Source organism: Pomacea canaliculata, linkage group LG6 (assembly GCF_003073045.1).
Source record: "Pomacea canaliculata isolate SZHN2017 linkage group LG6, ASM307304v1, whole genome shotgun sequence".
NCBI classification, from domain to species: domain Eukaryota; kingdom Metazoa; phylum Mollusca; class Gastropoda; order Architaenioglossa; family Ampullariidae; genus Pomacea; species Pomacea canaliculata.
Genome location: NC_037595.1, coordinates 31477307 through 31531291, shown reverse-complemented (window position 1 = coordinate 31531291; position 53985 = coordinate 31477307). Strand labels below are relative to the sequence as shown.

General features: G+C 41.7%; 2 protein-coding genes across 2 annotated transcripts; one reads left to right on the top strand and one right to left on the bottom strand.

The window, feature by feature from the left end:
- Positions 1 to 7780: 7780 nt before the first annotated feature.
- Positions 7781 to 44129, bottom strand: LOC112567010 (the record flags this gene model as incomplete). The annotated part of the gene is made up of 5 exons (XM_025243443.1): positions 44019 to 44129; positions 23906 to 23989; positions 17055 to 17276; positions 16430 to 16618; positions 7781 to 7864 (listed from the first exon to the last, which is right to left on the bottom strand). Coding segments are annotated over exons 1-5 (586 nt in total), but the record flags the coding sequence as incomplete, so codon positions are not given.
- On the top strand, positions 38754 to 40755 carry LOC112567089. Its single transcript, XM_025243637.1, has 2 exons — positions 38754 to 39557; positions 39820 to 40755. Exons 1-2 carry the CDS (start codon positions 38820 to 38822, stop codon positions 40630 to 40632), a joined length of 1551 nt encoding a protein of 516 aa, XP_025099422.1. The 5' UTR covers positions 38754 to 38819; the 3' UTR covers positions 40633 to 40755.
- Positions 44130 to 53985: the final 9856 nt, after the last annotated feature.

Here is a 53985-nt window from a genome sequence, read left to right as displayed (position 1 = left end):
GAGAGTGGCGTATGCATATATCTCATATTGGGGTTGTGGACTTAAGTAGCAGATGAAGTGGATAAGATGATGTGTATCGAGGTGGAGAGACAAAGTGTGTACAGCGTGTGCCTATCGGTAGAATCAACAACAAGCGGCAACTGTCCTAAGGCCAGGCTTCAATGAGAGATTCTACCATACGAGCCAGGACTTCAGGTATGGATTGAGGAGTATTGTACATAAGGACGGTGAGCGGATGATGCACAGTGTAGTGTAAGCTGCATCACAAGGGGGAGGCATGCTTTCACGGCAGCCTATGCTGTCAGCAGTAAAACTGCATCATTCAAGGCAAGACCAAGTCGTGAAGGCTGTCCTGCTGTATGGTTCTGAGAACTTAAAAGTGGAAAATACACAACAACAAGTTGCATGAATTTAGACAACGTGACGGCCGTACGCCTATTCGTGGAGGAATAGGATGGTCATGATAATAGAATTACAACAGCCAGCTGTGGAAAGAAGAGAAGTACTCAGGCCAAGATCACAGATTGCAATGGGCTGGATGGAGGAACTGGCAAAACTGCTGGCGAGGAACGAGGTTGAGTAGCGTGGCAGGCAGGGCATTTACTTGAACCTCAAACGGTAGAGGAGAGTTGCGGAGAGAAAAGCAGATTGGAAAAGAGACAGTGAGAGCGGGCAAGAGGGAAATGAAGGGTACAGTGTCAGCTGAAGGGGCTATACCGCGAGTGGCGCTGGTGAAGTGTTGTGTGTGGCTATCCTGCCTGGAGCAACAATGGAATGAATGAAACTGTAATTTGTAACGGCGCTGGCAACTTGCAGCAAACTTTTTTATTGCTTTATTTCGAATTACATGGTGGGACTAGAACACTTTCCATGTTTCATTGTCCACATGGGACCATATAGTTGTCGTTGATAGCAGATTGTCGAGTCGCTGATTACCATGGCTTCCAGAAGTAAGCAAATGTCGGCAGTAACTCAAAGCTAGTTCTGGGTATTTTTTCTTTCTGAGACATGTAATGACGCTATGATATGATAATGGTTCACTGTGTATCAGCGACGCTCTGAGGTAGAATTGTTCTCAAAATCTAGTGGGGAAAGAATAAAAACGCACGAGAATTTTTTGAGACTCAGTGGTTGGTAGGAGCTACAGAAAGTAACTTAGTAACGAACCATCAGCTGTCGAATCACCATTCAGTCTGGTGGTAAGACGCTCGAAGAAGTGAGAAGGGAATTTTTCATTCTGCTGCAATCTTCGTAGTATAGAATAGATGTGAACATTTACAAATTTGAGTGACTTGCAGATGCTAGTTATTTTATGTACTCCGCCTTGGTCTCGGACTTGTTGAAGGAAAAGATGATTTACATCATTGGCATAGACATACAAGGTTGGGTGGGGGTGGATTGTTACTATCAACAAATGGAAACAACGAATGTGTGAAGACAAGTTATGTAAACTTCCTGCAAACAATGAACTGCTAGATTCGTGAGTCAATAGTTTGTTTGGAGACAGGATGTCATTGGTAGTGTAGGGAGCACATTTGTCACCCTAAAGGCAGACAGCTGTGCTTTTCCCAGAAATCATTTGACAGAAAATAAGAACAAACTAGCAGAAGAAAATCAAAACATGTTTAATCCATGTGACTACTGAGTAATTCAATAAATATATCAAGCTTACAGAGGACACAGTGACATGAGCAAAAGTGCTCAGTATTCACTCAATGATGTATCTTAGATTTTATGAAGTAGGCTATCAGCTTTTGAAGTAATTTTGTTAAGAAAGAAATTATATGTTGATGTAGTATGGTTGATGGTTCATCCCATCAACCTGCACTGAGCTAAGAAAGATGAAGTGTTTCTACTAATTACTGTACTTCAGGGTAGCTGGCTCTGAATTTGATCAGGTAAATTTGAATGAAGGTTTTCTTTTATTCATTAAGAAGATATTAAAAAGTAATTATTTTAGATCAAAGATTTCTTAAATAATGTAATTTACACGGCGGAAACCTAAGAGAGTTCATAGTGCAATAGCTTTTCATCAGAATTTTCAAACATGTGTTATGAATAAAGGGCTTTTTTAAGTAAATATCTTGTAGTAACTTTGGTAGTTATAGGTCGTCGTTAAGATCAAATTTTCTTTAAATTAACACCCGGAATTTCTAAGAAAAAAAATACAGGTAAAACAAGACTGAGAGATTTTGCAATGAAAAAAAGATTTTATCGAAATATAATAGATCCTGTTCTTTTGGGAACTATTTGAAAATATAATTTTTGAGTAATAACTTCCACAAAATTGACGAAGTTATAAGTTTTTTTAAATGTTTGTTTGGGCGAGCCGTTTTGGATTGTTTCTGTGGCAACCGTTTTAGTTGTGGCAAAGTGAAGTAAAACTATTCTTTAAAACTTCATTCAAGGGCTGAAATTAGCTGATTACAAAAAAATCCGCGCTTTCCTGTGAAACGAAAAAAAATTTCTGCAGGTACCTGGCCGTAAGATGATGGCCACCCGATGTAATTACTTAAAGTATGAAATGAACACATCAGAACAAGTATCAAGTAGTGTGTAGCTGAGTCCATCACCTTACATGCAGACTTAGGATTAGAAGAGGTTAAGCACATACGAAGTGTGTGTGTGTAGAGGCTGGAGTGAGTGCCAAAGGAGATGGTAAGAATGCATGGCATGTTGTGTGGCAGTCAACTTAACTGTAAAATCTCAAACTCGCAACAAAGTTTTATCATTCGGCCGATCAGCATTATGCTTTCGTTTCTTCTAACTGAGAGTAACAGTAGCTTGCCTCTCGAAGATTTAAGTTATTCACGTAGATGATCGTTTCATTGATTTGCGTCGCTGACTTTAATAGACTGAAAAACATCGAGGTGGACTTCATACCTCTTCATTCTGTCTGCCCTGTAAAAATCATCTAATTAAGTAACAGAAGTAAATGTTATAAAATATGACATGCATGTCATACAGACGCGCACGTACACATACAAGTAGACATCAATGCCACACCCACACAATGTCTTTGTGCGCAATCTACTTGTCAAAACCACGTGACAGCTGGCTAGAATTCTACATTCAGCTAGCATAAATACAGCAAAGGCAAGACAACTAGTCACAGGCACTGTGGAGCTGGTGAGATTGTTTGCGTTATGTTGATGGAGAGACCTGTTTGCTGAGTGCATGGTGATAACTGTAGAACAAAAACACTTGCAGTCCATTCGTTAAACTAGGAGAACACACTGCTACCAGGGCTCTGACATTACAGTTGTCTGATAGTGCGCAATTTTATAAGCCCACTAAATTTATTGTACTTTATTGTATTGTGTTTAATATTTGATTCTTACAATCAGCACGTGAGTAGAGGACCACACTGTGAATGGCATATCATTTGTGTCTCAGAATCACGCTGACAGACTCAGGGTTCTTCTGGTTGCCAGTTTCGAAGCAATTTACTTGTTTTAGAAAAATGTTGTCGTATTTCCATTTTAATACAAATCGCAGGTGCTGCCGCAAAATCAGGCATGACTACTCATCGAGCTGTTAGAGCAGGTTCTAGTGGAGCGCGACGTTCCTGCAAACACAATAAGCACTCACTGAGGCACACTATCAAGAGATCTGCAAATGTTGACACGCATTTTATTTATCATCCTACACATAATGTAATCAGCTGTTTGCAAAATCACTGCAACTACTGAAACTTATGAAAGAACACGGTTAAAATAATAATTGCAAATGTGTATAGTCGCATACTCACACTCCTAAGAAGAAATGCTCTAAGCGTTTAACAAGAATACGAAATAGGCACATCACGAGAGACAGAAGAGAAAGAAACAGCAAAGAAGACGGAAAGATAAAACAACAGTATTGATGATGAATAAAGGTGTTAGGAGTAATGATTAACAAAGAAGTGCGTGTAAAGGATATCATAGAGGGGTAGGTGACGGGTATGGAAAGCGAGAGAGTTCAATTGTTTGGCTGCAGTCAATAACTAACATCCTGTGGCGCATATGTTGTTGTTGTGGTGACAGGAAGAGTAAGGAGACGATCATCAGACGACCAGCGGAGTTTGTGTAGCTGGGATGTAAGCGAAGAGCAGTCCACAGAATAATCAGGGTGGCAGGGCTGCCAGCAAAGAAAGTAAAACACACACGTATGCTAGTATGGGACATAGCATATGAGTAGGATGGAACTTAGCACGCACATTACAGCGCACACAGGGAAGGTACAGGCTGGAGATGGGGGGTAATCACTGGCAGGGTGTACGACCCTGTGACCGAAGGAGAGCGGGAGGGGGTCGACTAGCGACAGGATGAAGGTGCGCGGGGATGTTTGTGGGGAGTGGAGCGTGAAGGTTGGGTGAAGAGGGCAGTGAGGAGACAGCGGAGAGGTGGAAGGAGATTCCACCGAGAGCGCTAGTGTGTTGTGTAGAGTTTTACCATTGCCAGAACCATCGACTGGCGCTGGAGTAAAGCGATCGAGAACCCACGAAAGTGTTGCGTTTTGTTGTTGTGGAAAGATTGGTGAAGAGAACCGCATCTAACCTGTTACAAGACGGACCAGTTTGACACGAGTGAATTCCAGAACGGATGGGAAGCCAGTCCAGAACACGAAGTAGCGGAGTGACGTGGTCCCTTCACTAGCTCTTAGCACCAGACGTGCAGCAGACTTCTGTACTTTCTGGAGTTTGTGAAGAAGGTACACAGGGCAGCCAGCAAGCAAGGAGTGTGTGAAGAAGGTATACAGGGCAGCCAGCAAGCAAGGAGTGTGTGAAGAAGGTATACAGGGCAGCCAGCAAGCAATGAGAAAGAACAAAGGCACAGACAAGAGTGTTGGTAGCGCGCGTAGACAGAATGTGGCCCTAATCTTGGGTAGCTCATAAAGACAGACAGACTGACAGACAAATGTAACTTATTTATCAAGTTTCATGTCTGCAGTGACAGTGAATCTCAGATGATGCAAAGGTGATGTTGCTTTCGCCACCTTGATTGTGATTTTACGGACAAACGAGCGATGAGTAATTTCTTCTTCTCGAGCACAGGAGGGCTTCACATTTTTATCAATCGTTGAGTTAAGTTTGTTTGTTTGTTACCCATCCAGCCCTGGACATCGCTGACACAGACTTCTATGGCGATGTTAGTAGAGTGAGATTCAGCGGTGGAGTGGAGCAGTACAGCTGTGTGTGATCAGCCAATATGATTGATGAGAAACGTTGTGAGACTGGATGCAAGATGAAATGATTTGTATAGAGAATGAACAGAAGAGTGCCGAGTACTGGCCACAAGAAAGTGGGGAAGGGTTTCAAAACATCAATCTTCGTTCGTAACCACTAGCCTACAGAGGAGAAGCTCACGAAGCTTTTGTAATCTAACGTACTTGTAGAACATCGTCTCGCTTGTGTGGTGGATGGGCCCTCAGTGATTTTACCTTGACCTGTCATCAGTTTAAGGCCTTGAGCTATTTTGCCTGTCAATTCACTTTATGTCCACCTTACATAGTATTTAAAAGCTGTAGAATTAGCCCCAGAACAAGTTTCATAGCTGTCAAAGAGTGAAGCGGAGGTTGGTTTAGAAGGGAAGTGTGCAAGGTCGCTTCCGACAGGCTTCGAAGCTGCTTCATCGTCAGGGAAAAAAAGATCAGCGCCCTGGAATCAGTAGGCTTGTGACCGCGGACCGCTTACATCCGTGGTTCTCAGGTGTGGTCGAACACAGGTATAAGTCAGGTGGTCCGCGGCTGACAGTCGTCATAGTGTCCAGCAAAGTGACGTTTAAATCGCCAGATAGGCTTGTAAGAAAAATTCAGTTAAGTTTGTGTGGACGCCCAACCGTTAGCTAGTCAAGTTACCGCCGCACTGAAAATAATGGCCTGACAAGATGGTCAAGGCAGGCGGCCATCAAGTTTCAACAGTGACGCGTGACACGCCTTACCTGAACAGGACGGCTCTGTTGAAGAGTTTTAGTATGTGCCAGCTTCCCTGAATCGGTCAAACATCGAAAGGGGACCAGGCAGGCAGGCAAAGACAACTTCCCCCCTAGTAAGAAAGGCTGACCAGCTTTCTAAATCTGCGTGCTGGCGAGAAGACCTCTTTCCAAGTATTATTTCTCAGTATTTTCAAGCCGAACGTTATTCATGGATGCTGGCTGAAATCAGGGACCTTCAGACGTAAATCCCCGGATGCCTGTGAAAGTGGCAAACAAGATGCAGAAGAGAGGAAAAGATGCAACTGAGTCATTTGTGATCCACATCAATCACTCATCTGTTCTACTGATAGGCTTACGAGCTGCAAAGCACAAGACATTAGCCAGGAAGTGGAAGACGCACCTGACTGATATTTTCATCTTCTGCTCAAGATAATATCAACAAAGACAGCATCATACAAGCTGTGAAGAACAGAAGTGGTGCACACAAGAAGTGGCGTCATTCCAGCATTGAAAACAACCCAAAAACAAGTGAGAAGAAAAATGTAGCACTGATTATTTGAGTATGGGATTTTTTGGGAGATTGAAGGCGGTGATATAAGACCCAGATAGCATGGAAACATTTTAAAAACGTTTAAAAAGCGCTTACATGGCTGTAATAAGGTTAAAGTTTTAGCGAAGCATTTTAGAAACAATTTAAAACATTAACCAAAAAACATTAAAAAATGAAACAAGTTTAAAAATATGCATTTTTCAAGTGTTAGAAAATACACCCCTTTAAAACAAAAATGTTAAATAATGTTTTATAAACATGTAAGATGACCTCTACCACTGCGCGTCACAAGCCCACTGATGAACACCTCAAAACGTTACTTGCGCACCTTGGCGGCGTAGACACTGACAGTCCTCACAAACAAGCATGTTTCAAGACTTTGTTATATTTGTCTTATCGCTAGGTCCGATATTTTAAAATCATTTGCAGTTTATAAAACACCTATGCTACATAACTATAAATATTTGCTGTTCTTGTGGATGCGTGTACTCCCATGATTCCACGCGACATTTTCTCCGCTGCTTACAACACGTGACTGTGCCCAAAACACTGGCTGTCAAACGCTATATACAGTGTTCTGGTACAACACAGATTTAATGTATGCTTACTAGGTGGGATTTGTCAAAGTTTTCTTTCTGAATAGGGCGCTAGTATGGAATCTAAGACGTTAAGGCAACTGATGTCCAAATCATGTCGTCCTGCTGGACGAAGTGAAGAAGAGGAAATAAAATTGTAGAAGCAGAATTGGCAGAACCGAAAGAAGAAAGACAGATCTGTTTAATACACACCGATACAAGCATTGGAGTGTGAGTTTGCGCTTTACAAATTTTGCATTTATTATTATTGTTATTAAATCATGTCTCCGTACATGTGCGTGTGTTGACACCACTACCATTGCTACTTATGTACTAACGGCTTGCATTTTGTCATTGCTGTACCATTATCTATGGCTGAAAGTGAAACAGTACCACTTTTATTGCGTAATCATTTTGGGCTATGAAGTATATTTCTTTGTGCTTTATTTTCTTAAAATTTCCTTCATGGATGATATTTTTTAAAAAACATTTTATTTGTATGGCATCATAACGTTGCATACCAGAGAAGTAGATTGCACTCAGTACAATCATGTCAGCTAAACAGTAATTGCTTACTATGTTTCCTTCAGTTTGTCATTTGTCACTAAAGACATTTTTAAAGCAAAATAATAAGTTGTTAACATTTTACTCTAATTTCGTTTTCATGCAATAACCATATAATTCTACATCGACACTACGATTTATTTGAAATTAAGTTACTTAAAAATAAAACCAGTTACCTAGGCAGAGCCATTGCCACTCTTTGCACCTCTTGGCACCAACACGGTCTGTCAACGTGGACCAAAAAAACCCTTCATTGCACGCTGAAACCATCCACTCATTGGTATATATTTATAGCAGTATAAAAAGACAACAGAAAAATTAATAAGAAAGTAGTAGTTCTTACTGATCTAAACAACCAACAAACAGAAGCCCCATTATTCTACGTTTCACCATTATACAACATTACCTGGGATCACCTTAGTCCGTACGGCGCTGCCTGCAGCAACACTCGCATTGGTCTCATTAATAAGTCGGAAGATAATAATAATTGATACACTAATATTCACACACAGTTGTTTACACAAAAACTGTAATCTAGCTCGAGTATTCTCTGTTATTGTTGATGAGTGTTGATAACCGAGAATACCTGTTTGACCTTACATGGTGCCCTATCACCCGAGTCAGTATTCTCGGTCTGCTTGTGTTGTCTTGCTCCCTGTGCCTGCATCAAATAGGAGAAATTCCTTCTCCTTCTCAGGCCACACAGGAAAATCGCTCCCTCTTTTTCTTCAAACTGTGTCTACGTTCAAAGCCTTTACAAACGGCCTCATAACCAATATCTAAAAAGATCTTGCAATAAAGAGATACTGTTTTACACTACTCTGAGTTCATTATCTCTGAACTTATTTCATGTTTGTATCTCATAGATTCATCTGTTTGATAACGCGTATGTTTCTTGCATGACTGACTGTCGGCCCGTCCATAGTCTTTAGTGTCCGTCAAGAAATGTCCTCTGGGAATATGAGAAAAAGAGTGTAAGTTGGTGTTGACTTTTCATCCTTCTTGATGTGGACTCTGGACAGCTGTGACCCCCAGGGATGCCAGTTCTGACAATGTCAACTTCTATTATCCCTGCAAGGTCAGGACACCTAATGACGTCCCTTGAGTTGAGGGTTCTGTGTGCGGTCACCGTGATGGGAGGGTCAACAAAATATACTCTGGCCCTCCGAATATGAAGACCATATTGAACCTTCAAGCAAGCTAGGGCAATACATGACAGCCGGTTGGTTGATGTGGGCCACATCCTCCTCCTATCTAGGAGAAGACTGGCAAAGAGGTGTGTTGGTATGATGGGCCGCAACCCATCAGGGACATCCTGCGACACGGATAGCCATGCACGACAAACGCAGGGGCCTAAAGGAAGCTGCAGAGAAAAGAGTTAGAGCAAAGAAAGGTATGATAGGAAAAAGAAGACAAGGAAAACCACTGCAGACAGAAAGTAGAAAAGGTAAAAATTGTATGTGTGGTAGGGAGATGACTGGTTGAAAGACTATATGTGAAAGGGCCAGTGAGGGAGAAAAAAGGAATAGAGATACACTGCACAGAACATATAACCATTAAATAGAACTTCCTGTTGATGAATGTTAACGACTAGAGTCACTGGCTCGTCTTACACGCTAAACGATATTCACTTTACACGGACAGACACCTAATTAACAACCTAATGTTACATGATAGCTCGGTGGAAGATGGGTGATGGTGGAAAATGTCTCTACACCCCACCACGACGGTCACTAGCTTTGCCTAAGCAGGCGACAGACTTAGCAGCTAACCTTCTGTCAGTCGAGAACTTGCCTCACTCTTTCCACCTAAGAGGTAGTGGAACACACTAACGGCGCAGGGTAAGAATCCTCCGTTCTTCCTTGCTGTTAGCGAGTAGGTCCTTCACTTAGATAGCTTGTCTCTGAATGCCGTTGTTTCTTGGGAAGTCGTTACGCACTTACCTGTTAACTCTTCTCAAGCACTAGTCGCCTAGTTACTATTGTAACTGCCTAGCGACGCTGACATGATGGTAAATCCACACAACGACTACACTAATCTACTCTACTATCCAAGTCGGCAGGAACTTTTCTCTTATTTAACCGTGTCGGCCAGTTGTGCACAAGCATGAGCGCCTCCTAGAAATTCTTTATGCGTCGTGCGATGGTGCAATATGGGAAGTTGCGTCATCCAGTACCCGAATACTGAGCATGTAATAACGAAAGAAATTGTATTATTAAGCTCAGGTAAACGCTGTGCCATGCTTACATGTCAAAACAACATGCACATAAAATCGTTCGTGCATCTGCAGTCCAGCTGCTCAACCTCAGATGAAGTGAATCTATGGGATTGGAAACGAGGCTGCGCCTGACAGGCTGAGTTGCTTTGTTCTCCGGTGATTTTGTTGCTTTTCTTGTGCAACGTCTTTGCTCTTCCATATCCTTAGATTTCTTTTAGTTACAAGTTGTATTTGTTTCTCTTAAAGTTTACTTTGTTGCTGTTCTAACTGCTTGTGATTGCTTGCTTTCTGTTTCTGTGGGATTTTATGTGTAACGGTTACGCTCTCCGCCATTACCTGAGATCTGATTCCTACTGCTCGTACTGTTTTCTTTTTTTTCTAAAACTTAGTCTCACTTTTAATTCTCACATGGCGGACTCCACTATGTTGTATAGCCGTGAGTAATTCTCGAACTCTCTCTTACTTCGGCGACCCTCTATTACGATACTTCACACCTTTCAACTAATATCCTACCTCAAGACTCGACGTCCATCAGAAAAAAAAAAGCGAAAGAGAGGTAGGAGAGTTCAGTGCCGGCTGAGGAAATACGGTCTAAACCACAAATGTCAATCTCCACCACTACTACACCCAGGCACCAAACGAGGTACAAATGGTGGGAAAAATATAGGTGACCTCAATTTTAATGAGAATTTTCCTTTGTCAAAGAGCGGGCGACTTTCAATAGAAACAAAAACTGTGACAAGGATATGTGTTGGTCACTTAAATGTGCAGTCAGTCTGCAACAAGGCTGTGGACATTCGTGATTTAGTGTTGGATAATGACTTTGATGTATTTTTCTTGTCAGAGACATGGTTAAAAGAGATAGGTGATGAATCAGTAATCAAAGATCTTACGCCACAGGGTTATACATTTGCACATAATCCCAGGAGTGGTAGGAGTGGAGGTGGAGTTTTATTTAAAGTACATTTGAAATTTACAGTGCTGAAGAGACAAACACAGTACAGGTCCTTTGAGTACATAACAGCAAGACTGACATTAGCCAAGCAGACATTAGAGATCATTTGTTTGCATAGACCTCCTCCATCGAAAAAGAATCAGCTTTCCGATTCTCTGTTTCATGAGGACTTTACTATGCTGCTGGACAGTTTACTCACAAAGGAGAAGATTCTTATTTTGGAGGATGTAAATTTTCACTTTGATAGACCTCAAGATAATGATGTGAAGCGGTTGATTGAGGCTTTAGATAGCCGTGGTCTTTGTCAGCTGATTGATAAACCAACTCATAGACTTGGACACATTCTTGACTGGGTTATCACTCGTGCGCCATCAGAGTCACTGGTCAAGTCAGCTGTTGTCGAGGATTTTTTGCTTTCAGACATTTTGTGCAGTCTTGGTGACGCGATCTTTCTCGACAAGGCGTAGAAAGACATCTGTTTTGTGTAGAAATTTGAAGAAGGTTGACCTGAACGCTTTCAGAGAAGACCTGCTTCAGTCAAGTTGTTATTAGATCCTCCACAGATGTTGATGAGTTAGCAGAGTTATATAATCAGACTTTACTAGAGCTGCTTGATAAGCATGCGCTGCAGTCAGCAAAATTGTTGTAGATAGACCAGATTGTGCGTGGTTTTGTGAGGGGGTGAGTGAAGCCAAGAAACAGAGACGGCTGGCAGAGAAAAGTGGAGGAAGACCAAACTTGAGATTGACAGACAGCTGTATAAGTTAGCCAGAAATAAATATGTTTGTGCTGTAAAAAAGGCTAAATCGCTATTCGTGCAGGAGCAGCTAGAGGCTGCGAGTGGAAATCCCAGAAAGACTTTTGACATTGTGAACAGCTTGTTGGGTAAGAACGGAACTAGTCCGGTTCTTCCTGAGGTGGATGTCAAGTCAGCTGCTGATCAGCTGTCTTCCTTCTTTGTTAATAAGATAAAGGAGATTAGTGCTGGACTTGAGAGTGCAGCTTGTGAGTTGCCAGAGTGTGAGGCAGATTATTCTGTGCCATTTGCTGGTGTTCCGCTGACTTCTTTTACGTGTATTGATGAGAGTTACTTGAGGAAACTTGTAGCGAGATCAACTACAACTTCATGTGCTGTGGATCCTGTACCAACAAAATTTCTTATTCAACTTCTGGACATTTTATTTGCTGTCATCTTGGACATTATTAATGCCAGTTTGAGAGCTGGATGTGTTCCACGGTGTTTTAAACAGGCTGTTGTGAAGCCCTCGTTGAAAAAGGCAAACCTGGATCCCTCGGACTGTAAAAACTATCGTCCAGTGTCAAATTTATCCTATATTTCCAAGCTACTGGAGAGGGTGGTTGCAGAGCAGCTTATGACCCATTTTATTACTTATGGCTGCCTAGATAAATATCAGTCAGTGTATCGTCCTGGCTTCAGCACAGAAACTACTCTTCTTCGTGTGACCAATGACATTCTTTGTAGTGTCAACTCTGGCAACTTAGTGCTGTTAGTATTACTCGACCTGAGTAGTGCGTTTGACACCATCAACCACCGCCTGCTGCTCCAGAGACTGTCGTCAGAGGCTGGTATCCAGGGCTCTGCACTGCAGTCGATTGCCTCCTATCTTGCCGAGAGATCTCAGAGAGTGATTGTCGGCTCTGCAAGATCTGAGGCAGTTCCTCTGGTGTGTGGCGTACCACAGGGATCCGTTCTGGGTCCATTCTTATTTTCGGTATATGTTTCACAGCTTCGACGGGTAATTGAGCGCTTTCAGATGGGACGTCAGTTCTTTGCGGACGATACACAAATCCTAAACAGTTTTCCCCGACCCGACAGTGGCTAGGAATGCGCTTCAACGACTTGAATCATGTTGTGTTGCGGTGAAGGCGTGGATGACCAGGAATCGTCTTAAACTCAACAACGACAAGACAGAAGCGTTACTGTGTGGCCCCAGGGCCAGAAGGGAGCAGATTGGCATTAGTGCCGTGCAGGTCGGTGATGCCTCCATCGCCTTTGCTGACTGTGTACGGGACCTAGGGCTGTTTATTGATGCAGAGCTCTCCATGTGCAACCATGTTAGTTCTCTTGTGGCAAAGTCCTACTACTTTGTGAGGACTTTAGGTAGACTACGGCCCATGCTGACTCAAGCTGCTGCCAACTCACTTGCTGTGACTACCATCACATCACGATTGGACTACTGTAACAGTGCATTGTGGGGTATACCTGCTACTCAGCTGGATCGACTCCAAAGAGTTCAAAACGCAGCCGCCAGGATTGTCACCCGTGCAAAGTCGTCCACTGAGCACATCACCCCAATCCTACAGAGCCTTCACTGGCTCCCAATGAACAAGCGCATTGACCACAAAGTACTTTCCATTGCTCAGTCCTGCATGTCTAAAACTGCTCCTGACTATTTTCAAGAGATAGTTCCTCCATACCAGCCGTCACGTGGCCTGCACTCAGGCTCCCAGTCACGCTTCTGTCTCCCTGCAGTGACAGACACCAACAAGAAGCGCACTGGAGCCAGGGCCTTCAAACACGCGGCACCTAAGCTGTGGAATGCTCTGCCATCGTCACTCTCCACCATCACCTCACCAACCACGTTTCGAAAAAGGCTGAAGACCCATCTGTTTCTTTCAAAACAGTCTTAAACAACCAAGAAACATTTCTGTCTCTATTTTTTACTTTTCTGGTGTTTTATATATTTGTTCACTTTATTTTTTTTATTTTTTTTTTTTGTGCGCAATGAGCATTCTTCTGAATGGATACCTGCGCATTACAAATCGACATCATCATCATCATCATCATCAAGTGTCAGTGGTATGTGATGTTGTAGGTGCGCACATGAGCATTCTTGCTAAGTTTATTTGTTTTATATATATATAATTGTTACTAGACTTTTTTTACTTGCTAATATTTTTCATGTTGACATCTTTTAACGCTCCACCACCAGTTGGTGCAACTTGCCTTGTAGTGATGTGGTGGCTTGCGCGCCTTGTCGATCCACAGAGCCATGTCGGTGGGAGCCTTGTGCTCCTGGCAGGTGTAACCAAGCCCAACAGCTCTGTCAGGGGAGAGGCCGGACTAAAATGTTGCACCCTGGCCCTCCAGGTTGGGGGTTTTGCTTTGGCCTAACAACCCACTCATGTAAATACAAAAGCTGTTACAGAAACCGCTACAGTACCACTGGTCGCGAAGATTCCTCTCGAACAGAGGTTATGACGTATGCTGGTGAAAGCCTTAGGGAAGCCAGCTTGCCAACTCATCTTTTGACGACCAAGTCAAGAACCAGGATAGTAGCACTGCTGATGTCAACAGAGGCACCAATGATTCTGATGGCCTGGGAACCAGTCTCACCATGGCTCATGTCAGCAAGATTCAACGCCAATGGAAGGAAGATCACCATCATCCAATGCTATGCCCCAACAAATGCTTCTACAGTTCCCTAGAGTCTCTGCTTGACCACACACCATGAAGAGATCTGAGGATCATTATGCGAGACTTAAATGCCAAAGGGGGAGATGATAACACCAACACGGGAAGACATGGCGTCGGCTCCTGCAACGAAAACGGGCAGCTCTTCACAGACTTCTGCGATTTCAATGACCATGTCATAGGTGGCACTGCGTTCCCACACAAGAATATACACAAGACAACTACGACTTCCCCTGATGGCCAGACAGAAAACAAGATTGACCATATAACACTTGCACGAAAGTGGAGACGGAGTCTTCAAGATGTCTGAGTGAGGAGAGGTGCAGATGTTGCTTCAGACCACCAGCTCCTAGTGGAGGTCTTCAAGATTAAGCTGAAGTCATTCACTGATCCAAAACACACCAGGCAAAACACACCACAAGTTCAATAGTCGAAACCTCAAGAAGAAGGAAAGAAGGGAAATTGAAAACTGTGAAGTTAAGAATAAGTATGAGGCCCTTTCAAGACTGACAGAAGAATCAGTGGAAGAACCCTGGTCAACCCTCTAAGAGAATTTAAAAAACAAACTGTACATATGTTCTAGGGAAGAGGGAAAGAAAACACGTAAAAGGAATGCATGACCCTAGAGACCTGGGAAAAGATTGAATCAAGAAAGGGACTGAAACAGAAGCTCAACCTGTGTCAAGACCAGCTAGAGAAAGAAGATCTCAGAGCTGAATATTGGGAAGCCAACCGCCATGTGAGGAGGTCTGTCAGAGAGGACTAGAAAAGATTCATCCTTGAACTGACAGAGGAAGCAGAGACAGCAGCTATACAAGGAAACATGAAGTGACTATATGAAATAACACGAACTCTGTCAGGCAGGAACATTAACCCAAACAAGCCAGTGAAAGACAAAGACGGCAAGACCACAACAAAACGATGAAGTCCCCCCTCTAGATAACTTTTGTGGACTTAAGCTAGCAGATGAAGTGGATAAGACTGGCTTAAAGGTCAACAGAAAGAAAACCGAAGTGATGAGAATCAACAACAAGCAGCAACTCCTAATCCAACTTCAAGGAGAGAACATCCTACAAACAGACCGCTTCAGGTATCTTGGGAGTATTGTCAACAAGGACGGTGGAGCGGATGATGACATCAAAAGCTGCATCAACAAGGCCAGGCATGCTTTCACCAGCCTATGCCTTCAGCAGTAAGACCTGCATCTTCAACACCAGTGTGAAGGCTGTCCTGCTGTATGGTTCTGAAACCTTAAAAGTGACAAATACCATCAACAACAAGTTGCAGAATTTACCAACCGATGCCTACGCCATATTCTGGGAATAAGATGGCCTGAAAAGATCTCCAACAGCAGCCTGTGGAAGAGAACGCAGAATGTCACTAGCCAAGACATCACAAAGTGCCAATGGGGCTGGATAGGACACCCTGCGCAAACCAGGTGACACCATGGCCAGGCAGGCACTTTACTTGAACCCTCAAGGTAAGAGGAGAGTTGGGAGACCAAAGCAGACTTGGAAAAGAACAGTAGAGAGCGAGGCAAAGGACAATGAAACCACCTGGTCCCAACTGAAGGGGCTATACCGAGTCCGCTGGTGAAGTGTTGTTGTGGCCCTATCCTCCTCAAGGGAGCAACAAGGAATAAACTAAACTAGCTAATCTTGTAACGCTGCATCTTGCAGCAAACTTTATTTCTTATTTTTATTTCGAGCTTTTACTTTTGGGACTAGAACACCTTTCCATGTTTGCATTGTCCACTGGGACCAATAAAGTTGTCGTTGTCATTGTCAGTCACCTGATTACCATGGCTTCCAGAAGTAAGCAAATGTCGACAGTAACTCAAAGCTAGTTCTGGGATATTTTCTTTCTGAGACATTAATGCTATGCATTTAATGTTCACTGTGCCTATCAGACGCTCATTTGTTCTCAAAATACCACGTGGGAAAGAATAAAAACCACGAAGACATTTTTTAGACCGTTGTAGCAGCTAAAAAAAGTAACTTAGTGAACCGAACTCAGCTGTCGAAATCACCATCAGTCATGTGGTAAGCGTCTCGAAAATAAAGCGAACTTTTCATTTCTGCTGCAAATCTCCGTAGCAGACTCAGGATTAGAAGCAGGCTAAAGCACCTACAAAGTGTGTGTGTGTGTGAAGAAGGCTGGAGTGAGTGCCAAAGGAAAATGGTAAGAATGCATGGCATGTTGTGCAGTCAACTTACTGTAAATCTCCACCTCGCACAAGCTTATGTCCCTGTACGTTGCTGTATTATCTTTATGTAGAAGAACATTTTTTGCAAATTGACGGGAGTTTTCTGGTATTTTCCAGATGGTGACATTACGTTTTTCGCTGACATTATAGACTGGTATACCATCGAAGAAGACTTGAATCTGCGGCATTCTGTCTAGATCTGTAAAAATACATCTACACTAAATAACAGAAGTAAATCTATAAAATATGACATGCATGCATACAGACGCCACGTACACATACAAGTAGACATCATGCCACACCACACAATGTCTTTGTGCGCATCTACTTGTCAAAACCACGTGACAGCTGGCTATAATTCTACATTTCAGTAGCATAATTACAGTGAAGGAAACAACTAGTCACAGGCACTGTGGAGCTGGTGAGGTTGGTTGCGTTATGTTGATGGAGAGACCTGTTTGCTGAGGTGCATGGTGAATGACTGTAGAACACAAACACTTGCAGTCCATTCGTTAAACTAGGAGAACAAAGCTACCAGGGCTCTGACATTACAGTTGTCTGATAGTCGCAATTTTATAAGCCCAGACTAAATTTATTGTACTTTATTGTATTGTGTTTAATATTTTGATTCTTACCGTTACTACGTCCGTAGATGACCACTTTGTGAATATAATATCTGTGTTTCAGAATCACTGTCAAACGACTTGGCTTAGTAACCTCATCTGCAGTAGAGAAGCAGTTACGGCTTCCATCAGTTACGTCTTTATTTCCATTTATAATCCAAGAGCAATGTCGATCACTGTTATCTCGCCTAGACACAGAGCTGTTAGAGCAGGTTCCTAGTCGAGCGACGTTCCCTGCAACACAAAGCACACTGTATCAGGAGATCTGCAAAATGTTGACACGCATTTTATTTATCACACACATAATATAACTCAGCTGTTTGCAACATCACTGCAACTACTGAAACCTATGAAAGAACACGTTAAAATAATAATAATTGCAAATGTGTATAGCGCATACTCACACTCCTAAGAAGAATGCTCTAAGCGTTTAACAACAAGAATACGAAATAGGCAACATACGAGAGACAGAAGAAGAAAGAAACAGCACAAGAAAGACGGAAAGATAAACAACAGTATTGATGATGAACAAAGGTGTTAGGAGTAATGATTAACAAAGAAGTGCGTGTAAAGGATTCAATAGAGGGTAGGTGACGGGTATGGAAAGCGAGAGAGTTCAATTGTTTGGCTGCACAATAACTAAACATCCTGTGGCCATATGTTGTTGTTGTGGTGACAGGAAGAGTAAGGAGACGATCATCAGACGACCAGCGGAGTTGTGTAGCTGGGATGTAAGCGAAGAGCAGTCCACAGAAATAATCAGGGCAGGTGCCAGCAAAGAAAGTAAAACAGCACGGACAGTTTGACACGAGTGAATTCCAGAACGGATGGGAAGCCAGTCCAGAACACGAAGTAGCGGAGTGACGTGGTCCCTTCTCTAGCTCTAAGCACCAGACGTGCAGCAGACTTCTGTACTTTCTGGAGTTAGTGAAGAAGGTATACAGGGCAGCCAGCAAGCAAGGAGTGTGTTAAGAAGGTATACAGGGCAGCCAGCAAGCAAGGAGTGTGTTTTATGCTGTGAAATTCTGGCCAATGGAGCAATGAAACCCTCCAAACTGAAGTCATTTTGAACCCAAGCAATGCCAATATGCTGATAAGCCTCTGGAGTTTTTCGAGAATAAATGCAAAGAGCTGCAACAAAATAAGGGAGTGCTGCACCTTGTTGCTTCTGGCGATGAAAACACTGAGGCTACACAGGCATCCTACACAGTTTTGCTGTTGATCGCAAAGACCGGCAAAGACCACACTGTTTCAGGGAACTTGACCAAACCTGCTGCCAGACTAATGACAGAACTCATGCTTGGTGAAAAGGCGACAAATGCCATCAACAAAGTCCCTCTTTCAAACGATACCGTGAAACGTGGAATAACAGCCATGGCTGACAGTGTGGAATGTCAGCTGCTATCAAGACATGTCAAAGTCAGTACTTGGCGCTTCAGCTTGATGAGTCTACTGACAGCCAACGAAGCAAACCTTTTGGCATGTGTCAGGTAGGAATTCTTAGGCGCTGTTCATGATGACTTTCCCTTCTGCAAGTCTGTACCGACCTATACAACTGGAGAGGACATTTTCAAGATTCTGAACAATTACATTGTGAGTAACAAAGTTGACTGGACGCCATGTGTCGGTGTCAGCACTGATGGTGCTGCGTCAATGACGGGAAAGATCAAAGGCTTGACCGCACGCATCCAAACAGTTGCTCCACTGGCAGCAGCAACGCACTGTTGCATTCATCGACAACAGCTCGCAACAACAAAAATGCCCGTCGATCTTAAAAGACTAATGGAGGAATGAATAAAAATTATAAACTTCATCAAAGGGCGCCCTTTGAACGCGCAGGTTTTTAAAGTTTTATGTGAAGAGATGGGAAGTGAACACATCAAGCTTCTTTTTCTTACAGACTTTCGTTGGTTGTCGCGTGGAAGAGTGCTCACTTGTCTGTTTGAACTGCGCGAGGAGGTCAACATTTGTTTGCGCGAGTGTGATCAAGCTTTCTACTTGTGGGATTGCATGCAATGATGCATGACTTTTCATGGCTTGGTCAGTTGGCGTAGCTGGCTGACATTGTTAGTAGTGTGAATGGGCAGACATGTCACAATCTGTCACAATCTGTCACGTTCCAGACAAAGTAAAGGCTATGTGTATAACATTGGGGCTGTGATGTCATCGCCTCGATCGTCGAGAATTTGACTCGTTCCTAACCCTCAGTGATTTTCTTGTGACTTCACCGCAGGAAATTGATGAGCAGATTGTTGCGAACTTTAAATCACACCTACGTGGTCTGCGTGAGCAATTCAGAATTTATTTTCCAGAGCCCGAGACAAAATCTGAATGGATCAGAAATCCATGTGCAAAGATGACTGCAGCTGAACAGTCAGTACAAAACTGTCTTCAAGGGATGTTGATAGTCTTGTGGAACTTGCTTCGGATGGTTTGCTGAAAGTGTTGTTTGCTGAGAAATGTTTGACAGACTTTTGGCTTCATGTACGATCTGAGTACCGGGGACTTGCTGACATCGCTGTGAAGCATCTACTGCCATTGCCAACAACGTACTACTGCGAGATTCGATGTTCAACTCTCGTGGGACTAAAAACAAACAAGAGAAGTCGGCTGGACGTGGAATCTGACATGAGACTGAAACTTTCCAACATTGATCCAGATATTACCACCCTAATATCTCGTCAAAAACAACTGCATTCCTCGCATTAACATTTTGATTACAAATAACGAGGTAGGTAGGTTTATGTCAACTTATTACCATACTACTGTCACAGAAGGACATTTAGTTTTGAATTGTAACGAAAAAAAATGCGGCAATTTAAATTTGAAATTCATAGTACAGAGTGATTTTTAGGCCTTGGTGGTCCACCATATTTTTTTACTTAAGTAAAGTGGTCCGCGGTCTGAAATACTTTGAGAACCACTGGTCTAGCAAGTTACATGCAAAGTACAATGAATTTTAGAAACTCCATCAACTAAAAGTAAAATTTTGTTTGATAGCAATATTATACTTTTAGCTAGTTCTAATCCATTGTCAGATACTAAGCGTGTAGTAACGATAGTATTTTATCTACATGTGTATATATTATTATATGGATCTGACCATATACTTGCATGTGTACTGATGTGGTGACAATAGATATAGCTAGAGACCTGTCTGCCTCTACACAATGTGTACATTTGCACAAATTTAAATGTATCGCCAGCTTGATTAAATTACAGTTTGGATGTATTTATTATTCACATCTATGTAAAGATGTTTTTCATATTTTTTATGTTTTTATATTCACCCTTTTCAGTTCAGAGCTATGACCTACACTGAATAAAGTCAAAGTCAGTGGTAGAGTCTATCTATTTTATCAAAGGCTTTTTCATAATTTACGTCCGCACAGTAGACTCACTTTTTCTCACTTTAAAAATCTCAATGATGTGTAGAGTGAATAGATTATCAAGGGCGAATAAACCCTGTCGGAAACATTCTCGTTACAACACTTGTTAGCAGTTCTGTGAGAGCACGATCTGTTGCTAGTATGAGTACCTAGAAATATTACGAGAATGATATACTGTAGCGGGGGCGCTAGTTTCGGTCAGCGGTACCGCTGACAGTGCCCAGTCCCTCCACCCCACATCCCCTTCCATCCCACGCGTGGTCGCGCGAGCGGCGCGCAGCGCGGGACAGGGCAGCAACTGCGGGTGACGTAGTACCCAAGCTGCCCTGTACAAAATGCGGGCGCACAGCAGCGTCCGCGCCTTTTCTCTTAGAACGAGAACTGGTCCTGTTGGGTCTGGTAGCTAGAGCCCTTTGAGTCTGAGTTAGCGAGAAGTACCAAGGCGCTGAAATGCATCTGGTCCGCTGGTAAAAGCGGCTCGTGTCACTCAGTCTCTTTCCCCCCTTTTTCCCTCCTGCGAGCTGAGCAAGCGAGAAGTACCAAGGCGCTGAAACGCATCTGGTCCGCTGGTAAAAGCGGCTCGTGGCACTCAGTCTCTTTCCCCACCCCTCGGAGTTAGGTGTTAGGTTTCGGCTAGGTGAATAGGTAGGTAGGCTAGTTTAAGTTTGGGTAGTTGGTTAGTTTGGTAGTTGTGTTGTTGGCAGATATATATATTTTGTAAATAAATTTATGTCTTAAACTTTAGTACTTGTGTGAGTGATAGTGTCAGCGAGTGCTAGTGTGTGTACTGTCCCTGTGTATGTAGGCGTGACACAGCAGCAGAAGAGAACACACGAGAAGGTCCGGCGAAACTGACACACCAACCGAAAGGACACTTTACGTGCAGTTAGTAAAGCAGGGTCTTTTGTGGGCTCCTAGGTCGGCTGTAGCTCGGGTGCGTATGGAAATAGGTTTAGAAGGAAAGAGAGAAGAACACAACGCGAGGCAGGTTAGAACTAGGCGACGCACCCGACTAAAGAGAGCCAGAATTTTAGTAGAGAGAAAAAAATTCTCCTAGGGAACTCCCGTCCTCTTCCCTGGACCGACAAAAGAGGAACGGACTGATTTGGCGCTAGGGTGTTAGTAGCGATAGGTGCCGGTCAGTCCGGTTACAATACAATTATTAATTTGGGGTTAGCGATGTGTGGCTTCCAAACAGTGAACTTTTCTGGAGATGGAATGACACACATTCAAGAGATATAAACAAGTTTCGACATTTTTCTTGAAAGAGTATTGTAGCTTCAAACCCCAGGTGGTGTTGGAATGAGCACAAACTTGTCGGTCCGAGAGCAGTGTTAAAATGGATCAGCTGTCAGGTTGGGATGAGACCTGACCCCTCAAAGGCTAAAGGTAAAACCGTGAGGTTTGGGCACCACTTCCCATAAAACTGAGTTCTGTCACGCTTCCATTCCTTGCACGTTAAGGTCACGGGGCTTTCTTTCTCTGTCTTATCTTCATCTCGGAAAAGAGACTACGGTCAAATCCCGCTACTATGCCACTCTCGGTATTATGCCACTTTTGCTCGGTCCCGACTATAAATTCAATGTAAAAAAAATTGACTATGCCACCACCTACTCTCGCTACTATGCCACTTTTGTGTGATTGTTAAAAGACACAAGTTGTGAAATTCCGCGCAGTGCTCGATTATTATACTGTATGGTAGTGTGGGACATCGCAGTTAGTGAGATGGAACCTAGCACGTACACAGGGAGGGTGGAGGCGGCGATGGGAGGTGGTCGCTGGCCGGGTGACAGTCACGGGACAGAGGGAGAGATGGAGGGGGTCCACTAGCGACAGGACGCAGGTGCGCGGATGTGGTTAGGAGGGGTGGAGGATGAAGAGGTGAGGGTAGAATGAGAAGAGACAGCTAGCGCCAGCAGACGATTCTTGAGAGCTTTGGACTGACGGGTAACTTGAACAAATAAAGCCGTTATCACGAACCCTCTCTACTATACCACTCTCGCTACTATGCCACTTTTGCTCGGTCCCGGTAGGTGGCATAGTAGCGAGATTTGACTGTAGTTACTTGGGTAAACTCCATTCATTCTGTCATGCGATACCAATCACTACCTGCTGCTTACTACATCGCCTCCGTGCGGGAAAATACGCTATATAAATATTTCATATTCTTGTTTGCTGACTTCTTATCAGTTTTCAACACTGTCCAGCCACATATTTTAGCTAGAAGACTCGTTGACGAGTTTTCCCTTCATCATCAGCTAGTGGCATGGATAATTTCCTTTTTGATTGAGAGGCAACAACGAACATTTGTCAACGCCACTTTTTCTGATTCCATCGCAGCGTGCACTGGCTCACACCAAGGTTGAGTTTTATCCCTGCTCTTGTTTATCATATAAACCAACAGCTGTGGCAGTAATCACGAGGGTCAAGATCTTGTTAAAGTCTCAGATGACACTGCACTGTTCACTTCTATTTTCTAAGCAGGCCAGTAAATACCTATGGTGTAGTTTTGGATGAACACATTTTGTAGTGCAATGACAATTTCCTAGAACTTAATGTGAGAAGGACCAAAGAGATTGAATTTGATTTGGGTCACCATTCTTCACCAAGTCCCATAAGTGCCATCCATGACAAGGAGGTGAAGATTGTCCCTACTTTTAAATACCTGATCTTCGATAAGAGGCGTTGCTGGGATCCCAACACTCAAGCTGTCGTAAAGAAGGCTCATCAGTGCCTCTTCCTTCTCCGGAAACTGTTTTTTTTTTTTTTTTTTTTTTTTGTCTCCCAGAGATTTCTTCAGCTATTTTATTAATCCCACATAGAGAGCGCACTGTCCTCATTTATCTGCTTTTAAAACAGTTTATCAGTGAATGGCAAAAGCAGACACTTCTGAAAGTATCTGAAATTCTTTTCGATGACAAGCATGTCCTGTCAGAAAGATTTTTTCAACTTCCATCGGGCCGCCGACTGTGTGCACCTGCATGCAGGACCAACGGACTGAGGTTCTGCTTTGTTTTGTTTTGTCCGTGTAATTTCTGAACGTTACTATTTGCGATAAATGTAACTCCTATGTAAGCCTGAACCATAATTGTAGGAGAGTCTGTCTGGTGTAGGGGATAGGAATATGCTGTCGTTTTGTTGTACTTCCATGTAGAGCTCTCTAACGGCCCTCTGCGATAAATAAAGACTTGTATCATTATTAGTTTTCGTGTTACCATTCTAAATATTATTACTATTTGTTTGCGAACACTGCACACTTCATCACAATATGCAATTTCTTTGTACATCACGCGTTATGGCGCGAGCTTGTTGGAGGGAAAGAGCACCGCGCACTCCACGTCAAATCGTGACTTCCCCCATCGTGTTGTTTGACTGTGTTACTGTAATGCGTCATGACAATAACACTACTGACTGAGACATACATCAAGACATTTTCTACGACAAAATTTATCTTGTAATAGTCCCAATACTCACTCTCGTTTGCCTCGGGAACATCGTATTGGGCGGCGACGATTTCAGTGAACACACTCAGTGCCACCACCAACCTCCAGACAAAGCCTGCAATCATAATCAGATAATATCTGTCTTCATGGTCGAGTAGTCTAACGATGATAGGTTACTCCGAAGAAGTTATATATAGATAAGAGAGAAATATGTCCGTTTTCACAGTTTGGTTAGTCAATGAAGGAGCAGGGACATGCTTTTGTATGCACAAATATTTCTTTCTGTTTTGTAGCAGGAAGACGGGCACTCACAGCCTAGAGAGAAAGAGTAAAAAGACTTTGTTTTCGCATTGTCACGGACCAGGACTATGTTATTTATTTGTTTTCCTGTCCCTCGTATTCTGTCCATGCTTTGTTCTTCTTAAGCCCTAAGAGCATGCTGCTTAGGAGTGTGAGTACGCGCTTTACACATTTTCCTTTTTATATTATTATTAATATTATTGTTATTATTGTTGTTGTTATTATTATTATTATTATTATTATTATTATTATTATTATTATTATTATTATTATTATTGACTGCAGACAGATATCAGTAACCGGGACCAAGAAATTGCTCGGCTTAAGGCTGAAACGGATGTTTGCCAAAATGAAAGAGATCAATTGATATGTAAACAACCATGGGTGACCGTTGGTGATTTTAAAGAAAAGGTTCGTGAATTTGAATTTGGTCATAAGAAACAGTCTGACGACCTACAGAGAGCCGTAGCAGAAATCAGAGTCTTTAAGAAAACTCGAGGGAAGACTGAATAAAGTTCTTGAGAATACTACCACAAGACTGAAATCTCTGGAGGGAAACCCCGAGGCAGAGAAAGTGGCTCATCTGGAAAGTAAATTTAACTTATACATGTCCTGCTGCGTGTTAGGAATCTGGAGAAAACTCTGGAAGTAGAGAAATCAGCCAACGAGGAGTATTACGGAGCACCAGAAGGTTTGACAAAACAAATCAGAGAACTCGAACAAACACACGACGATAGAAAAGCAAGGAAAATGTATCTGAGGTGTCAGCTTGGAGAAAAGAGAGAGGAAAAAAATAAAAGTTATTTGCATCTTGTATAAAGTCCCTCAGAAAAACTTAATTGAACCCGAGACCGAGCTGGGAAAGACCCAGAAAAGACCGGCATTTCCAGCCAATGGGACGGCTTTCAGAGAATTAGATTATTAGAATACCAGTTTCTGAAATTGGATCCGGACAACAAAGGCAAAAGGACAAAAACTATGAGGGTTCGCAAGAAAAGGAGACAGTTACGCTATCTGATTTTGTGGGAAACATAAAGGCAGTCGAGAAAAAAAAATTGAAGTTGAGAGAAATTGTAAAACTTCCATATAGTTAATGCTTTGTACGTGTATACATCCCCGGACTGCTTTGTACTCTGTCCGGTGGATGCTGTTTCATACCATACTGTGTACAACTTAGTATTGAAAACATTGATAAGAAAAAAAGTATTAATTTTTTTTTCAACCGAAGTGGGGGGGGGGGGGATGTCACTGACCAGTACGTGCTTCCATGTTTTTTGGTTAGTTTAACCATTTCTCTACTTAGGGACTACAACGTAGAAAGCATGTAAGGGAGAATGAATGAGAATGTCAGCGGTAAAAGGTTTAACCGTCAGTATTTGGGGAACACTGTTCAGTCGTAGAATTTTCGTCGTGAACGAGGTTGAAAAGGTACTCAGGCCCGAGATAGAAAGGGAAGAAGACGTGCCTGAGTCATGACTTGTAAATGTCCTGAGTTGAGATAACAGAGTAGAGCAGGGTATACACCCTGGATGCGGCGCAATACCGACCCCTTGTGGATTCACCTCGCCTAGTCGAGTTGGAGACCTTTTGAAGAAGGAAAAATCACTCCCCTGACCATTCCTCGATCGCCTTCGGTCCAACACCCAGCAGCATGTGGGGGTGTAACGTACTCAAACTTCCCAGCAGGACTAAACGTCTCAGTTCAAACTTCCGATGGATTAATAAACATTTTCTTGGGTTTATTTATCAAAACAAGCTCAAAGCATATTGTGAGTTGCATAATTTTGCTTTTGCAATGTTATAATGTTTCGTCCTTTACTTTTATTTCAAGTTAAATGCCAATCGAAGATTCACATGACCGATAAGCTTTATTTTTCTTCGCTTCATGACGAGCCGTTTGGTTTCGCTGCTGTGCCTTCGAATAGTACGCTATTCTATACCACGACCGATGATATTTTGAAAATATCAGCAAACTATTCGAAGGCACAGCAGCGAAACCAAACGTATCGAAGCGAAGAAAAATAAAGCTTATGTCGGTCATGTGAATCTTCGATTGGCATTTTACTTGAAATAAAAGTAAAGGATTATTGTTTTGTGTGTTGTAAGAACGCGTATGGACGTCGTGTGTGTGTTCGACGTCCGTGACACGAACTACCCGTTCTGTTTTGTCGAGACACAGGTACACAGGGTGTTCCATGTACTAGAGGTGTCTCACCAACTGATCTAAGTAACCTGTGAGTAAAAATACCGGTATTTTAGAGGTACTTCCTATAGAAGTCTTCCTATATCCAAAGACGTTTTTATTAACAGTGCTACCTCTATTAGGCAATATTGTTGCTAATAAAATAGCTGTCATTAACACTGTTTTGTGACATAATACTGTGTTTACATGACAATGTCGTTAAAATTGCCACCGAAATAAATAATAAAGGCGAAAATTTTATTTCATCTGAGACAAGTGACACCTAGTATGTGAACCAGTCAACCTTTCTTCCCTTGACTCTGATGTCTATATTGCTGTGGTTGGTCAACGGCTTCAAATTTTCCGCTTTTTTATTTTTCATGCCATAAACCAGGGGTGGAGAACCGTTATTTTCCTCCAGGGGCATATAAATTTATAAAATCATTCACGCACTACACAAAATTATCTACCTAAGAATTAGCCTGCTGTATGCAGTCCAGCTGTAGTTTCGCTACAGTACGTTAACACCTTTGTAAAGTGACAGTCCCAGCCTGCATCGCACTACTCTCCTCTGAGGCACCACAATCCACCTTTTCGTAATTAGTGCGCGAAAAATATGTTTCGCTGATTTGAAAAGCACAGAGAAACAGCTGAAGATGCACAGCAATGTAGACGATCATATTTTTTGTTGCGTGAGCACAGGCCTGACGAGAGGGGGGGACAGGGGTCTGGTGTACCCGGGCCCGCGGCTGTCAAGGGGGCCCGGCCTTGGTCAGTGGATTTTTTTTCTTCTTCTCCTTTTCTTTTTCTTTTAAAGAAAGCTCTAAGGACAGAACACCCAAGCATTACACATGCAGAAGTTGAGTTTCAAGTCTGTAGAATACAATTTCGGGGTGCTGGGGCCTGTCGTGAGAAGTGTAGTCAGCGGGTATCATATTCTCGCTGGACAAGCCAAGCGGTGACGGCCGCTGGACACTGAAGGTTTTATCGCGTGTGAACCGCCCAGAAGAACGTTGGTGCCATGAGAGTGCTGGCTACAGGTGTCACTACGGGAGGGGGGGGGGAATGGAGGAGGGGTGGGCCCTGCATAGCAAATCGGAATTAACAGTGGAGATCAGGCAGGTATTTTACTGATGTGTGGCCACTCTGTGAACCGACATGGTGGGGGCCCGCCCCTGGCGCTGCAGCCTGTAAGCGAGAGACATCAAGGCTGCTTTTTTTTCGTAGTTACTAAGCAGCACTGAGACTTTCTTTAACCGTATCTCCATCACCAAACAAACAACTACATTAGTCTACACAGTAGATCCTTGATACAATGAGACTATTTTATCCTGTAATACTATCGCAGCCAGCAAAATAGAACACATTATTGCAAAACATTTTAAAAACTGCCGTCCCGCAAATATGAGGCTTATAAATTGATCACGGTGGTGTCGCGAAGTTTGGAGCTTGAGGAGGATGATAAAGAGGAGGCTAGCATGAGAAAGGTAATTTAAGTGTAGAGACAGTGTTGGCACGGTGGGTGGATGGCCCGGATAGAGGTAGGGAGGAGAGTTATGTCACCGGAAAGGGGAGGACTCTGACTACTGTAACTAAAGGTGTGGGACGATCGCACGACCTCCGGCGATGTACCAGCATCGCCCTGTAATAACACATCGGCCTCCGACCTTCTTTTGCTCTTTGCCGACAAAGCCCCCGGTAAAAAGGAGATACTATCTACCCACCATCCGTCCCCCAAAGCCACCTCGGAATCTTTCTTATTGTGCGCTAGTTGTCTTCAAGGAAGCTGTCATATATGGTGCTGTATACAGTCAAATCTCGCTACTATGCCACCTACCGGGACCGAGCAAAAGTGGCATAGTAGCGAGGGTTCGTAAAAAAAGCTTTATTTGCTCAAGTTACTTGTCAGTCCTATGCTCTCAAGAATCGTCGGCTGGCGCTAGCTGTCTCCTCTCATTCTCCCCCTCGCCTCTTCATCCTCCACCCCTCCCAACCACATCCGCGCACCTGCATCCTGTCGCTAGTCGACTCCCTCCAGCTCTCCCTCTGTCACGTGACTGTCACCCGGCCAGCGACCACCCCCCATCGCCAGCCTCCACCCTCCCTGTGTGCGTGCTATGTTCCATCCACCTAACTGCGATGTCCCACACTACCATACAGTATAATAATCGAGCACTGCGCGGAATTTCACAACTTGTACCTTTAAACAGTCACACAAAAGTGGCATACATGTATTTCTTTCCCACAGGCTTCCTGCACTGACTTTTCTACGCATGCGCGAACTCGTTGCTACGATGACAATCCTTGACCTCGTCCCTGCTAAAGCGGAAAGCGCGCGCGAAGAAATTAACACAAACGTGTACCATGGCAGTCTCTGTTTGCAAAAATAAATCCTGCCTTTCTCTTGTACTGGGTGAAAGAGTGATTGAAGAAAGAGTATTAATTACACTAAAGGTAAGTGTTTACTCTTCTTGATGATTTTTAACTTTGCACTTTTTAAACTTTTTTAAACAGTTGGGATAGTGCTGGTGTCTTCTTTTCGCTTGTCAAGAACTGTGCATTTTGTAACAAAAGATAATCATTAATTAAATGGTAGATGTAGAGTGCTCGTCGCTGCTGATCAGTGAATTAGAAATTAAGCATATGTGTGTTCATTGACATAGATTGAATACATTTTGAAAGTATAATGCAACGGAAATTTTCTCAGGAGATCCTGCCACAAGCACATGACTACATCATCTGTAGCTGTAAAGGAAATGAGACAGAGTTTGATGCAGTGATAAGGGCAGACATATCAGAACAAGAACAAGCTGTTAATTGGAAGGCTACGTTTGAATCAAAAACAAAGACAACTTGGCGTACTGAAAGGACCCACCCAGGTGTACAGAAAAAAGTACTGTTTAAGGTAAGACAAGTTGCAGTAGCAGATGTATGGGTATAAACTTTAAAAGCCATCTTTGATGGTCAAAAGTGCATTTTATTGAAACTAATGTGTGCTTTTTCACATTGTCATGCATACATTTCAAAATAATGCAATTAGGTAGACTCTTAGTTAAAACAAACTGCCTTTATATAGCTAGTAGAAAATAAACTTCTTGCCTTCAAAATTTATTGTAATGTTACAGTATAATAATAAGAAAAGCTGACTATAATAATATTCCCACTTCTTTTGTTGTACCTTTTAGATCTTATACGAAGGAAACAATTTTTAGTGCAACCCTAACTGTTGTACAGTATTTTATCAGACATTCTTTTATAATCCTTCATAATGCCTTGAAATCTTTTTTCACATTTTTCTCTAATAACTGATTACCTGTTTTGGCAGTTTTTGCACTGAGTATCCTACAGCACAAAACATTCTTTTATACATTTTATATGAAATGTAACTATTAAAATCCAAATACTGATTTCTTTCTTTTACTATAGCAGTAGAATGAGTAGATATACAAATCACATTGCTATCACAATTGTACACACTGATTCACTGACAGCCTCTTTTTGTGCAATAGCAAATGTAATTCCGTGTATGAAAACGATTGTCGCAATTCTGAGAAAACCAATGCTTGTCTTAAAGGTTAGGAGCAGGAGGAGAAACAAGGACCTTTTCCAGAAGCAGTCCATGTTTGTCACATGATAGTTAAGATAAACCAAATACCAGTTAGCATTTGTCATTGATATATCTAGACTCAACATTTAAAAAACTAAGTTCTATTTTATTTGTGTACAGTTGTACACCAGCTTGAAATTTATGGCATTGTAGTGTGGCATTTAATACTGATCAAGAGCAATCCTTCCAGATACTAAATAAATGACTAAGAATTATAGATATAGGTTCATGTTAATAGACAAAGTAAATAGTAACTGTCCTCACTTTGCTTGTTTGTTTTTTTATACACAGGAAGAGTACCGGTGTCAGCATAATACGAAATCACGTTCCTCCAAAGCAAATAGCCGTAGGAGCAGCAAAAACACAAACTGCATGGCTAAGTTACAAGTCACCGTAAACAATCCAGTCGTCAGCAGGTTGGTAGTATATGGCTTGTGTATCAGCTACTTTCTCTTTGTTCACTTTGTGTAAATATGTTTAAGTCTGTAAATCTTAATGCATGATAGTTAATTCTCAATGTGGCAACTATTTTTTTCCAACATTCATTGTATGCATGCATGAATAAATATAAGTGGTTGCCAAGCTGACAAACCTTGACAGCGATATGATTGTGGGAGGAGGTGAACTTCTTACTCCGTTATATGTACTTAAAACATTGTCATATTAGGAAGTCTTGTTAAGAAAATACCTCCTTTCTAAAGTTGACTACAGTCTACAAATGTATCCATATTTCAGCATTTACATAGTAGTCAATCATCATCAGATTCTTTTCTTACTTTTTATGGTATTTTATTAGTTTATTTCATTTATCTGTTTATATATGTTCATTTTTAGATGGATACTTATTCTGATATTTTAGATGGAAAACCAAAGATCCACACCGTCTGGAGCACCCTACCAAGATATACCTTTTATTCCACCACACCACCCAATTCATGCTGCCTCAGCACTGAGCACAGGGATGTGTCAAAGAAACACAGACCAAGATAGACCAGCTGCTTTTGAATGGGTATGCTCCTGCTGCTGCTCTTGAGAAATTTAAGTTTGACTTGCAGCTGGAGGATCCAGTTAACTATATTACCATCAGTGGTGATCGTGCTTTGTGTCCAGATCTCAGCTGGGTGTACAGGTAAGATGGATCTACTTTCTTAATCTTTACATTTTCTAAATTGTCGTTGATACTGTTTGGTTCCCCCACCCCACCACCTGACATAAAATCCTATACATCTGATTGTATTTTACTCGTTTACATCCTGAAAAACCAAGTAACATCTTAAAAACTAGAAAGGAGTTCTTTACTAGAATCTTTACTAGACTGATGACAGAGTTCAGAGTTAAAAATATTAAGATTTAATTAAATTTAAAATCGAGTCTGGAGTGGGGGCTTTAGAATGTTTTGGATCAGGCCTTCATTGCAAGAACATATAGGTCTTTTGTATAGCCAGGAATATTTTACAATGACAATATTTCAAACAGAACAGAAATTTTTGACAGCCCTCTTGTCACACGAGAAACTGATGTTTATGCATCTTTCCTGATGATGATACATATATTTATAATAAAGTGAAATTATATGCCCCTGTGGGACCCCGGGGTATGCTTGCCTAGCAAGCATTGTAAGAATAGGGTCCCTGCCATCCAGCCAGGCATGTCGTAAGAGGCGACTAAGGTGGACACCTCACCTAGAGGTAAAATAGGTTGTGGTAGGGCTAACAACCCCACCATGTAAAAAAAATCATGTTACAGAAACTAAAACCAGAGAACTCGTCACAGATGGCGAAGGTAATGAAGCACACCAGGAGACTGGACTAATGACGGACGACAGCCAAACCCGAAAGGGAGCTGGCGCCCCGACAGCGGATTTACTGAAGCCGAGGCAAAAGTTGAGGGTGGGGTGCTGGAACGTCCAGACCTTGTACCAGACTGGCAGGATGCTCCAATTAGTCAAGGAGTTTGACAACTACAACTTGGACATCCTGGGAGTCAGTGAGGTCAGATGGACCGGCACGGGAAAGAGGAGACTAGCGTCAGGACATACCATCTTGTTCTCAGGAAGATCAGACGCTCAGCACTCTGAAGGAGTAGCTCTACTCCTCAACAAGAAAACGGAAAAGGCACTGCTGGAATGGAAGCCTTATGGACCCAGGCTTTTGAGAGCAAGATTCCATTCAAAGTACACCAAGCTGACAGTGCTAGCTTGCTATGCACCAACAAATGACTCTGAGGCAGAAGACAAGGATGCTTTTTACGATCAGCTCCAGGCAGCCTCAGAAAGCGTTCCAGCCCACGACATGTTGCTCATCATCGGCGATCTCAATGCCAAGGTGGGAAGTGACAACACCTGCAGGGAGCATGTCATGGGCAAACATGGAATCGGAACCATCAATGACAACGGAGAGAGACTGGAAGACTTTTGTGAAGAAAACAACCTACTGATTGGAGGCACACTCTTCCCACACAAAGACATCCACAAGGCAACATGGACATCACCAGATGGGATCACAAAGAACCATCTAGACCATGTCATCACCAACCGAAAATGGAGGAGCTCACTTCAAGATGTTAAAGCCTACAGAGGAGCAGACATTGCCAGTGACCACACTCTTGTGATAGCCACAGTTTCTCTGAAGCTGCGTCGATCACGAGGAAAACAGGCACGTCAGCAGAGAGTGGACTCCGGCAAACTAAAAAATCCAGCCACCGAAATGGCCTTTGCTATGGAAGTAAAGAACAGGTTCCAGGCACTAGGAGACCAACAAGAGATGACCCTAGACGACTTCAATCGAGTCTTACAGGAATCAGGAGAGAAAATACTGGGCTTCCAACGGAAAAAGAAAGAACAGTGGATCAGAGAAGAGACATGGAAGAAGATAGAAGAGAGAAAGTCAGCCAAACAAAGAATCAACAGCACGAAATCTGAACGCCTGAAGGAACAACTCAGACAAAGATATACAAAACTAAACAAAGAGTTAAAGAGGATGACAAGAACCGACAAAAGAGACCATATAGAGAAACTGGCAGATGAAGCAGAAAATGCAGCAAGTAAAAATGACCTGAAGACACTGTACACCATCGGTTCTCAACCTGTGGGGCGCGACCCCCTGGGGGGTCGCGACGTGCCTACAAGGGGGTCGCGAAGGTGGTCATTTTTTTTAAAAAGTTTCTTATACTGGTATTAGTGAAATTAGTTTACATTGTGTAACCGAGTGGTGCGGGGGCTCAAACTCCAAATCTCTTCTCCCTATTCAAGTACACTGTCTCGGCATGCAGTGACTTCTCACTTCCAAAACTCAAAACACAATCCCCCTCTCAACAATTAAGCCTCCAATCTCCCTCCTCTCACCTTTTGCCCTCTCTCTTCCCCAATCTCTCATCGCTGACTCCCCTCTCCCTCTCCAGTCACACCTCTCTTTTTTTTTTTAAACATCTAAAAGGCACGCATTCAGGAAACGTCCATCATTCACACCCTTTCATTCGCACGTGCTCAGTCCTAGTACTCTATAGGTCCCTGACAGAAGGCCATGACCAGACAATGCGCTGCGACTGGATAAAGACAGCAGTTTTAATCCAAATTTTGGATGCAAGTACACGTGTTTGTTCTGAAGAAGATAGCCATGGATAAATTTGTGCTGCGAAAAGGAACTGATTGCGGTGGTTTTTTGAAAAGAAAAAGTGAAGAAATGAGCGATGTGCAAGTTTTGGGTGCTGGAGCCGATGAAAAACCAGAAAGGCCTGCTACGAAAGTAAGAAAGTATGACAATGAATACTTGAAAACTGGTTTTACAAATATTATTGTTGATGGTAAAGAACGGCCACAGTGTGTTGTTTGCCTCGCAATATTAGCTCCAGAGAGTATGAAGCCAAACAAACTACGGCGCCATTTGGAAACTCGGCATGCGGAGTTAGCTTGCAAACCTCTCGAATTTTTTGAACGAAATTGCAAGAATACAAAAGAGACAAAAAAACATTTGTCTCACATACATCAATTCCTAAGAAAAGCTTTGATGGCTTCGTATCAAGTTTCCTATCGCATTGCTCAAAACAAAAAAGCACATACGATCGGAGAGTCATTAATACTGCCTGCAGCAATGGACATTGTACGGACCATGATAGGAGAAGATGCTGCTACGCAACTGCAAGCCATTCCTTTGTCAAATGACACAGTTCGCCGAAGAATAACTGAGATATCTGAAGACGTGTCTGATCAGTTGATCAGTCGTATAAAAAGCCAAAATTTTGCTTTGCAGTTAGATGAAGCTACTGACACTGCAGGTGACTCACATTTGATTGCTTACATTCGTTACGTGTGGGAAAATAATCTTCTGGAAGACTTTTTATTTTGCAAGAAAATTGAACGCAGAGCAACAGCCCAAGATTTTTTTGGGATTGTCGATGACTTCCTTAAGGACGAAGGCATTTCCTGGAGTTCTTGCGTCGGCTTGTGCACAGATGGCGCCCTGCAATGGCTGGAAAGAAACAAGGGTTGCAATCTCTTATTAAAAAGGTTGCTCCAGACGTAGTTTGGACTCACTGCATGATCCACCGTGAAGTTCTAGCTTCCAAAGATTTGAGTGTTGAGTTGAACACAGTGCTAACAGATGTCATAAAAATGGTGAACTTTGTAAAGAACAGTTCTGCCAGATGTCGCCTGTTTTCTCTGCTATGTCAAGACACGGGAGCCGACTATGACGCCTTGCTCTATTACTGCGAATCAAGGTGGTTGTCGCGTGGAAAAGCTCTCGCAAGAGTCTTTGAATTGCGGGAAGAATTGTGGGTGTTTCTGAAGGAGAACTCTTTCAATAAGGCTGACCTGCTTAAGAACGACCGATGGCTGCTGCTAATGGCATATTTATCGGACATATTTGAGAAGCTGAAGGTTGTGAATACTTCTATGCAAGGGAAGGACACCACCATATTACAAACAACTGACAAGATGAATGCTTTCGTCCGAAAAATTTCGTTGTGGACGCAAAAGATACGCCAAGAAAATATTTTTGATATGTTTCCGTGCTTGTGTAAGTGCAAGGCTGACGTTAACTTGAATCTTGATCAGGTGAAGAATGTAATTATTGCCCATCTAAACGGACTGCAAGAAAGGTTTCAGCATTACTTCGCTGAAATTGATGTGACTAAATACGATTGGATTCGTAATCCATTTCTGGCTGATCCTAGCACAAGCGGGTTGTCCACGCAAGAAGAAGAGCAGCTCATCGACCTTTCGAGTGACCAATCCCTGAAAATGGTCTTCCAAACAACACCAGTGCCAACATTCTGGATTAGCGTCAACGGTGAATATCCTCTCCTTTCTGAGAAAGCAATGAAAGTTCTGCTGCCATTTTCAACTTCATATATGTGTGAGCAAGGATTTTCAGCATTGGCAGCACTGAAGTCGAAATACAGAAATCGTGTGGACGCAGAGGCTGAGCTGCGATTAGCAGTGGGTACGAATATCGCACCCAGGTTCGCTTCTCTATGCAACAGCAAGCAGGCTCAACCTTCTCATTAATCAAAGTGAGTGTCCAATAAAATAATATTTATTAGCACCACAGAATTTGCTTTAGTAAAATTTCATTAACAGTTATACTTCTTGCAGATACGAACTTTGTTCTTCCGTTGTTGAATTGCATTGATTTCCTCGACGCGGCGTTCGAGGTTAGCTAAGGCTCTTCCCCCCCCCCCCCCCCGCTCTTCCACCGTCCTCGCTGGCTAAGAGGGGTCGCGGACGCACCGGTGTTCGTCAGGGGGGTCGTCACATGTAAAAGGTTGAGAACCGCTGCTGTACACGATAAACAAACAGCTAAACAACGGGTTTAAGAACAGTGATGTGCCAGTGAAAGACGTGAATGGTAATGTCATCGAGGGAGAGGCAGGAAAACTACAGCGCTGGAGGGAACATTTTGAGTCGGTTCTGAACAGACCAGATCCCCCTCAGCTTGCAGACATCCAGCCAGCAGCTATAGACCTTGACATCTGCACAGACCCACCAAGCCTGGAAGAAGTGACAGCAGCAGTCAAGACAATGAAGAGCGGCAAAGCACCAGGGGCAGATGGAATAACAGCAGAGATGTTGAAAGCAGATATAAATGTGACAGCTCCCAAGCTGATTGAAATCTTCAGGCAAATTTGGGAATCAGGGCAGGTCCCTGTTGCGTGGAAGACAGGGCTCATCTTCAAGTTACCCAAGAAAGGAGATCTTGGAGACTGCAATAATTGGAGGGGCATAACACCAGCAAGGTCTTCAGCAAGATTGTTTTGTCAAGACTGACGGCAACTCTTGAGAAAGACCTCCGACCACAGCAAGCAGGATTTCGCCCTGGGCGATCCTGCTCCGAACACATCTTCATTCTGCGACAGATTCTGGAGCAGAGCAACGAATGGAACACACCGCTGTACATAAATTTCATCGACCTGGAGAAGGCTTTTGACAGCATCCACCGCGAATCCTTATGGAAGATCCTGAGGCATTATGGAGTCCCTGCAAAACTTGTTCAGGTCATTGCAATGCTGTACAGCGATTTCAAATCCCAGGTTGTCTGTGATGTCGCTTGACCGCGACGAAGCCAGTCGAACTTCAACTGAGCGCAGACCATACACAGAAATGACAAAGACAAAATTCACGTAACAAACAAAACTAATTTATTAGCCACAAAAATAATACTGATAGGAACCAAAAATCATACACTCCACACTCTCACATGAACAAATATAGATCAGCGCGAACAATCCAACAAACAAGAAATAGATAAATTAAAATAAGACAAATCAGCTGCCCTGTGCACAGGCTAATCTCAGTCACCGTATATACAGTACATCACCCGCATGCACTGCAGGGTGACAGCTTAGAAGTCCATTGAAGATGTCCACAGATGGCAGCCTGCCCTCTGGCCTTGCTTGCCGCTCTAAAGACGTACCCCCACCCCTCTGTCTTCTCGTCCAGATGCGATGATGTGGGCCGGCCACTGGCCACGAAAGCTCCTGCTCAAAGATTCCTGCTCTAGGTGTTCAGTCGAAAGCCTTTCCGCACACTGGTGCAGCAGGGTCGCGAGTTCACTCGCCGACGAGATGATGATGATGGTGCAGGATGGACGCTCGACACGATGACGGACAGCAATGCGAACAAAGGATGTGAAGACACGGTGACACGAAGGAAGAGCGAAAAACAACAACAGGTGGAAGAGTGAAGAAGAACGAAAAATAAGCCTGTAGATAAAACAATTCTTACAATCAACAGGCGTGTCCCGAAACTGCTCAATTTCTAAAACAATATTTTCACACCGACACATATATCTGACCATCGGACTAATCCTAAGATTCGTCAAAAATCTAATGTTGATCTTACACAAATCCATACAACGGGAAACGAGTACGCGCTACAAGCGTCGCGACCCGGCAATCACGAACGTTAACCTAACAAAGTACAAATCTTGCAATTAAACATCGGACTATGGCTTTGAACATAAAAGGATTCTCTCACTTGCACTTCCACCGCCACCCAAGGGCCCCTTACAGACTAGAATGGTGCGGAACCCGACAGAATGGGTCTCTACTCACCCAAAACGGCTTGTGGCAGATCGGTCGATACAAAATGAAAAACTCTGACTGTCATGGCCACGGTCCAGCACCGTCTGTTACTTGATGACGACTACCCATGACGTCAAAAAAAAAGGTAAAAGTAAAATGACGCATCAAGGAAGCTGTGCGCGCGCGCAAGACGTAAGACAAAGAGGGGACAAAAGCGTGAAGAAAACACCTAACGATGGGCCAGCTCAGCATGGGAGGCGTACAAGGATGATTGCACAATCGCTGACACGCGACATGTGACACGGAGCTCACAGACCCCTTCAACGTCAGTACCGGGGTGAAGCAGGGCTGCATTCTGTCGCCGTTCCTCTTCATCCTGGCCATGGACTGGATCATGAAGACTTCCACCGACAGTGAGAGGAGAGGGATCAGATGGACCATGACTATGACAGCAACAACAGCGCTGGAAGACTTTGCTGATGACATTGCCCTGCTGTCACACCGCCACCAAGACATGCAGGAAAAAACAAAGGCCTTCTCAGAAACAGCTGGAAACCTTGGCTTGAAGGTCAGCACAAAGAAAACGAAAAGTATGAGAGTGAACGCCAGAGTCCAAGACAGCAAACTAAATGGAGAAGAGATTGAGGAAGTTGACAGTTTCTCCTATCTTGGGTCCAAAATGTCAAACACCGGGGATGCGGAGGTGGAGATTCGAGCCCGACTGGCGAAAGCCAGCCAGGCCTTCGCCTCACTCAGGAGCACATGGAAGGCAAAAAACATCAGCCAGAAGATCAAGCTGAGAATCTTCAAGTCAAATGTGATCAGCACCCTCCTTTACAGATCAGAATCTTGGAAGATGACCAAAACCATCAGTAACAAGCTTGACGTCTTCCAAAACAGATGCCTCAGGCGCATACTTAACATCTTTTGACCAAACACCATCACCAACGAAGAACTCCACCGAAGAACTGAAACCGAGTCCATCACCACGCAGGTTCAACGAAGGCGTTGGCGATGGATTGGACATGTGCTCCGCCAGCAGACAGCAGACCTTTCCAGAGTCGCCCTACGATGGACTCCAGACGGCCGAAGAAAACGAGGCCGCCCAAAGGAAACTTGGAGAAGAACAGTGGAAAGGGAGATGAAGGGAAAGGGCTGGACATGGGGTCACCTAGAGACATGGGGTCACCTAGAGCGGGTTTCAGCCGATCGACATCGGTGGCGGACTCTGGTTGAGGCCTTATGTGCAACCTGATGCACGAAGAGGAATAGATAGATAGAAATTATATGCTTGCAGTTAGGCAGAAGGCATAAGAATTCATTTTTCGCAGTTTCATGTCTTTTATGGCATTTACAACTTCAATGAATGTAACTTTCAGTCGGAGTTATGCACTGGGACAGGAGAGAAATGGAAGAAATGACTCTACTGAGTCTTTGAAGGTCTTCATACAGAGTATAAACTCAAATTTTCCACAACAGACAATCACCTGTCAGGAAGATTCAACCTCCAAATATGCTACTGTGGATTTTGCAAAGATGGACATGACTGAAGAGGGCCAAATGATTGTGGCCATTTGTACCCCACTGATGCGTAGGGTGCATCACACCTTAAAACACAGTGGGGAAATAGTGTTCATAGATTCTACAGGAAATGTAGACCGCACTGGTGTTCGTGTGTTTCTTCTGGTAACTCACAGCTGTTTGGGTGGATTACCACTTGGTGTGATAATCACATCCAGTGAATCCACAAGCACCATTAAAGCAAGCCTAAAGTTGCTCTGTTCTGTAATTGGCCCCTCTGGGTTTTTTGGCCGAGGTCAGAAGGGACCTTTCATCTTTATGACTGATGACTCTAGGGCAGAGAGAGCAGCTCTTGCGGAAATTTTCCCTGAGTCAGGGCAGCTTTTGTGTGCATTCCATTTACTACAAGCCTTTTGGCGTTACATATGGGATCAAAAGACCCAGGTACACAGGGATCAACGGCAACATATATTTCATCTGGTAAAAGATATTATGTATGCAGATAATAAAGAAATGATGGACAGAATTATTGAAAAGGTACTAACTGATGAAGTACTTCTTCTTCTTCTTCTTCTTCGTCGATCACTCAAATGGACACGCCTGCCTCCTGCACAAATGATGCTGTGCGCCGCAGGTCCTCCAGGCTGCCGTGTAGCTTCCTCAATACTGGCGTCTCATCAGTCCAAATGCGGTGCCTGAGTTCTTCGTGCATGGGATATTCTTGCAGTAGATGTGCTGTTGTCTGACTGCCTGTCTGGCACGGGCACTGGTCTGTCTGGCCGATTCGGAGCTTGGTGTAAAGGTGGTGAATGAAGTACTAAGTAAGTATATTCATGTTCAAGATTATATCAAGAAAAATCTTTTAGACAGGAAAAGTGTATCGGCCATATGTCTTAGGGAAGGGCTACCCATATGTGGTAACAACACAAATAACTCTTGTGAGGCAGCAATGCATATATTAAAAGACCAGGTTTTGATGCGCACCAAAGCATTCAACCCACAGCAACTTGTTGACTTCCTTTGTCATGATTTGGAAGCATATTATGGAAGGAAATGTATTGATATTGCAAATGGGCAGCTACAGGAACATATTGCATATGACTTCATCACCCAAGTTGGGGGTTCAAAAGAAATGCAATTTGATGTGAGAAGCATGAGAGACCCAAATGTTGTATACAGAGTAGACATGACAGTTGGGTTTTGTACTTGCAGGAATGGGAACACAGGTGGGCCATGTAAACACCAGGCAAATGTCATCAGAAAATTTCAGATTCGATCGTGGAATTTCATTCCAGAAAATAACCCTGAAATGCGCCAGATTATCTGTTATATAGGAACTGGCCAATATCATGCATCCTCCTGGTTTGATAACCTGAAAAGTGATAACAGGTCAGCGGACACTAAACTTGGTGAGTTTGAAAATGCAATTCACAATGAGGGTTCTGTGTCACCTAAGCCAGAAGCTCAGAAATCTGAGACCTATAATATTGTAAGCCTCTCTCAAGGGCTGAAAAGACTTTTTGATGACTGGAACAATAAACTCATACAAGATCCACAATCATATGCCAAGGGTATTGATGCTCTCCTTAAAAATGCAAAAAAAATTACATACACCATCCCAGTTTGACAGTGCTATGAGTACTCTAGGAAAGTATTCTGGGTTTGCTTTTAAAGCAAATTTCAAACTTAAAAATCATCTTGTTGGAAGCAAGAGAACAGGAGTGCAGCCAACGGCCCTTCAGCATAGAAAAAAAAGCACTGCCTGGCTGTAAATATCCAGGTATGGGTCGTCCTAGACAAACATTGCAACTGAAACGCACTTTGCAGAAAGAAAAGGGTGAGGAAGTGTTATCTGGAGCCTCTCTGCCAAAATACGTAAAAGGCTCCACACAATCTTACTGAATGTGTTTCGAATAACACTTCACTTGGAAAAAAACCATGCACAAAAGTGAATTGCATGATTGACAAATTACAATTGAGATAGTTATACTGGTGTATATTCAAGTATTCATGCTTTTACTTTGTGTGTAGTGTTATGTGTCTACATGTAAGAAAGAAAAAGAGAATCTTTATGAAATGCTGCAACTTTAATTTTTAATGGAATGCATAGAGGGCATGGGCTTTTAAAGCATTGCATTGCTGTGAGAAAATGACATTTTCTTCTCCCTGTGGTTAATGGTCTCTATTTTTCTTGTCAATAAAATATGGCATTTTCTTCTCTCCATGGTTAATGGTTCATTTTTTGTTATCAGAAACCTACTTCTATCAAGAATAGAATATTTACCCAGTTAATACAATATTTAGTTAAACCATTTTCTCAAATCTTCTGCCTGGGTGACATTCCTGGTGCATTAGAGGGTGTGGTGTAATCATTATAATGCCATATCCCCAATATAGTTTGATTCACACTTGTTGGTATTAACAATGATGTAGTGTATCCAAAAGCAGTATTCTTTTTAGGTGTTGTCTGTTAATATTCTATGCTACATAATTTGACTATTTATGTTTTTTTGTCCATTATTATAATTGGTGATTATGTTTAAAATGTTGTATATTGTCCATTATTATAATTGTGATGTAAATTCTGACTTAAAACAACTGTTAATGTTTCATAAACAAGATTGGTCAGAATTCTAATTTTCTATTACTGTGTTAGTGTTAGAAGGACATGCTGCTTTGATCTCATTTCCCCCTCTTTTAAAATTAATTAGAGAGAATTATACCACCATCTGCCTCTTGTAACTGTTATTCTAAACTAGATATAACTTGATAAAGAGATGTGTTGTAAACTGAAAAAATATAGATCTATATCTTACTTTCTGTGTTTATGTGATCTATGAAGGAAAGATGATGGGAGGGTGCAGCTGATTTCCAAGATAAGTAGTAATTTTATAGTTGCCATATATATGTGAAATACCTGAAAATACATTTCACATGCAAAGTTCTTAAGAAGCAAGTTAATTTTTGTCTGCTTTGAAAATAAAGACTTAAATGCACAATCAGTATTGTTATCATTTTTGTGCTGTTAAGCATATGCTATCAAATATCAATATTGGAGCCATCGAATGGTGTATAGTTTGCTGTTCCACATCTGCGACTAGTTTCACATCTTTGTTCACTTTCGTTGTCTTCGTTCTTTCACAGTGCTGTTGCAATGTTCATCAGAACATGTGTCACAACTTTCTCATTTAATTTTACTATCAGCCTTGAAGGAGAGTGTGGTTAAAAAAAATTACTGCTTTTTTAATATTTCGGAATCCACTAGCTTAATATGACAAACATATAGAGCACAGGTTTAGATCCCCAAATTCGTGCACTGAGCAGATGCACTATTCGATCGTAATTTCGAAGGTTTCGCATAGCATAAAAGAACAAAAACAAAAAATTCGGAAATTTCGATCGCAACAGCACTATCCTCTCTTCAATAACTTACCTTATAAATTCTCACTGTGTCAGATTTTTTAATTAGCACACGTCCATCTCGATATTTATTACTTTTATACCGACTGACAGACAGTACGTATTGTTTTGAAGGAGAGCTTCGGTCGCGCGAGCTAGCGCTTCTTTCGCAGGGACGAGGTCAAGGTCTGTCATCGTAGCAACGAGTTCGCGCATGCGTAGAAAAGTCAGTGTAGGAAGCCTGTGGGAAAGAAATAGTCGCAGCCTGCGGTGGAGCTCAGCGTGAAGAATACTATGTAGAAGGGAGATCACCACAATCAACTTCAGACTTTGGATCTAAATGTTATCTAAATATAATCATTTGTTGGTCAATCGCTGGTTTACTAAGGCATCCAAGGAAAGAAGTTGAAGCCAAACTGAACCATTACTTCACGTAAACAATGTTTACAAACCACGACACACGACAATTGTAGAAGTGATCACATCGAAGGAAGCGGCAGAATATGGAGACCATTAGTCAACCAAAACTCTTCCATCCAATCTGTATGTTCCACAAGGAAAAATGCAGAAAACCAAAGACAATCCAACTCACATAGAAAGTAAAGGAAGATGTAGATCCACAAGTTGATGATGATAAAACCAGAACAGATCGTAGACAAAACGGAAAAACACAGAACTGGCCTAGTCAGCTTGTTAGGCGAGGGACATCACTCTTATCCAATGTGTGTGTGTGTGCGTGAAGGCTTGTGTGTGTGTGTTTGCGTGTGTGCGCGAGCACTTACTGGTCAAACCAAAATCTCTCATTCTCTGCATCAGACTGCAACAGTCTTATTTAACATTTGAACAACTTTAACCTGCTACTGAATATAGTAATTTAAAATGCAAAATTTGTAAAGCACTTACTGACACTCCTAAAGAGCAAGCTCTTAGCGCTTAAGAACAACAACGAAAGATGGACAGCTTATGAGGAACAGGAGCACAAACAAATAACATATGAGCTATGCAAGAATAAACAACCGTACAAAACAAAGAATAAAATCAAATACAGAAAACACAAAGAGGAACCAAATAACAAGAACAAGAGCTGAGAGTAACATGATATTACAAAAGGAATGGTGTGACAAAGGACTAGCATTATGGGAAAGGTTGTTAGGAGTAATGTTTACAGAGGAGGTGTGTTTACAGTGCACGTGTAAAGGATTCAACAGTAGGTAGGTGGCGGGTATGGAAAGGGAGAGAGTTGCAATGTTTGGCTGCACAATAACTAAACATCCTGTGGCCACATGTTGTTGTTGTGGTGACAGGAAGAGTAAGGAGACGATCATCAGACGATGAATTAAACATCAAACTGTGAATTACTAATTTTTGTTTATGTAGCAACTAACAAATTAAAACTGTGAATTACTAATTTTTGTTTATGTAGCAACTAACAAATTAAAACTGTGAATTACTAACGTTTCTTTCTGGCTCTATAAGGCGCTGACGTAAGAAGGCAGAATGGCTGACGTTGCAATTACCAAATCAAGACGTTCATCGCCTCTGAAATAATGAATCTAAGAACAAAGGCGATGCTGGTGCTGCAGCTACGAAAGTCTAGTAACACAAAATACTTGCCTTTCATTGAGATGCTTAAGATGACGGCGGAATCTTTGAAAAACTTTTCACAGTCAGACTTCGTTCTTTGAGTGAACTGAATACATCTCTATGTAGTGGCGCTGTGAGCCGGTCGTCTGTTGGGATACCCGGATATTAATGGTTCTATTCGTACACCAAGATAATAAAAATAGAATAAATGTGTCTGCGGACGATCTACTTACTAAACATTTGTATAAATTCTATAGATAGATTGGACCTTAAACTGATTTATTCAAATCTATGAACAAAACCCACATAATTACAATCTTCAGTGATGTGAAAAGTTAAGCTGATCTGCTAGATCTAAAACCAGGTGACAGAAGAGTCATTTAAAGAACGATAAGCGTCTATTTCTGGAATAACAATAATATTATTATTAGCTTCCTCTCTGTGTTTTCTGTATTTGATTTTATTCTTTGTTTCGTACGGTTGTTGATTCTTGTATAGCTCATATGTTATTTGTTTTCCTGTGCCTCGCATGCTTTCCGTTTCGTTCTTGTTCTTAAGCGCTAACAGCTTGCTCCTTAGGTGTGTTAGTATGCGCTTTACACATTTAGCATTTATGATTATTATTATTAATTTGTAAAGCGCACACTCACATTCCTTACGTAGCATGCTCTCAGCGCTTAAGAACAAGTACACCACAAGAACAAGAGCTGAGATTAACATGATATTGCAAAAGGAAGGGTGTGACAGATAGACTGACAGACAGCTGTAACATGTCTATCACAGTAGACAGACTGACAAACAGTCTGACTGATATTCTAGTAGGGCAGTGTCAAGGTTTCTCACCGATATTTCACTCATTAATCACTTTCTGTCATTGTGTTCAATATATCTTGCCTACTACACGAAAATTCTTGAAGCTTAGTTCTGGTGTGTGGAGTTACCATTAAGTAGTCTATTGACTGGCAGTCCTCACTCTATATAACTTTTGTGGACTGAGAAGGCATTCGACAGGGTAGACAGGGATGTCATCTGGAGGCTGATGACCTACTATGCCATTCCACCTGAGCTCATAAACATTATTCAGGGGTTGTACGAAGACTTAGTTATTCAAAACGGCAAACTTACTAAACCTTTGGTAATGAACACCAACAATCTTCCTGATGGTTATAGACTGAATTATGTGCCAGAAAACCCAAGACAACAACACCAGTATCCAGTGGACATTCACCAAACATCTAGAGGACATATTTGACTTTGCAGATTTGACATCACATGTCTTATCTCATTGGCAACAACTATGAGCACCAAACTGAGTAATATTTGCTAGCAGATAAAGTGGAGGAAAGACTGGTCAACAGAAAGAAGACCGAAGTGATGAGAATCAACAACAAGCAGGAACTCCCAACCCAACGTCACGGAGAGAACATTCTGGAAACAGACCGCTTCACGTATTTCAAGAAGCATTGTCGCTAAGGACGGTGGAGCGGTTCCTTCATGATGACATCAAAAGCTGCATCAACAAGCAGGCATGCTTTTCACCAACCTACGCCCCATCTGGGTAAGTCGGCCGAGCATTATCCGTTCAGCAGTAAGACCCGCATATTCTTCAAACACAATTGTGAAGGCCGTCCTCTGTATGAGTTCTTGAAACCTTAAAGTGACAAAAATACCATCAACAACAAGTTGCAGAATTTACCAACTCGATGTTCCTACGCCACCTATTCTGGGAAATATAGATGGCCTGAAAAGATCTCCAACAGCTGCCTGTGGAAAAGAAGGGCCAACCATGAATGCCACTAGCCAAGACATCAAAAAGTGCAAATGGGTCTGGATAGGACACACCCTGCGCACACCAGCTGACACCATGGCCAGGCAGGCACTTGACTGGAACCCTCAAAGAGCAGAGTTGGGAGACCGAAGAAGACTTGGAAAAGAACAATAGAAAGCGAGGCAAAGGACGTTGGAACTAAATAGGCCCAACTGAAGGAGGCTACCCAAAACCGAGTCCGCTGGACGAGGTGCTGTTGCATAAAGGCCATCTGCATCCATCAAGAGAGTAAAGTAAAACAAGACTTAATAAAACAAAAACAAAGCAAGAACAAACGCACTGACTTCACTGGTTCTTGTTAAGTAAATGAACACAAAGAAGTAGTCAAGCTTCAAATAAAGTTTATTAGCTAGAATTGTGCAGAACACATCCACTAAAGGTGAAGGGATCAAAAGACTGTCACATGACCACTAGAGCACAGTTACATGTATGCCTCTTCTAGAGAGAGAAAAAATCTCCCTAATATATATTGTGTGCTTTGTCAGATTTTGTGCTCTGAGCACCACCCCAAATTTGGATGCGATGCAGTGCAGTGAGATTGAACAGATGTATATTCTGTTGGACTGTTTGCAGGCAAAATTTTCCACTAGAACGGGCCACAGCACAAATTCACCTTTCTGAGATTTAACATAACGAGTAGACAATGTGAACTCTTATGTTGACAGGTACAAAAGCTCAAGCTTTATGGTCTTTCGTGTTTATACAAGTTTATGCGTTCTAAGGTGTACGTGGTAAGCAAAGGTGAGGACTTTTGAAATAAAAAATAAACTTACAAATTTACTGCAGGTCTTTTGTTGATTTAACTTAACGGGATTTTGGTTTCCAAGACTATTAAACTGCTAATGGTTCACCAAGATCGATAGTTGGCCTTGGACAGCTTTTACGACAGGTTCTAAGAGCTGGTCTTGACAGACATGCAACAATCAAGAGATCCACTTTCATGCTTTATGACAAAATTAACATTGCCACAAAATCTCGAGTTAGAGAGGCAATACCTTAACCATTTACCAGAAACCATTTTTCTACCTTGTCAGTCTTCCCAGCTTTCTCCAATTCTTCTGCATTGCCTTCCTTTAAAACAGATCCTGTACAAGACATAAAAAAAACCCATAAGATGACAAACCTGCAGCTTTGGATATGCTGGCATTAGTGTTCTGAAATAAACTGAGTCATGTTAAGGTTAGCATCAAGTTAAGGTTCTGATATATCTCACGAGAAATTCAGCAGATTTTTTTTAAATCTTAGTATTAAAAACTGTCTAGATCGAGAACATTTACTGGATAGCGGACGAACTTTACCTTAGGCAAAACATTTTTTTTATGACAAGGATTTTATATAAAGGGGGTTGCACCGTGTGTTAATATGAGGGAAAAACTTGATATAAAAAATAATTCATGATACGCTCTCTAAAACTTAATATAAAAAATCAAAAACAGGTGAAACTTCACCTCCATAAATATATTCTTGTGGATTTAGCCACAGATTCTGAGACATTCTTGGCCAGCCAGTTTCATGTGGCAGTATGGGTGTAAAGTCATCCAGATTGAATTTGTAACGCCCCCCGGGGCCCCCCCTTATCAATAGGCACATTTTTTGGGGCTTTTTGTACAACCAGCTATGCTGTAGTTAAAAAATGTAAAGCAAAGCAAATCAAAAAAATTATGCAATTAAGCTAGAACACCTTGTTGTTTGCTGCGCCTGGTTTTTGTGGGATTCTAGTCACGTGGTGAATGAAAATCTTGCTTATGTGTGAAATTTTTTATTTTCATTAAAAGTCTTTGTGATTGACAGCTCGAATGTCTCACCACTATCCCTTGAATCCATCCTATAGGAATCAGGGTTTTTTATGCATCAACCTACGGCCCGCGGGCCATATCCGGCCCGCGCAAAACTTCCTGCCATACGGTATAGTAATTCGAGTTTATTGCAAATAGCATTGTGACTAAGGCTTAGGAACATCAGTAAGTCAATGAGAGCGCGATGTACTAGCGTCTCAAAATGTGACTGATTCAATAATGAAGTTTGTGTAGATAATACACCGTCACATAAAAAAGTTTTTCACGTCCAACAAGAGTTAAAAAAATAGACAATATTAGTATGTAATAACTTTTTTTCTAGGAACTATTATCGAATAAGTCAAGCTAAAATGAGTTGTTGGTCTAAACATTTTATTTTTCTTTTCATTTTTTACAAAACCTTCTAATCTCCTTAATATTAAAGAGTATTAACACTTACTAGTCTAACTAGTCTTTTATAAACAGTTTGCTTTGTCTATTCTAAAACTGAGCAAGGTATTATCACACGCGTCTAGTGCTGATTGGCTGTGAACGTCTATCGAGTTTATTGCTTCGTAAAAAGAAGTCCGGTGTCCTATGAATTCTAAAAAATTTCTGACTTTAAGAGAGTCTGAAGCGACAGGGGAGTTACAGATATAATTTTGTTACTTGTAACTAGCATTGTGGTAGATGTAGTTGAATTGTAGTGTGTGTGTGCGCGCGCGCGTGCCCGGTTGCTTGCTAATAGGTAATAATATAGGAATGGAGTACTTTCGTATAGGTTGCTGTGCGTTGGTTTCGTTTTATTGTTAATGTTTATTATAAATATTGATATATTCTGATTGTTGCTTTTTTGCTCGATGCCGTCAGCCATGCTAAACACTTATTGTTAAGGAGTTATTAACGACACACTCGTATTGAAAGACTATGTTTAGGAATTTACTTCTTCGGTTCTTCCGTTTACAATGTAGAAGTTAAATCACTTTACATAGAGAAACATTCATTGCACGGTCAGTGAAGCTTAAGTACAAAAAGCAGACAAAAAGAACACTATACAACAAAAACGCCGATGTGATACCTCTAGCAGTATGTTCTAATCTGTCCAGGTTTGCACATCGTGCTCGACACGTAAACAGTTCCTTCTTTAAAGGTGGGGTGGTCTGCTGAAGAATTATGCGGTTTTTAAGGTAGACTAACACAAGTACTGTTCCTTTAACACTCACTTTTCCTCATTTAACTAAAACCACAGAAACAAGTAAACAACTATTAATGTCAAGTGTGGGAGTGGTAGATCCTAGTTTTTCAGCTTTAGTAACCATACTGTTTGCAGATTCTTATGTATTTTCTTTACCTTGAAATCAGAAGGTGGTAGATATTTGGATTCTAATCTGTAACATAAAACATTAATATCTGGGGAAAATTAATTTACGATTACAAGTAAAGGAAAGTGCCGGAAGAGGTCGTACAGTACCGCCGAGGCTGACTCTCAAGAACCGCCCCTGCCTGGTAGGGGTAAATGGGTTTGGTTATTTCTCTCCCGAAAGCGAGAGGGAAGGTAGGGTATTACACGATTTGGAGAATGACGGACTGCCATCGGCAGTCGTCTTCAATTTCCTACCCGGACAAAAGGCGGGGTGGACATCAAACAGGCACTGCCGACTAGCATGGCAATAAATCGTCTCCCTCACTCCAGTACTTGCGTAGGGTCTGAGCGTTGATGCGAAACGACTTCTATCTGAACATTCTGTCGGGGTTAGGACTGACTGTATTATCCACAAACAAAACAAAACTAGGAATTTATAAAGGAGAGAAGAATGAACAGCGCAAATGACACAAACATAAAAACAACTGAATTGATCGCATAATGGTCGGGTTAGATAAGCGAAGAAAGACACAGTGTGAAGTGTTGTCTTTTTCCTTTCTTTTCTTTGTGTTTCCCAGTTGAATGATTTGCTGCATAAGCACTTCTAATTGTTTGTAGGTTATAGCATGTTGCTTATGCAGTGCTGAATTTCCAGTGTGGGTTGCCATACACTATAATATTATGACCACACACACACACACACATGTGGATGTAAATAAATTTTCTTTTTTGTTTTCATTAAGACAATAGTGTAAGTGGTGTATGTACTTCTCCTACATTTATGTCAGACAATTTCCTTATGTGATGTGGGTATGGTTTTTGTTAACAATAGTGGTTCATTGTTTCAGATGGGATCTTCTGTTTGCAATAGGACTGCGCTGTGTACATGGATTTATTTGCATATTTAAGCACGTGTGATGTGTGAGTTTATTCAATAAAGAAATGGAAGTGAAATGATGTTTTTTGTAACATCACGTACAAGTGTAGCACAGAGTGCAATAATTTACACAATGAGTGTTGAATGTTCATTCCCCATTAGTATGCAATACATTAATAACTTATGTTGCATGTGTTGGTATTGTATGTAATAAAATGCCTCCAATGCAAATGAGACATCACGCCTCAACGCACTGCATTACAAGACCGTGATTACTATTTCCACATATACTAATGCTAATCTATCAGTTGAAAAATAAAACCTAACTTAGTAAAAGGCTCCACAAACTGACCGTAAACGACAAAAACATTTCAAATTGGTTATAATATTGAAAGGTGTATATTCATGAATTTAAAAATTGCACACCATGGTCCAATGTAATGATAATTAACAACAAAGAAGACTCTTTCCCGACATAAAAAAGGTAAGAAACCATTGACTTCTAATTATAATAAAATCACTTTGCAGTGGAACAGTCATGTTTGAAAGTAATGTGCACATGCAATAAAAGCCTTAGTACAAGAGTACCTTGCAAATGCATGTTTCCCCAAGTCATTCACAAACCTAGGATCTTGAAAATGACAATGCAAATCTTTAGTTCAAAGCACAGAGCTTTTAACCAAACCTACATGCAGACAGCTTATTATATATAAAAAAAATCCCAACTAATTTTTTTATAGCACTCATTCTTTCCTTCCTCCAGCCTCATACCTGCATATGTAATAAAAGCATACTCAAACAGGATAAACACACCTTTGCTCTCTCTCTTCCTGTCACATACATTCTGTATTCTTTACTATTTATTCACCCTCCAAGGGGTACACACTCCATCCATTGCAATGTACAATATCTCACATATACATTTTATTCATTTATCTGGTTCACCATCCTTAGTAATATCCTTCACAACTTTCGGCTAATATGCTGAGGGTCTTTTGATTTCTTTAAAGTTAATAATGGCTGGAATTTATAAGCATTTGGATTGTGAATATAGTAAAGTGGTAAATCATTTTTACACTGGTCATCAAATTTTTTACAGTTAAATAGATTATTAATAAACAATAGTCCACTGCACACTGGGACAATGTAACACTGTGAGGAGCTATGCACTGGTATGAACAATCTGAATAGCCATATGTTCCCTTATGTTTGCAGCTACACCCATCTCAATATGAAGCATAAGGGTTAATATTATGTGGTATTAACATTATTTTTTGCGAGGGTCCTGCATGTGTACATGAAAGGGGATGGTGTACATATGTGTGTGTGCTTATATATACATATGTAAACGTAAGGCAAATATTCATTTGCAAGTGTAGGTGTTGTAAGTGTCCATTTTAAGTGCATGTGCCAACAACAAATTTTTCATGGACATTCACCTTATACATTAAGGACAACTAAGATTTATTGAGTAATAATGAATGTACACTGGTACAGTGCTTTACCCACAACTACTGGTCATAATCTGGGTACTAAGTCACTTATATAACAGCATGAACAGTAGAAGTTAAATGAAAACAATGAAACCTGTGTGTATTTTACAGAAACGTTTGGCAAACCCTTGATGTTTCTTAATTCTCATTTGACTTAATGTGATGATGTATCACAATGAGCGAGGGGGCCCGGGTTTATTCTATGTGCAGTTGTTTGGCTGGCAATCCATGTTGTGTGGGTTGGAAGCAATCAGAGAAATAACAGTAACTGTCGTACATGATAAAAAAACATAAATTTACAATTTAAACTAACAGCATATTTATTTCTCATTGTGAATCAGCTCAATTGTCATTTCCTGGTAGAAAAAAATGCAGGCAGTTGACATCATTCGCATTTTTTAACACTGTTTACCATATTGTGATATCCCTCTTTCTGCTCCACTGTACTATATTGCAAATCTTGTGCACCCAATTTTTGGAAATTAGCTTCCCATCTCTGGAGATCTGCACTGAAAAAGAAAATCGTGGTGATCACACTGTGCATGAAAACACTAAATATTTATTCGTGATATGCTAAAGCAATACTTATGGACTGACTGATGCATAAATCTTAATACTGACATCAACATAAGAAGAAAAACAAGGTAATAGTAGCAAAATTAAATTTTATTATTATTGTAAGACTTTTATTTTGCATTCAAAGTGGTTTGATTATAATGCCTTCAAATATAAAATGTGTCAACTTTTTAATTATTGCAAACATACTACTTTGAATTAGTTGGTAATGATGTCCAGTTTAAATCCTGCTTCATGCTTTTCTCTCCATGTCTACTTTTTGCTTATTTTACAACCATTCTTTTTAAAAACCCAAATCATGTGACATTTGTCATCATCTGGAAAGGTTTTGTGTGCATATTAAACTATACAGTACATGTTCATAAACTTAAGTATTTTATTACATCTTGTAACTGTGCTTACTGTGTAGTGCGGAAATAAAGAATGAAACCTAAGTAGTCAAAACGACTGAATCACTTTGCTTGATTCAGTGATTTCAGGATGCATACAGTGAAACCGTACTAGTGTGCTAGCAGTTCAGAGATAAAAGAGAGCGATCGAGCAGACGACACTGCAATGACCAAATGAGTATCAAGATCAAGAGTAACATCATTGAGTAAATCAAGAGTGACATCATGTTTATTATTACCAAGTTTTATTATTTGACATTGAATTGTTATTTCCCCTTCTGGGGAGTGGGTCGCAGGTCGACCCGTGAGAAAGGTGGGGACATGCACCTGCCCCAACGAAACGGTCGACGTTCAGTTTATTTCCGAAGTCCTCTAGGGGAGGACGTATCGGATCTAAGCCTGAAACAAGTCTTCGAGCGGCTAACACTTAGCGTAAGCAGCCAATTGTTGGCAGCAAACCTTTCAACCTATTGTAACTAACGTTGACAACAGTATAGTCTGGCTTTCCGTGATATTCGGGTTGAGCAGAATAGCATACAAATTAAATAGCTTTTAATGTAGATAACTGCAAGTTTTGTAAGACTTTTTATAAAAATATGACACACATTTTTAAAAAAATGTTTTACCATATTTTTTACATTATTTGTCACTAAGAAAACAGAAGAAACATCGTAATTAAAACGGTACTTATCTTTTCTAAGCATAAACAAGGGAAAGAACCCTGCCCTCAGTAGCTTTAGTACTTATTAACTTATAATATTAACAGTGACGGACTTCTATAAACGATCGGTCGTTCATCATCGCTAAACGTCAAAAGCACATTACACGTTTCGTTCATATGAATTAAAAATCAGTCTGCGTGCACTATATTAATTAGCACGGTATAATACTATATAACGCCACGAAAACAATCCTAGAAAAACAAATAACAGACGGAACACTCAGCTCGGACACGTTCTCATCTCACGGAATATCAAGCCCACAAATTGCCTTGTCTGCGCATGCGCATCTGTTTACCCCTGCGCCTGCGCACTGTGAGAATGCAATTCCTGGGCTCGGGCAATTCCTGAGCTCACGACACCGGCATACAGTCAGCTATCATCTTCATACATCTGTGGTATATACAGGATTACAGGGTTTCTGCTTACGCAAAAAATTGCGTACAGTACGCATTAAGAGTTCAGAGGACCCCTTCAATTTTCGTCAATGGGGTCCCAGGGGACTCCTTCCAATTTGGGCGAAGATACAAAATTGGGTAAGTGTAGTGTCTGACATCGTAGCCCAATCTATTGTTGTCGTCTGCTACATGGTGAGAGTAACTTCCCTTGCACTGAGTTTGTTTTTTTTTTCCCTTACCGGGAAGAGTTCCATTAACAAATTTCCAAGATGTCGTTGACAGCGTGATTAAAATCATCGTCTCAGAAATGGAAAGAAAGTGAGCACACCAAGTACAGTGAGCATAAGCTCATTACAGATGCTTGCACAGACTTCATGGCACAGAAATCTCGCCGTTTCTGACTAGACATTACAGTGCTTTGTGTGCCTGAAAGGCAGTTGAACAAAGGATGTTGATTTGTTGATTTTTTTCACATTGTAAAGGGACCCCTTAGAGTTAGCCTGGGACCCCTTAGAAATCTTTAGAAGGGGTCCCTGGGACCCCAAAGAATTTAGCCTTAGCAGAAGCCCTGATATATAT

Excerpts from the sequence above, each read along its gene's own strand:
- LOC112567089 (XM_025243637.1), top strand. The coding sequence starts at position 38,820 with ATGTCTTTTATGGCATTTACAACTTCAATGAATGTAACTTTCAGTCGG. Across the intron at positions 39,558-39,819 it reads AAAAGGTACTAACTGATGAA|GTACTAAGTAAGTATATTCA; the intron begins GTACTTCTTCTT and ends GTGGTGAATGAA.